General features: G+C 41.3%; 2 long non-coding RNA genes across 2 annotated transcripts; both read left to right on the forward strand.

Moving 5' to 3' along the window:
* The first annotated feature begins 4,211 nt into the window (after positions 1 to 4,211).
* LOC121821388 (uncharacterized) lies at positions 4,212 to 59,792 on the forward strand. The gene is made up of 3 exons (XR_013043489.1): positions 4,212 to 4,351; positions 18,813 to 18,852; positions 59,664 to 59,792. It is a non-coding gene; the product is annotated as an uncharacterized LOC121821388 (long non-coding RNA).
* Positions 42,859 to 45,621, forward strand: LOC143267860 (uncharacterized). The gene is made up of 3 exons (XR_013043490.1): positions 42,859 to 42,969; positions 44,201 to 44,314; positions 45,532 to 45,621. It is a non-coding gene; the product is annotated as an uncharacterized LOC143267860 (long non-coding RNA).
* Positions 59,793 to 72,089: the final 12,297 nt, after the last annotated feature.

Consider the following 72,089-nt stretch of genomic DNA (forward strand, 5'->3'; position numbering starts at 1 on the left):
GCATGACTACATTTCATCTCATGCTCAAAGCAACGCAAAACTAACCAATGTGGCAGAAGTCAATGAAGTGGTGACTCTAACTGGTCATTGAGAGTGGGGCCAGATGCGTTCTGAGTGAGTTCATGGTTTGAGGGCTCATCAATATGTGTATTTCTAGAACATTATCTATGCAAATTCTAGTTGGAATATTTTGTTTTGTGAGTTCCTTTACTAGGGAAGAGGCTCACTCCCAGAGTTATTTTAAGTGGCAGAAGGACAGCTGATGAAAACACATTTTACCGATTAGATCCACTGACTTTTGAGTCCTTCTCATGCTTACATTTCCCCTGTCTTTCTTCTTATTGCATGCACATGTGTGTGGTACAGTGTATGTGTATCCATGTTCCTATGCATGTATCCATGTACATATGTGGGAAGGGGTGCAAGCATATTTCTAGTTCTCATGTTTTCTGATGCTAGGCTAAGGTATGCAGTTATCCTTGGTCCTTCCTCATGTCTAACCATCGTTTTGACTCATGTCTTCTGGATACAGACATTGCCCTGTCAGTGACCTTCATGCATTTGTGTTCTAATTGCTACAGGCTGTCCTAACATTTGATGGGATTTTAAGTGTTCCTGGTACATCTGCTCCCATTCTTTTGTCAGACAGTTCTCTGTGGCAAAGAGACGGCCCTGTTCACACTTTGTGTTGCATCCTTCTCCCCTTGCTTTTCCAGTTGTACCAACTGTTCAGTGTGTGGGGCTGCTGACATGCTTGCTATTTCAGTCCTCCTGGGCTTCTGTGAGAGAATTACTAACTGCAATGAGGAACAAATGGGAAACAAGAAGGAAAGAGGATGGAGCACAAATGTGGGTGGAAAAAAAAAGTTCCCTTTCTTTGGAAGTTTTGAAGTTAGAAGTCAGTTAATGAGAGAAGCCACAGCAGAAAGTTAAACAGGGTATGGCACAGAGGGAGATGATGGGGAGGCCACATCAGCAGAGCACAGCCAGTCTCTTCCTAAACTCCGGATTGAAGCAACACTAAATTTTAATGTCATGCTTGGAAGACGCAGAGAAAAACTGAACTATAAACAGGCCACGTGACAAAGGAAATAAGTGAGAATCCAGGAATCTCGCTGAAGATTTAACTAGAGACAAAAAGAAAAGCTACATGTTTGTATGTGAATTCAGAAGATGCCATGTCTCTTGCCTCCTCACGCTGACCAGTGAGAATGCCGCTCTGGGCTTCAACGCTGTTGATATCAGTGTTCATTCACAGTCCGCCTGTCCACCCATCCACCACCTGGGTCATCCAAATGATTTTCTTTTCTTTTTTCTTTCTCTCGTTTCTTTTTTTCTTTTTTCTTTTGTTTATTTGTTTGTTTTGAGACAAGGTTTCTTTGTGTAGTTTTGGTGCCTGTCCTGGATCTCGCTCTGTAGACCAGGCTGGCCTCGAACTCACAGAGATCTGCCTGCCTCTGCCTCCCGAGTGCTGGAATTAAAGGCATGTACCACTAGCACCCCGCTCAAATAATTTCCTTAAATGAGTTTCTTACTATGATTGTCACAACCAGAAGGAGGCAAGCACTCATACTGACAAAGGCTGGGAAAACAAAAAACAAAAGCAAACACTTTGGAAAAAAAAATTTGTTCACCATGGCTGGAAGCAGAGCTCATTTTCCAACTTTGGGATAATAGAAACTTGTAATTTATTCCTTGATTCCTCTCTAATAACCAGATATTGTGCTCTTCAGGGGCAGAAGATTGAGAATTTGATATCAAACTGTGAGTGTCAACAATTGCTGAATATTTCTTGTGGCCACCTTAGCCTACTTTAAAGAGCAGTAAGTTCCTATTCAAGGTGACTTCACCTAAAAATGGACTCAGAAGCAGCTAAGACATTTGTGGAAGGAAAACCTGAAGCCACAGCTACCAGAACATCATCACTTCATTCTGAGCTCCAAAATTCATCCAATTTTTGCCAACAGCCCGAAATTCTGATGGTGAAGATAACAAGCTACAGTTTGAAATTGGAATGGAGACACACACACCTAGAGGTCAACCGGAGATCTCTGGTTTCAGGTCCTCTTGTCTTGCACTTCCTGCTAAGTGCTACCCTGGACAGCCATGATTAGAAGTTAGCCTTGGCTTAGACTCGCTAGATCTGTGCTGTCCAATATGGTAGTCATTAGCCACATGTGGCTTCATAAATTTAAATTAAATTAAACTAAAATCCAGTTCCTCACTGGCACTAGCCATGTTTTGTGCTCAGTAGCCAGGTGTGCCCAGTGCCAACCATATTGAATAGTACAAAATAAAGAATATATTTTTACCATTGCAGGAAGTTTTATTGAACAGTTCTCTTCCAGAACAAATTAATGCATGAAGAAAAAAAAACTTCTAGCTGCTTCAGTCCAGCCTATTGTGTTTCATTTTTGCTCCAGGACTGAATACTTAAACATAAACTAGGACATTGTGGAACTGTTTAAGTTTGTAGTTTGTAGTTCAGTCCTGACTAGACTATAAAATGGCTGATGTTGCTAATGAGCACAGTGTGTCTTCAACAGTGGCATTGGGAGGCAGCGTCATAAGCACAATTTGGGGTAGTCGTGTGAAAAACATTTTCAGAACTGAAAAATAGAAGTTGACTGTGTTTCTCAGCCTCTCGTGTTACTCAGCCACCAACAGAGACACTAAAAGAATCAAAGAAATACATTAGTGTGCCCTAAGAAAGGTCCACAGTGCCTCATTCCTATTTGGTCCTGAGAGACCCAGAGACTCGGAGGAGTGCTTCCTGGGAGTTGCCATGGGAGCTGATACCAACCTACCAAGGCACTGATTGATGAATTGTGGAAAGGCTAGTCACCCACTGGACAAGCATCTTCCTCTCTCCATGTAGAAATGCCCCTGGCCTGGTATATCCACTTTTTAATGCTTTAATAGATGTTTTCACTGTTGCTCTAATTCCTCCTCTTCACTGTTGTCCACTGGACTGCATTAAAAATGGAAGTGGTAGGAAGTCCAACTAGCATGACATCCAAGAAGTATGAGGTCCGTGCTTCTCAAGTTTATGCCAGATGGAGGTATAAGTGAACCATCTGGAGAAGGGATCTTGAGTTGTTGAATGTAGAACAGTCATCCCACTTCTGGAATATTGACAAGACGCTACCTTGGCTTGCTTATTTTTTTAATTGGAGTAAGTAGACTTCAGTGTTGTCTGGGATAGATGGATTGAGTTGAACTAGGTTCCTTAGGAGTTGTGTAAGAAAAAGAGGAAGCATGTGCATTAGGAATCAGCCATGAAACATGTATGGAAGATAACTTTCTGGCTGGGCTATCTCCAGATTTGTGGAAACATCTTTTCTCCATCTGGTACATTTTTGGTTTTATACAACCTAACCTCAAACTTCTGGCCCATGTACTTATAGCAGAGGGAAACACTTATTCCAAGGCATCTGCCAGCTTTTTTCCTGTGGCCAGAGCTGATCAATCTAGGGATGAACAACCTGACCTTGGGATGATAAAGTGATATGTAAAAGGCAAGCATATAGTCCTGACAATCCTTCAAATAAAACAAGAAAACGTCAGCTGAGAAGCCGAGAAACACAAGCTCCACCCCTAATTATCCAGCATGTTGAGCCTGGGACAAAGTTTATCTCTCTGGACCTAAATTTCTTCCCATATGAAAGTGAGGGGTTGCTACTAAAATAGCATTCTTTTCCAGTGTGTGTTTTGTGCATGTTAATTAGCTCCCTGTGAGGGGAAGGGAATTTTACAGCTCCAAGCTGAGTTACCAAAGTTTCTATGCCATAAAACTTGTGAGAAAGCTAACACAATCATGTGCTTTGTGAACCTTCTAGAAAGGCATAAGTATGCAGTATTTCTTTAATTTCTTTGATCTCAGACCATTGCTCTCATTATGACTTCCACAGTGTTTCCATAGAACACGTTCTGAGAAACTGTGTGGAGGAACTCCGCAAACCTCACTTAGAGAGAACATGGAAACATGGACTCCGTGAACACAGCAACTACATGATGATTGCACAGCGCAGAGAAGTGGGGGTCACTTCTATGTGGTGCCCACACAGTTTGAAAACAGCCCCTTGTCTCCCTTGGAAATCTCATGAGCCACCACCCCACCCCCGCCGCCGCCGCCGCCGCCGCCGGGCCAGTGCTAGCAAGGGTCCAAGCGGGCAGCTTGACTGGATTTTTGTTCAGATCAGGCAAGCGTGCTGGCAGTGAGCAGAGCCAGCGAGAACGTGCATTCCAGGCTCCTCTGCCATTAGCCACGCAGCAGCTGCGGCCCATGGCTGAATTGTTCTTCAGTTTCCCCAGGAAGAAGGCCAGCAACACTATAGAATGAAATCCAAGGGTAAGAGACTCCCTTTAATGATCTGTAGATCAGTAATCTATGGCCTCTTCTTTATCCAGAGGAGTCTTACGTTGTGACCCTAAACTTCCAGAATTTTGGATAATTCAGTGGTCATCTCATCTTGTAGACAAATTTCTGAACAGTCTTATTAAATAAGAAACACAGAGCCAAATACAGGGGTGAAAGCCATAGAGATCAGAGAACTAGTGATAGCCACCAACTAACCTTAGCTCACCACGCTGCTGTAGCTTCCCAAGAGAACCAGCTTCTTCCTACCTAACCTGCGCCTTTATTGCCTTGCTGTTCTGCCTTCTCATTGGCTTTTAGCCCAGTACCTTGCTTCCTCATCACTGGTCGTCTGTACAGCAGGTCTCTATGTTTGGTACTGGGATTAAAGGTGTGTGTCACCAGGCTCGGCTGTGTCCTTGAACACACAGAGTCTCTGCCTGCCATGTGATTGAATTAAGGGTGTGTGCTATCACCGCCTGACTTTTGTTTATGGAAGGCTATCTATGTCCTCTGATCTCCAGGCAAACTATTTATTAACATACAAATAAAATATCACTACATCATCTAGATATACATTGGCTATTAAACATGTCTTCACAGTTGTGTTACAAGTTTTCCTCTGTACAAAACACATTATCAGTGCTCACTAAGATCTCATAGGTAGGAGAGTCTCCTTCATTTTTTGGTTTAAATGCAACGGTCAGGCCAAGCAAGAGGGCTCCTTGGGTAAAGGTGCTTACTGCCAAGCCTGGTGACTTGAGTTTGAGTCCTGAGACCCAACATGGTATAAGAGAACGAAGTTCTACCTCATTGTCCTCTTACCTTCAAATGCACACAGTGGCATGCCCCATCCCCTAAATAAACAAACGTAATACAAAGAATTTTTTAAAAAGTGACTGCCTAAGAATTTCATCAGCTGGTTAAGTTCTGCCTTCTGGGGTCATTCAGAAGGAGCCTAACCTCTATTACATGACAGCCCTAAAAACCAGAGGCATCTCCCTGCAAGGCTGAAGTTCTAATAAAACTAATGCCTGTCAGCCTGCTTTGAATACGCTCATGGGATAACAGACAATTAAAAAAACTTGATATTCGGCATGTGGTGACCCTTGTGTGCCACCCCCTCTATCAAAGTCAGCATCCACAGTTCTCCTCTAGGCTACTGGATAACCATGTTAAAAAAAAATCTATAGAACTGAAGCATGCCATTTGTGTAACATAATGTTTCTGTTAGTACCGGAGTAAATATTCAAGCTGACATTGAGCCGTCAGGCTCAAATCCCCAAATACATAAGCAGCAGCTGCAGTCAGAACATCTACTGGTAGTGTGAGATTATGTGACAGAGGACATATAATGAGCTCTGCAGTGGCTGTGGGCAAGGGACCAAAAGGATTGATGTCAGGGCACTGTTTGATCTGGGGCCGATGTGGACACAGATATTGGTTACAGTGAATTCTTAGATATGCATGTCATTAGCTTAGGAACATGATATTTAGGTCTTGGTGGTATTTCTCTTAAGTGTATAATGTGGCTGACATGAGTTTCTGCCAGTGAGAGAGATTTTCTTAGGTGAATCACCACAAAGCTGGGAGTGGGGGTGAGTAAATCATTTTTAAATGTCGTAACTACAGAAACTAGATCTGCATCCATCAACGCTTTGGGAATTTTCCCATGATCACTTCATGCCCCAACTGACTAAACCATTTCTCAGTTTAAATGCCCATAGTTATTTTGAAAAGTTGATTATTTGATTAACATAATTTTGAAGGACCCAAATACTATTGAAGTGGCAAATCTGATACAACTAGAATCCTGGGATTAATTCTTGGTGATTTCTGCCATTGAAATGAAAATTGGGTATAATTTGAACTGGTCCTGAGGAAATCTTAGGCCAAATGATTCTTTTCCTGTGTCAAGCAGTTTAAAAGATTTTCATCATGGAATAATTTATTTTATCTCAGAAAGGAAACCTTTTTTTATTTGTGCTAAATAATGTACCTCAAATTACTTGCCTCGTTTGGAATGATTTTTCTCACTTTTATTAGAGGTAAGTGATATATCTTTATGATAAATAAGTCAATACGTTCTAAAAGACGCTTTAAAAGTCTTCTACCCTTAGATTTTGAACTTTTCCTCTCATAGTTGGAGTTTTGTTTGGCTTATCTATTGACTTTGGACTGGAAACATCACCTAAAATTACCAAGATTGCTCTGGAAATACATTAGTATATGTACACATGGAGAGTAATGTATATCTAAAGTAAAGGTGCTTTTGTCATTAACTGATGAAATGTTCCATTCAACAGAGGAATAAAATGAATTCCTAGTACACACATTTCCAATCTTTCTTCCTCCCTCCCCCACCCCCAACTCCCTTCCTCCCTTGTAGGAATTCTGATAGATACCAAGTGTCTGCATCAGAGAAAACTATATGTTCATGGATTATCTTAGTGTTGACTTCCTGCCTCCACAAGAAACAGTTCCTAACTAGGAGAGAGGGTCTGGACTAATAAGACTCCATGTTTGTGTAGGTATCCTCAGGAAGTGGGGCCATTGTTTCCCTTTATTCCAGAAATAGAAAGTCCTTCATTCTGGAATGTAAGCAGATCTTCAGGCTCTTCAGAGGGTGATGGGGGACGGGGTGGGGGGGGACGGGGGTAAGGGGGGGATAAGAAAAGAAGGTATTTCTACCTTGGTAAATAAGCAAATGACTCCAAGGCAGATAGTCTTCAAAACTCTTTTCCTGGGCCAGGCAGAGACATTGACGGATTTCTGCACTTCCAAGCAGGGTCTTTGGAGCGGTTTGTTGGTGTGTGTCTTCCACAGGCAAATGCATTCACATGTTAGCAGCACAGGGTGGGAAAGAACTGGGTAGAACCGGCTCGTTGTCTGTTAGACAGTTAGAGTTGGAAGCTTCTAGTCAACCCCTGATGGGAGGTTTGCTCTATGGCAGAGCAGTTCCGCCTAGTTTTGAAATGCTCACATTGTTAACAAATTCTTCCTCAGAAGATACATAGGCCAAATTCTGTTCAATTTCAATCGACTTATTGGTCTTTGAGCTCTCTAGAGTAACCCAAAATAATTAAATTCTATGTCTAGGGATTTTTTAAAATTAGTAAACACCATCAAACTGTTTTAGCAGTAAAATTAGGCTGGAAATTGAACCCTCTCCCAGGATCTATTTAGCAGCCGACTGGTGAGGAAGTGGAAGGCACCCTTATCAACAAAGCACTTGAAATGTTTCTTAAGAAAAAAATTTCAGACTTACTTTTTTAATCTATGACACATCTGATTTGACAGTTTATCACACTTAAATTGGCTTTTCAAAACTATCATTTATCCATGTATAGATATATAATAAGTTGTTTATAATGAATACTGCTATTGCAAATGAGAAAAAATATTATTCAGGTTTGTATTCTGTAAAGCTCCCTTTGAAGTTAACCATATAACTGACAGAATGCCTTCCACTTCCTCACCAGTCTGCTGCTAAATAGATCATGGGAGAGGGTTCAATTTCCAGCCCAATTTTATTGCTAAAAGAACTGAACAAACCCAGTACTTCAGGGAAGAAAGTTGGGTTAAATTTACTCATGGCTGACATATGCATACACTTTTAAGCACTTGAATTTAATCTTCCCTACATTTAATCTTATTTTACTGATAGAAACTATTGTCATTTAAATATGAATCTAATTTTCCACTCAAAGTAGAAATATAAGATATATGTAGATTAAATTGAATAGTAAAAATTACTGGTGCTATAGTACTATAGAAATACTTTATATGTAAATACTTTCTTATTAGCATAGAGGTGGTTTTTTTGTTTGTTTGTTTTTCTTTTTCAAGGCTGGAGGTAGAGCCTGGCCTCACGCGTGGTAGGCAAGTGCTTTACCACTGAGCTACACCCCCAACCCTTAACATATATATATATATATATGTATATATGTGTGTGTATATATATATATATATATATATATATATATATATATATATATATATATATATATATATAGGTTTAGAATCCATTCAATAACAAATATTGCTGAAGTACTTCTATACTTCACACTTTGTAAAAATATTTTTGAGATTATAATTATAGTATTTCCCTCTCTCTTTCCTCTAGCCAAACCCTCCCATATATACCTCTCCAACTTTTTTTTAATTCACTGTCTTTTTCATTTAATTATTGTGTGTATATATGTGTGTGTTCCTAAAACATAAAACAACCTGCTTAGTCTGTACATTGTTACTTGTATGTATGCGACCATTTGGTGTTGGATAACCAACAGTGTGATCTTCCCAGGGCATGACTATTTCTTTGACTTTCAGCATCCTTAGTTGCCTTTAGTCCTTTGTCTAAGGTTGAGACCTGGGCTGTCCTCCTTCACCCCCCACCCACATCAGCCTCTTTATTGTCCACCTCCTTCAGCCCTGTTGTGGAGACTTCATGGGTGTAACTTCGGACATTCATCGGAGACACAGCCTCCCAGCAAACTCCCTGATTCTCTGACCATTCCAGTCTTTGCTGGTCCTCTTCCATAGTGATCCCTGAGTCTTAGATGCCAGAGTTGGAACACACTTGTTTGAACAGTATTATAAACAACAATTTTGAATTTGCAAACAAAATTTTATGGAGCTCGCCACTGATTACAGGTGAAGAATAAACAGGATAAAATAAACCAGGTATATGGTAGGTCAAAAAATGGCAAGGGCTCAGAAGACAAAAGAGAGAAATGAGGTGTAGAGTGAGCAGAATTTTTCGATCCATTTAAAGGTATCCATTAAATGGTCATCTGAATGTCGGTCATCAGCTCCAATGGTGTGTCTGCTTCTAATTACACAGAGCTTCTAGAGAGCCTTTGTGCAGCTCGGTTTGATGTCGACATCACTTTTGTAGTCAAAAGTTTTTTTCTTTTATTTTTTTTGACCTTCACTTTTTTCTCCATTCTTGGCAGAATTCCCCTTCAGAGAGGCAGACTACCTGGGAAAATCTAAGGTTGCCACTTGATGGGAATTCTTAACAAGTTTTAAGTGGCCACAGATCATTTTAGAAAAAGAAAATCTCTGCTCAACCACCCAGCCCCAAGAATGTGTGAAAAGATGACAGATTGGAATGAAAGTGGGAAAGGCCCAGATGGTAGGCTGTTTGTGTTTAGCCACGACAACATGAAATTAATTCAGAAACCCTTCTCCCTTTTCATCCTCCCCCTCCTCCCCCACAGCAGTACAAAACCCATGTGCTGTCTTATGTGCTCAGGGAATGCAAGCTTCTTTGAACATTCTCCTGAAGAAACCAATGAAGACAAACAGACCTTGAAGGAACATCACACATTGCATTCTGATTTCAGAGAAAAGTATTTGTAGTTATCTCTTTCTTTGGCATAAACATTATAAGTGAATTAACTTTTGTTTTCAAGTGGCAAACTTTGCATGTGAAGCTCTTTGGGACATAGGCCATCATAGGAAAATGACTCCAGATATGGTACATATTTGCCTCTGGTAGTTCTCTCTGACGGTTCATCTCTTAGCTTCATCACTGCTCTCTCAGCCTTTATTGACTGTGTCTGTCTACCTTAAAAGGCCTTGCTGTGACATTTCATCCATGCCTGGATTTGTTCAATATTCATATATTTCTTTGTGATTACAGTGCATAAGTTCCTGTGAAGGTCTGAATGAAAATGGCCCCCAAAGGTCCATAAGGAGTGGCACTCTTTGGAGGTGTGGCCTTGTTGGAGTATGTGTGGCCTTGGAGGAATTTTGTCACTGGGGGATAGGCTTTGAGGTTTCAGAAGCTCAAGCCAGGCCTAGTGGGTCACTATATCTTCCTGCTGCCTGTGTGCCACCATGCTGCCTGCCATGACAATAATGGACTAAACCTCTAAACTGTAAGACAACCCCAATTAAATTGTTTTTCTCTATAAGAGTCACCATGGTGTCTTTTGACAGCAATAGAAACTCTAAGACAGTTCCTTAAACAAGAACCTTTTCTAACCAAATTCTATTGAACTTTTATCTGGAGACTTTTCATCCTGACTCAATGTGCTCACCCTCTGCTTCTTTCCCTGTGCCTAAGCTTCTAAAGAAAACTGCTTAACTGGGAAGAAGAGCCTTGACATGTTCAAATTCTCAAGGGATTCTGTCCAGACCACTTAGCCATTCTCCTAGCCCAATTCCTTCTTTGTTATATGTGTAAGTTATGCATCTCTTTAAGTCCTCATGACTTTTCTTCAATTAAGTGATATTTTCCTATTGGAAAATCATGGGGTAACTCTTAAAATCTGCTGTTTCTAAGCCTCTCAAGTAATTTTCCTACCGAAGTCCTCCTCTCTGATTTCTCCTCTCAGGTGTCAGCCTTCTCCTTCCTTACTCTGTTCTGGTTTCTTTTGAAGCTAAGTTCTGCCATTGATTATTCTCTATTGTCTTCCCTCTGCCAACTCTTTTCCCACCATTACAAATGCTCAGATCTCACCCATAAAATAGAAACTCCTAAACTTTATGTCACCTGCTAGCCACTGCCTGAAGCCTGGCTTCCTTCTGCTTAAACACTTGTTGGAACAGTCTACACTGTTCTGCCTCAGCTTCCCTTTTTTCTTCTTAGTATATTTTTAAGATTTATTTATATTTATATTTATATGTATGTGTCTTTGTGAGTGTGCGGTATGTGTGTGCAGATGCCAGGGGAAACTAAAAGTGGTCAGCAGATCCCTTAGCAGTGGAGTTACAGGTATCTTTGAGCTACCCCCGTCTTGGTCCTCTGGAAGATAAGCAAGCACTCTTAACCATTCAGCCATCTCTCCAGCCCATTCGCATAATTTTTAAGCAGTTTATTTAAGTATGCATGTTCAGAGCACACAAATTCTAAATATATAGATGGATGAACATTCATGAACAATCTCTACCAGTAACTGAGAAGTCCCCTTTGGTAATCACCAACAATCAGTACTCACACCCTCCTTGCAAATCTTTCATTTTGAAACATGTAACCTGAATTCCTAAAAGGTCTTTTAATAATAATAATAATAATAATAATAATAATAAACTCTGAAGATTCTGGGGTAAATGCTGAAAGATCAGAGAAGCAGAGTAAGCCACAGCCACCACCTCTTACCTCACCAACTCCTCAGCCTGAAAGAGCACAGCTGATAGATCTCTAACCGAATGAGCTTCCTCAGTCGAAAAGGCTTCTAGTTCCTGTCTCCTCACCCCTTATATACCTTTCTCTGCCCAGCCATCAGTTCCTGTCTCAACCTCTCTAGTGCTGGAATTAAAGGTGTGTGTGCTTTCCAAGCAAAGGCATGAGATCTCAAGTGCAGGGATTAAAGGCATGTGATTCCCAAGTACTGGGATTAAATGTGTATGCCACCACTGCCTGGCTCTGTTTCTCTCCTAGACAAAGTCAATCTCATGTAGTCCAGGGTAGCTTTGAACTTACAAAGTTCCAGACAGATCTCTGCCTCCCAAGGGCTAGGATTAAAGGTGTGTGCCACCACTGTCTGGCATCTATGTTTAATCTAGTGGCTTGTTCTGTTCTCTGATCTTCAGATAAATTTTATTAGAGTACACAATATATCACCACAGAAATATTTTTGTTCTGAAATATTAATAGATATTAACAAAATTTAGAACTGTACAATTTAATGAACTATTATGACATAAAGTGCTAAGAGACCAACGTCCAGGTAAATAGACGAAATATTGTTAGCTCCCGGAAACAGTTTAACCCTACCTCATACCACCTCTGCTTCTCAGTCATAAACCATCTACAGAGAATTGTTATCTTGGCTGTTACACAATCACTTCTTATGTCTTAGTAGTATAGGTATGACACATTTATCCCTAAATAGTATTAAAAGGATTGTGTGCTACATATATGGGAGTATCTTCTTTTGTTCAATAAAATTGTGTAAATGAGGTATTAATGCATGCTTTTTTCTCCTACATGGTATCCTGAACATATAAGCATGCATTTCCATAGGGCCAAAATCCAGGAGTAAACATGCTAAGGCATGTGGCATAAGAGTCTGGCTTTACTAGAAAATGAGGACTTGTTCCTGATGATTTGATGACTCTGTGTCCCTTGCAGCAGGAGAGAAGCTGGCCAGCTGCTGTCCGTCTCTACTGTGCTCCCCTCTTTCCTCTTATTGTTTTAGCTGATCTGACTCGAACATGTTTCCCTGGGAAACCTCATTCATCTCCTTCACTGTGTCTCCTAGGTGTGCTTGTCCTCTTTCATCTTCCATGTATCTCTTTATTCTGCTGCTTCATGTGTTCCAGCTATGACCCTCCTGCCGGTTACATTTTAAGTATTTTTCCATAGCTTAGCATTACACTCTCTTATGATATCATTTGATAAATCATTTTTTTTCATGCTTCAGTGTCCTAAGTGTAAGATAATCCTTTATTTATGGTGGAGTTGCATCCCCATAAATCCACTGAAAGTTTAAAACACTTTAAGTTAAAAATGCATTAAATGTACTTACTACACATCATAGCTTAGCCCAGCCTAGTCAGAAAACACGCTCAGAAAACTTAAATCAGTTTATAGTTGGGCAAAAGCATAGAACACAAAGCCTATTTATAATCAAGCGTGGAAAGTCTCCTGCAATTTTTGGATACTATACTAAAGTGAAAACCAGAAGGATGGAATTGATACTCGTCATGAATGCCCACAGCTGAGAACATTCAGAGCACTGAACTAAATTTAATTTCAGGTTGATAAATATGCTGCGAGGAGAAAGCCCTCAGTTTCTTCCTAGTGAGACCCAAAAATAGCTGGGAGAGGGCACCAGGGCTCTGGCATTTTATGATGTAGCAGGCCTGGTGCTTTCAGGCATAAATCAATCTGTCACTGTACAGTGTATTTCTTGTTTTCTTTTCCTATGTGTTACCAGCGAGAGCACCCCGTATTTGCTGTCAGCTTCCATGCAGTTCCCATAATCGACATCTATTTTTCCCAATGCCCAGACACTGCTTCTGAAAGCAAGGAACGACGGGTTCTTTGGTGTTGGCCTCCTTGGACCCAAGGTACAGCTCCCTCCATCTCAAAACCAACCCACCATTCTTTGGAATTCTGGTGTGATCAGCTCCTCATCCTCACCAAGCCCCATGCTAGCTGTTTCCCAAGCGCTGAGATCTTGTGATTTACTGTTTTATCTGCATAAAGGTCTAGTGAGAACCATTTATTCATTGTTGTGTGACCCCCTTCCCATGGTGGAGAGAATGTTAAAATCATCCCAGAAACTTCTAAGCACTGGGCTAGGGTTGGCAGCATCATTGACTTATATAAACACTTGGTATAAAAAGGCATGGTTTGAAGAGTTTGGGTTTGTTTATTTCTTTTGTTTTTGAGACAAGGTCTTGCCATACAACCAAGACTAGCCCCAAGCTCCTAAATCTCCCCCTTGAGGTTCTCAGTCTCCCAAACACTGGGGTCAGGGGCAGGTGCCATGGTACATGGCTGAATAATCCTATTTGAACACGACCATTGTGCTGTGGTCCTTTGGTTGGCCACCTGCAATTTTGTTCAGGGCAAACACACATCTTTTTATCAGGATGCATGGTGTCATTTGCTAGGCATACCTTGGAGCATTATTTAAATTGAAAGATTACTAAATGGGTCATTGTTTTGTCTACAGCATTGTCTTTCCTTCAGAATGAAACAATTCAAAAGCCAGCCTGCAAACATTCTGATGCTATCCAGGCATCCTTCCCTTGGTGACAGTAAACAGGAAAATGTTTGCCTGCTCACATTCCTGAATGCTCAGGGTCCTCAGAGTGGTGGATTAGGAAAGGTTTTCATCTAGGTTTGGTAACATTTCCATCCCAAAGTAGCACTGCATGCTGTGTAGTGCCTTCAATCCTGCTCTGTTTAGACTCCTGATGACTGGCTATCAGCTCCAGCAAACCCCTTCTGAACAAGCTTGCCTCTTCAATACTAAATGCTCATTCTGATGTACATTATTCATCTGCAATTATCTAAGGCCACTCTTTCCAAACTTCATCATCTGCTGCCTTGCTGCTGATACTGCATTCTCAAAGTGGTATCTTTTGAAATACAAAAACTGACTGTGACTTATTATAGACCTCTGAGTGTGTGGTGGTGGTGGTGGTGGTAGTGGTGGTGGTGGTGGTGGTGGTGGTGGTGTGTGTGTGTGTGTGTGTGTGTGTGTGTGTGTGTGTGTGTGTGACTTACTCCTTTGTTGATCATTAGTTAGCTCAGTAGTATATGCTTATATATAACCACACAACATTTTTTTTTCATATCATGACATGGCCTGCTCTTTTCTTTCTGATAAGATTGGATCTAACCCATGCTTACATTGTCACTGCATCCCTGATCCATTTTTTATCCTTCAAGATAGTTGGGATCATTGATTGTAGTGTTTCTAACTGGAGGCTACTACTGACTTGCATTCTTCAAACTGAACAATAATCTTATTTCATCACAGGAACTGTTGCATTTTGTACATGGAATAGGGTGTGATAATTCAAAATATTACCCTTAAGCTCCAGGTGCCTCATCTTACTGTACTGATCGTTTACTTTTGTGACGGAGTGACTGTTGCCACCTAGCATCATGGGTCAGTGCCTGTGTTCAGTGTTCACATCACTAACCCAGGCAAAAATCGAAATTTAGAATGCTAGAGTTTATGTTGAATTATTTCCTTTCAGGACATCACGAAGTTGAAATACCTTAGGTCTGTGTCATGATCAACCTGACCTAGACACACAGAGAATCACCTGGGAAGAGAGTGTCAATGAGGGATTGTCTGCACTGAGTTGGCCTGTGCCTCTCTCTGTGGGGAGGGGGTCTTAACAAGATACTGGAAGACCCAGCTCAGTGTTGGCAGGGCTGTTTCCTAGGTAGGAGGTCCTGAACTGTATAAGCCCGAAGTAGAGCTGAGCACACACAAACATTCACTTCCCTTTGCTCGTAACTGTGCCTGTGCTATGATTATTTGAAATTCCTATAAAGAAAGTAGCTAGAGTCCCAATACCTCTTTCAAGGATAGCTACAGTGACTTAACTTTCTCGGAATAGGAACTATCTCAGAGATTCCAGAGCTTTCCAATAGCACTGTGGACTAGTGAGCATGTCTTTAACATATTAAATCGTGTAGGGACATTTTTCCAAACCTCAGCAATGTATATTAACTTATCATGTTGATGGTGAGGTTGGCGGGATTAATGGATGACTGAATAACTTGTAAAGTGCATTTGCTGGGTATGTTTGTGTTTTCCAGAAGATATGGGACCTTAGTGGGAGAGACCCACCCTCAAGGTGGGCAGTCACCATCTAATCAGTTTGGGATCTTGGTAGACCAAAGGCAAAGAAAAGATTTCATTTTTGTATCTTGAAACTTGAACACACTCTTCTCTTGCTCTTAGACACTGAAAACCAAAGCTTTCAGCCTTTGGACTCCAGGAATTACCCAGCAGCACCTGTAGCTCTCAGGCCTTGGCCTCAGACTAAGAGTTGTGTCCTTGGCTCCCATAGTTCTGAGGCTTTGAATTAGAACTGTTATGTTATTGGTGTTCCATTGTTTCTGATTTATAAGCAGCCTGTTACTTCACAGTCTCCAAAAGAGAGTAAGCTAATTCTTCTGGTAGAAGTCCTTTCATATGTATGTGTTTGTATGTGTATTTCACCATCTGACATTACCTATCCACCAGCTAGCATCACATGTGCATTTGTAAACTTCATGTTAATTATTGTCTATCTGTCTTGTCTGTCATCTATCAGTGCCTATATACCTATCTCTCTCTCTCTCTCTCTCTCTCTCTCTCTCTCTCTCTCTCTCTCTCTCTCTCTCTCTCTCTCTCTCTCTCTCTCCAAAATGATATTTTGTTAGCATAATGGCTGAAAATGCTACAGGTCAGTTATTGTCTATGTATTATCTAGTTGCCATCTTGTCTTGTCCTCTATCTATTGATTCTGTCTCTTTGAAAAGCCCTAATACTATTATCTGTAGTTCTTACATCTTAGATTTATTTTTGTTTGTATTTGTGTGTGTGTGTGTGTGTGTGTGTGTGTGTGTGTGTGTGTGTGTGTGTGTGTGAATGTTGAGGCCAGAAGAGGCTTTGGATGCCCCCGAGGTAGAGTTCAGGTGATTGTGAGCTGTTCAGGGAGTGGATTCTGAGAACTGAACTCCAGTCCTCTGCAAGGGAAGCAAGTACTCTGAACCAGTGGCCTACCTCTCCAGCCCTGTAGTTTTCCTGCTGTGGTTGGGATATTTTCTGCCTCTTCGTCATGAAGAGTCTCCCCTGCAGCATCTTCTTAAACAATTCTTCATTGAGGTAGGGGTAATAGTTCAGTTGGTAAAGTGCCTGTACACATGTATGAGAATTTGAATTCCATCCTCAGGATCCATGTAAAAACCTGGGTGAGGCAGTGTGAAATTATAATCCCAGGGATGGAGGTTGGAGACAAAGGGTCTCAAGGGCTCACTGACCAGCCAGTCTAGCCTACTTTTGTCGATGAGAGAAGAGACCCTGACTTAATAAATTAATTAACTAATTAACTAATTAATTAATTAATGGGGGCACCTGAGGGACAACTCCCAAGGTTGAGTTCTGGCCTCCATATATACATAAACATGTTGAACACATGCAACTCTGTTCCTCATACACATACATGCACTCACATGCATGTGCATGCAAAGACACATAAAAGCATTTTTATTTGTTTCTCAATGTTCATATCTACACTTTCCCTATAGCTCTTGACTGAGTATCTGTGACACAAACGGCAACTCTGGGCATCCATAAGAATACCTGGTTCCATCAAAGTCTGTCTTTGCTATCTGTTTGTTTTGAGGTGGACTTTCACTACGCTGTGAGCTGCCCAGCATGGCTTCTGGGAACTGAACTCTGGCCTTGGGCAAGGGTAGCAAGTGTTCTCAACTGTTGAGCCTTCTGTCCAGCACCTAGACTTGATGTTTTCACTGTCTCTCATTTCCCAGAATTTCACAAAGTCAGGCTTAAATGTGCAATTGTTATTTTTAATTCTTAGAATTTGTTTATCTATATATCATTATTCTCCCTTTGTTCTGAAGCATTGTTGGAATTGTTATGGAATTTACACTAGCACTTTTCAGTCTGTTTACTAGGGTTTTCTCCTTTCTTCTTTCGCCTTTAAATTTTTCTGTGTTTAGCATACTAATACATTTTGGTCTTTCCATACATACACACATTGTGCACTGAATATGTCCACCCAGCCTTCTGTCACCCAGGTCTAGCTACCCTTTCTCATGGCCCTTCTCAGTCCCTAGACAACCCTCTTCACTTATCTCCACCTTGTCCTGTTTATGCTTCTTAATCTCTAGTGCCCACTACTCATGGTTACAAGTCTACTAAGTTGACTTGTTCTCCATGAATGTCCTGGAGGGATCCTCCTGTGTCTTTCCACAGCTCTTTACATGGGTACCAGGAATCTGACTCAGGAATTCACATACTTACACGAAAGAGCGTCTATTGACTGAGCCATCTCTCCAGGCCAACTTCTGGCTTTTTTATTCTGCTCTGGAGGCCTAAATGTCTGTTCTTATGATAGTGCCATGCTGTCTTAGTAGCTGTAGCTTTGTAGCATGTTTTAAAACCAGGAACTGTGATGAATGCCTTCAAGCTTTTCCCACTTCTAGAAGATTTTATCTGCCCCAGTTCTTTTGGAGTTTCGTATTAGTTTTAGTATTTCTTTTCTGAAAGTGTTCATCATTCCTCATTTCCAGTTTCCTAATTCTCTCTTTTGCTGTTTACTCTTCTGTTAACACTACCTATTTGATTTTAAGTTTGAGCTGCATAATAGTTTAATTTCTGGAAATTCTATTGTTTCTTCAGGTCTGTTTTCTCATTTTTATAGTCCCAGTTCACTACAGATATATTCGATTCTTTAAAAACATTCATGTACATCTGGGAATTTTAATAGTTGAATCTTTAGAGTCTGTTTTCATAAGTATTTAGAGAATAGTTCCCACTTGGTAAGTATAATTCCTGTCCATGTCTGGTTATCTTCAATGTGTGCTTAATGTTTTATATGTGATAATAATTTACCAAAATGATTATTTAGATCTATGGAAAGCAAAGATTATTGCAGTGGTACACACCAGCATCCTGTTTCTCTTACAGTTTGCAATCATCTAAAACCAAGGCTAAAAGTATTCAAAATGCCCAAATGATCCCCTGTGGGAGTGTTTAATTAGCCATCTATTTAAAGTTATAGACTCTGAGTCTTTTGTGTATTATGGGGGGCTATCTTTTGATTTTATTTCTGTCTTCAAATGAGAAGACTGTCAAAATTAAAATTAATTGACCTGGTTCCTTAAAAGTTCTCTGAAAGAGGCAGCTTAATATTCATTTGGTTTTCTTATCTTCAGGTTAATGTTTCTTTATTTGGCCTTTTGAACTATTTTATGATGATTTCAACTCATATTTTGAATATTTCTTTTTCTTGGCAGAAAGAATGAATCAATGGCCTCTATTCCTTTTTCAAGACAGGTAAGTTAATAATTTTTAGAGTCCAAATTGGCGTGTACTCAGCAATGTATGAGGGTTCTCTCTTACCTCTTCCTTGTCCTAGCTCCTTTGGTGACTGAGAACTTGGTGTGGTTTAATCTCCACTTCTTGTATTATGGTTGAAAGGGAGAGCTGTCATGTCATCTATTTTAAATGATCTATGTTTCTTGTTCTGTATTCTCTCAGTTTGTGTCATTTATGTATTCTATTTTTTTCTTTTTTAATTTTAAGTTTTTTAAAAATAAAGTAGCATATTTATATGTATTTTTATTTTTCATTTTTTTGTTTATCTTCTGATTAGTTTCCCAGGAATAATACATCTTAATTATTTTGAAGTTGGATTTATTGATACAATTTCCATGGCTGTTATATTTATGTCATACAGATAAAGGGCTTTCATATGTTGAGATTACACGATTATTTTTCCTTTCTCCTTAATATTATTTTCCTGCAGTGAACTCACCAACTTTCTCATATTATGCCTGAATGACGTGGCATGAATCTATTTATCCAGATGGTTTCCCCTCTCTATATCACATGTTGAATCATCTATTTCTCCACAGATACATGATATATGATATAACGCCACACATATTACATGGTAATCCCCAAGAACTTCAATCTCTGTCTAGACTTTGCATTCTGTTCCATTTATTTGTCCATCTGCTCTTGCCCTGACTCTATTTCATTTTGCTTGTTGAGCATTTTAAATATTTGAACAGCTAGCCCTCCAGACTCTTCTCTGTGTTCCTCTTTAAATTTTCCATATGAAGTTGGAAACCAGTTTTCGTGGAAACACCCATTTCTTGTTTTTATTGGAATCAAGTTTTACATATAGATGAATTTGGAGGGAATTTATCTTTTATGATGTTAACTTTTCCTGCCTAAGAACATGATCTGCTTTTCTATTTTTATAAAGCTCCCTCCCCCACTGCCAGCACTCTCACACATCTTTCTTAATAGATTTTGAATGTTTTCTTTTTTTATTAAGTATATTCCTGTGTCATTCCTCACAACCTTTGTGTCTTAAAGAAACTACATCTCATGGGAACAAAGGCCACAGCCCATGAATGAGGTTTGCCTAGGTATGAATTGCAGCCTGTACCTTACTACCTGGGAAAACATAAATGAATTTAAACTCATTGCCTCCATGTGTTCAGGTGGATGTCTATGGGCTTGCTGTGGGAATATGATGGATCAGCCCTGGAAGGCTCTTAAAGGAGGGGCCAGCATGTGAGCACTCATTTTTAACTCACTTTTGCTATTATGGATTTGTTGTTGTTTGCTTTTTTACTCTTTTTTTCTTTTTTGGGGGGGCTCATCACCCAGCTCCCAATAAATCACACATGGAGGCTTACTCTTAATTATGAATGCTCGGCATTAGCTTGGCTCGTTTCTTGCCTACTCCTTAACTTTAAATTAACCCATCTGTCTTTTGCCTCTGGGCTTTTAGCTTTCTCTACTTTTGTATACATTTTTTTCTTACTCCATTGCTGGTTGTGTAGCTGAGTGGCTAGACCCTGATGTCCTTTTCTTTCTCTCACTCCTAGATCTCTCCTCTCCTAGATTTCTCCTTCCATTAATTCTTTCTGCCTGCCAGCCCCACCTATCCTTTCTCCTGCCTTGCTATTGGCTGTTCAGTTCTTCACTAGACCATCAGGTGTTTTAGACAGATACAGTAACACAACTTCACAGAGTTAAATGAATACAACATAAACAAAAGTAACACACCTTAAAATAATATCCCCCAACAGTGAATTATTTTCCACATAAACATTCCCAGACCTTGTTGTTTATATAACTTTATCTTATTGACTTCTCAATAAATTCTGCATTCAGTCAGTTTATTAACTTCTCAGTGCTTAATAAGAACACATTTTTCCAAATGACCTTCTCAGTACATGATCACTGCCTTGGAATAATGCTATTTCATCCTTTCCTTTCCCATTCTACCTATGTATCCATTTATTTATGCATTTTGCCTGTTTGTGTGTGTGTGTGTGTGTGTGTGTGTGTGTTCACATGTGAGTACAGATGGGCACATGAACATGGCATGCTCTGGGGGTCCAGAAAAGAATCTTAAGTGTTGGTCCTTGCCTTTCACCTTGTTTAAAACAGACTCTCTTTTTGTACTCTTGTATCTACAAGACCCACTGGCAGTTGAGCTTTAAGGGGTCCGGGACTCTGCCTCCTGTCTCATCATGGTTACACTTGGGAGCTTTACTATACTCTGCTTCACTGCTGTCCCACAGCATTGTATCCCCAGCTCTTTGGTTTCTTTATTTGCAACAGAGTCTCATATAGCCCAGTGTGGATTGAATGTGCTTTTATAAACTTTGCAACTTTCTGGTCCTCCTGCCTCCACCTTCTGGGGCTGGGATTATAGGTATCTACCACTGTGTTTGGTGAATGTGTTCTGGGTTGAAGCTCAGGGCTTCATGAATGCTTGCCAAGCACTCTACCAACCAAGTTACATTTCTGGCCCCCTCTTCCCTACTTTCTGTTTTTGTCTTTTTTGTTTTGCATTATTCAGTATTAGAAAGCAACTAAAACTTTAAAAGACAGAGATAATAATCATAGAGGATTTCAAATCTACAATTTCTCTTTGTAATCTCCTTGGCATTTTGAGCAGAATTTTTTCATATCCTTGGTAAGATCTTTTATTTATGGATGTCCTTAAACCTAGCAACTTCCTACAATATTATATAACATGAATCTTAAAAGGTCTTTTTAAAAGCAAACCCAGAGCCAGGTATTGGGGTGAACACTGAAAGATCAGAGAAACAGAACCAGCCACAGCTAACCTCACCTCGATAACTTCTCAGCTGATCCTGTTTCCTCAAATTGGAAGCCTCTGTGTCCTCATCTGAATGGATCTCAGCTGAATTGCTGCTGAAAGCCTAAAAGCTTAAAAGTCTAGGTCCTAGTTTTCACACCTTATATACCTTTCTGCTTCCTGCCATCACTTCCTGGGATTAAAGGTGTATATCACCATGCCTGGTAGTTTCCAGTGTGGCCTTGAAATCAGAGATCTGGATGGATCTCTGCCTCCAGAATGCTAGGATTAAAGGCATATAGTACCACTGCCTAACCTCTATGTTTAATATTATGGCTGTTCTGTTCTCAGACCCCCAGATAAGTTTATTGCGGTGCCCAGTATATCAACCACATTTCCCCTTTTTTGTTTAAAATAAAAAAGTTATAATTAATATAAGAAAAAAATATATACAATATATACAGTCAAGAATTACATTAACAATGTCTAATCCATTAACATTTGACAGATTCAGACAAAAACTCCATTATATATATATTAACAATGTCCAGTCTATTAACATTTGACAAATTCAGACAAAAATTTCATTATTTATTATATTTTGGTGAGTTCAGTACAAAATTTGTATATAATATACAAAAATCCAATCCAATGTAAAATATTTAAAACAAATAGTTCCTTTTACAAAGTAGATTCAATAATCTACATATTTTATCTTAATACTTTTCTGAGTAGATTAAAAAAATCTACCTTCTATGTTATCATTCCCATATCTTCTCTTTTTTCTTTTTAGAGTAGATTCAATAATCTGCCCTTTTATGCTATTATTTCTATATCTTTTTTTTCCAGAATAGATTCAATAATCTACCTCATACCTATTCCTCTTTTTTCTTTTTCTTTTTTTAAAACAAAAACCCTGAATCTAGTTTCCTTGTTTAGCTTTTTTCCTGACCACCATCAATTAACAACTTGTAACCAACCATCTTAAACAATGACAATATCCATAACTCATTAAATGACCAAAACCACCCACTTTACCTTTTGGGAATTTGGGTGTCGTTATCTTAAAATAATTTCCTGCTTTCTGTGGGGGGGGGGGAGAGACATTTTTAGGGAATCCTGAAAAGAAAATTTTTGTGTTAATTGTCAAGTCCTGTGAGAGGTAGCAATATCATGTGTTGTCCAATCTCAGCATAATGGGAAAATGCAGGGCATCTTTCTCAAGTCCTTGCTCTAGTAGTCTGTAAATTTGGATCATCTTATCTAGCCAGCTAGCCAGTCCTGAGTAGTTTATAGTTCAAAGCTGAGGTTTGGGTGGTGTTAATCAGCTTAATAGTTCTATCATAGTCCCTGTGGAATCATTGTTGTGGGATCCTGTCATTTGTTTGGAGACTTCAAAGTTGCTGTTAGGTGTGGTCATGGTTCCCTGCCATTTTTTTTTTTTTTTTTTTTTTGCCTCCTTTGTGGTTTGGAGCAATCATAGTCTGATAAATGTCTGACTCTCGGAAACACAAACATTCCTCCCTAGAAGAGAAAATCTTTACAGCAACTTTTTCTCCCCACCATTTGCTTCCCCAAACTTCTCCAAACTGACCTTTGCTGATGCTTTCTTGTAACATGATGGTCCTGGCAATTCTTCTCTGGACAAGCAGCAGTAAACCCTCCGTCCCAGGTAGCAGCATCACCACAGTCACCAACACCATGAGAAGCAGTCAGCAACTCGGAGCAGCAGTCACTGCCTTGGTCTCCCTGCCACTGTTTATGGCCAGGTCTGGCCCTGGCCGCATCTTCTCCTCAGCAAGCCTCCTAGGCTGGCCTCAAACTTGGGATCCTCCTGCCTCTGCCTTCTTCAGTAAATCTTACTAGTGTGCACCACCACAACTGGCAACATATAGCTTGGATCTGAGCTGGGGCCCCAAGACCACAGGCAGGTAGCTTTTTTGAGAATTCATACCCAACAAGTTGTGCACCAGATGTAACACAAATCTTAAAAGGTCTTATTAATAAAAGCAAACCTGGAGGCAGGTGTTGGGATGAACGCTGAAAGATCAGAGAAACAGAACAAGCCACAGCCAACCTCGCCTTGGTAACTTCTCAGCTATATTCTATTCATTCACTACTCACTGTACATTTTATTTCAGAATAATCTCATGCAAATTATTCAATGAATACCCACAATTCAATGACTCATAAATTTACAGGTCTATCCTAGATGTATTCTTATAACTCCAAACTATATTTTCACTTCCCATGGGGTATTTCCATCATGTCTCAGAAATACTTATTAGCATGTGGAAAAAACAGAGTTTCTTATTATCACCACTGCCTCCACCATACATACCAACTCTGCTTTACGGCAACTGAAAAGATACATCAACAAGAGCTGCTATTGAGTTGGTGTCTGGAGTCATGCTTGCTGCCATGCTGTAAACTCATCGGCTGCCCAGTCCTGTGGGCTCTAGTTCTCAAGGCCACCCCTATTCACTAGCTGGCTGCTTATTCCTTCCACAATGACTATCTCCACTGTTTTCTGACCCTACTAGGAAGAACAACACCACTGTCCAGACTACAACTGGGGATTTTTCCAGAAGGTATGGCTTTGGGTCCTAAAACCAGAAAGAAGGCAGGCAAACTAAGTGCTGAATTGGTCACCCTGCTTCTGACTTCCTAGGTTTTACTGTTCCCTTCTAATGATTGAAGCTCAGGTTATGTTATTTGTTCCCTCTGAAAAATAAATAAGCACACAAGTGTTAAGTATAAAAGAATTTAGTGGATGCTATGAATCTATAGATCAATTGAATACAGTTCTGGGAGCTCAAGATTGGAATTTTCAAGCAACTCTGTGTATGGATTCTATCTGGCAAGATCCAGCTAGAAGCCACAACTATGGTAATGTGATTCTCCTTCTAAACATTTCCAGTGGCTCCTCTCTTCCTGGAGCAAACTTGGACTAGTATAACATACTTTGAAGATATGCACCCTTCTTATGACATTCTTTATCTCCTAATAAAGGTATTTTTCACAAGTTGTTCTATGCAAATATATCAAGGTCACAAGTGAGAGACAATATTACATCTTATCCTACTTAGTATCCTCAACACCTAGCATAATTATTCTAGAGAAGCAACCTGTGATTGTTGAGTGAATGAATGTGACATGAATACAGGGACCACATTGTATGCAGCACTGTAATTTATATCTCATAACTTATTGCTGAAAAATATGTTTGCTTTTAGCAAAGATTGTATGAATGAACTCAATATCACCATTGCCAATTTTGTCTTCAACATAGTGTCACATGGTGTCCAATATCTTTATATCAACACCCTAGATATTAGAAAGAAAAACACAGTATTTCACTAAAGTGCTCACTTTATAAGCTGGAGCCAAGACTTCTCTGAAAATCTAGTAGATTGGGTTAGGAATAGTTTGTAACTCAAATAGTTTACTAGAAAAGCTAAGATCAGTCACAGTGGGTAGAAAGAGAGTAATTTCTACACTGAAGAGTTACTTAGACATTTCAGATTTGTCCTTGTAATAATTTAATATTTATTTTTGTCAAAATTTAAGTTTTAACAAAAAAAATCAGTGAGTATATGTAATATTTAAGTCTATTCTATACACTTCAAAAGCTAAACCTGTATAAGTAAGTGTTTGATTTTGAATGTGTTTTTTGATGACAGTTATACCACCAAGATTTCTGACACACACACACACAACACCTATCCATCAATTGCAAATGAAGCTAAGTCTGCCTTGGTATTAATCTGATGAGCTCACCATCAATGCTGCTTTCATTCTGGTGGGAACTGTTAATATTTACTAGCAAGTTGTACATACCTGGTTGCTATTGATTTTTTAAAGATGTATTTGTGTTTACTTTATGCATATGAGTGTTTGCCTGAATGTATATCTATGTGTGCTTAGTACCATAAGAGGCCAGAAAAGGATGTCAGATCCCGGGAACTGGAGTTGAAGATGGCTCTGGTCCACCATGTAGGTGCTGGGAACTGAACCCAGAAAGTGTGCTAAGCCACTGAGCCATCCCCCCAGGCCCTGGTTTCTTGTTTTACTAACCTCCCACCCTTTGCTTACTGCAGACAACATGCTGCAAAGTAATTGATTTTGTTTATTATTCTAGCTTGTTTTCCTTAATGGTTCAGTTTTGGTCCATGACCATCACACCTTTCTCCAAGTGAGGACTGGCAGTATGGATACACAAATCTGTTGTTCACCGTGTGTGCCCTTTCCCATAATGCAACTGATTTTAATCATACACATGTCCAATTATGCACAAGATAAGATGGTAAGTTCACTTTGAACAGTTTGCTTGACCGCACATGCACCTAAACCACTCTTGATCAGGTCTGGCTGTTGTTCCTGGTTGCTGGGTTATGTGTGTTTGAATAGAACCAGGGCATTATCAAGAAGTAGTAAGTGGGGTGACTTATTCTTTGTAGTGGTATTTGCTCCACCCATGACCTTGGGCTATATGACCCAAAGGAAGCTGTAGATGTAGCCGTCTTATTCAATAAGAAACACAGAGCCAATACAGAGATGAAAGCCAAGAGGTCAGAGCAATAGCTAAGAGCTAAAAACCTTACCCTTCACTGTCACTGTTGCCCTACCTCCCCAAAAGAGACCTACTTCCTGTGTGTCTGTCTTTTTATAGTGTTTCTGTTCTGCCTTCTCATTGGTTGTAAACCCAACCACATGACCTCCTAGTCACTGCCTGTCTGTACAGACCTCCAGGTCTTCTATGGTTAGTATTGAGATTAAAGGCATGTGTCTCCATGCTGGCTATATCCTTGAACACACAGAGATCCGCTTAGCTCTGCCTCCCAAGAGCTGGGATGAAAGGCGTGCACCACCACTGCCCAGCTTCTGCTAAGGCTTGCTATTAGCTCTGACCCCCAGGCAACTTTATTTATTAACATACAAATCACATTTTAGTACAAATAAAATATCACCATAGGAAGCGGTGCTTTCTGCTGTTGTGCATGAACTGTTATAAGGAGTTGGGGAAGGGTCGCAGACCCCTTCTACCTGTTCCTGCCTGTGAGGTGGATTTGCTCCCAGTCAGATCAGAGAATGACTTCTGCTCTCTACTCTGTTCTGTGTTCATGAGTGTATTTCCTCAATTTATATCTTAATAAATTCTGGTACTCATTTAATAGACTCATGTGGATTGATCATAACAGTTCTCATTGCTTAAAGGAGGTGTTTCTGCAGCTTGATGCAGATGGGGTGCCAGGCTGCTAACAGAGTGCCAGGCTGCCAACAGAGTGCTAGGTGCGTTGTTCCAAGAGAGTATGTAGCCCCAGCCCAGTGGAGTCCCAACTTCCTGAGCTGCTTCCCATGCTTGCCTGCCTCACTTCTACTAGCTTGCCCCCAACCCCTGAAGGCTCATAGCCTCCCCCAACATCACCAGCAATTGTAGGGTGAGCATGCAAAACATGAACCAACGCAGGCTCAAGCCATAAAGTACCATTGTCTGGACTGTTTTTCAAGGTAGTTTTGTAAGACAGTCCCTACCTCTGGAGCTCAGAGCTCTGAGGCGCTGCCTTACATAGATTTACTTACCTGACAAGTTTATTCATCCCATTTTTTGGGGGGAGTTTATAAAAGATTTTCATTAATAATTCATTTAGTAAAAAAAAGCTGTGAATGGGCATAGAATATGTCGTTCTTCTCATTTTAAAATAATAAGGTTTTATTTTGAGAGAAACCAGGTAGGATAGTGAAATCTGCAATTGTTGCAATAAGAGAATATAAGGCATGGGTACTGCCATGACTTCAGGGCCAACCTGGACTTCAGAGTAAGACTTTATATCAATATGCATGAGTATACATGCATATATGTTTGCATGTATATGTACATATACGTATATGCATATATGCATGCATGTGTAGTGTGTGTGTGTGTGTGTGTGTGTGTGTGTGTGTGTGTGTGTGTGCATGAAAGGTCCTTCCTAAGTGCTGGACTACATGTGTGAACCATTTACAGCTTTTATTTATTTATTTTTTAAATATTTTTATTTTATAATTAACTTAATTTCACATATCAGCCATGGATTCCCCCATCCTCCCTCCTCCCAACCCCCAGTCCTCCCCCCTCCAATCCATCCCCCATTCCCACCTCCTCCAAGATAAGGTCTCCCCTGGGAAGTCAGCCCAGCCTGGTAGACTCAGCTGAGGCAGGTCCAGTCACCTCCTCCCTACAGCAAGGATGAGCAAAATGTCCCAGCATGGGCCCCAGGCTCCAAAAAGCCAGCCCATGCACCAAGGACAGGTTCCGGCTCCACTGCCTGGGGGCCTCCCAAACAGTTCAAGCTAATCAACTGTCTCACTTATCCAGAGGGCCCGGTCCAGTTCCATGGGGGCTCCTCAGCCATTGGTTCACAGTTCATGCATTTCTACTAGTTTGGCTATTTGTCCCTGTGCTTTTTCCAATCATGGTCTCAATATCTCTCACTCATACAATCCCTCCTCTCTCATGCCGATTGGACTCCTGGAGCTCCACCTGGGGCTCAGCCATGGATCTCTGCATCTGCTTCCATCAGACACTGGATGAGAGTTCTACCATGACAGGCAGGGTGTTCAGCCATCCGATCAGGTCAGCTCAGGCACTCTCTCAACCATTGCCAGTATTCTACAGTGGAGGTATCTTTGTGGATTTCTGGGGACCTCTCTAGCACTCTGCTTCTTCCTATTCCCCTGGGGTCTTCATTCATCATGGTATTTCCCTCCCCATTCTCCCACTCTGCTCCTGATCCATCTGGGACCTTCCGCTCCCCTAAGCTCTTTTTCCCCCAACCCTTGCCCTCCATTAATCCCCCTTACCCCCAGTTTACTCATGTAGATCTCATCCATTTCTCTGTCATTGAGCAATCCCTGTGTCTTTCTTAGGGTCCTCTTTACTATGTAGCCTCCCTGGAGTTGTTAGTTGCAGTCTGGTTATCATTTGCTTTACATCTAGTATCCACTTATGAGTGAATACATACCATGTTTGTCTTTCTGAGTCTGGGTTACCTCACTCAGGATGATATTTTCTAGTTCCATCCATTTGCCTACAAACCTCATGATGTCATTGTTTTTCTGTGCTGAGTAGTATTCCATTGTGTATATGTACCACATTTTATTTATCCATTCTTCAGTTGAAGGTCATCTAGGTTGTTTCCAGGTTCTGGCTATTCCAAATAATGCTGCTATGAACATAGCTGAGCCCTGGTGGTATGATTGAGCATTCCTTGGGTATATGCCCAAGAGTGGTATAGCTGGGTCTTGAGGAAGGTTGATTTCCAATTTTCTAAGAAAGCACTATATTGATTTCCAAAGTGGCTATACAAGTTTACATTCCCACCAACAGTGGAGGAGTATTCTCCTTGCTCCACATCCTCTCCAACATAGGCTGTCTCCAGTGTTTTTGATCTTAGCCACTCTGACGGGTGTAAGATGGTATCTCAGAGTCATTTTGATTTGCATTTCTCTGATGACCTAGGATGTTGAGCAATTCCTTAAATGTCTTTCAGTCATTTGAGCTTCTTCTGTTGAGCTCTATAGCCCATTTTTTAATTGGACTGTTGGGTATTTTGATGTCTAATTTCTTGAGTTCTTTATATGTTCTGGATATCAGCCCTCTGTCAGAAATATAGCAGGATACAAGAATAACTCAAAAAATCAATAGCCTTCCTATATACAAATGAAAAATGGGCTGAGAAAAAAATCAGAGATACAGCACCCTTTACAATAGCCACAAATGATATAAAATACCTTGGGGTAACTCTAACTAAACACACGAAGGACCTATATGACAAGAACTTTAAGTCCCTGAAGAAAGAAACTGAAGAAGATGTCAGAAAATGGAAAGATCTCCCATGCTCATGGATAGGTAGGATTAACATAGTAAAAATGGCAATCTTACCAAAAGCAATCTACAGATTCAAAGCAATCCCCATCAAAATCCCAACGAAATTCTTCACAGACCTGGAAAGAACAATACTCAACTTCATATGGGAAAAAAAAAACAAAACAGGATAGCTAAAAGAATCCTGTACAATAAAGCAACCTCTGGAGGCATCACTATACCTGACTTCAAGCTCTACTATAGAGCTACAGTAATAAAAACAGCTTGGTACTGGCATAAAAACTGACATACAGACCAATGGAACCGAATTGAAGATCTTGACATTAATCTGCACACCTATGAACATATAATTTTTGACAAAGAAGCCAAAACTATACAATGGAAAAAGGAAAGCATCTTCAACAAATGATGCCGTCATAACTGGATGTCAACATGTAGAAGGCTGAAAATAGTTCCCTATCTGTCACCGTGCACAAAACTTAAATCCAAGTGGAACAAAGACCTCAATATAAATCCAGTTACTCTGAACCTGATAGAAGAGAAAGTAGGAAGTAGTCTTGAATGCATTGACACTGGAGACTACTTCCTAAATATAACACCAGTAGTACAGACACTGAGAGAAATAATTAATAAATGGGACCTCTTGAAACTGAGAAGCTTTTGTAGGGCAAAGGACAAGGTCAACAAGACAAAATGACATCCTACAGGATGGGAAAAGATCTTCACCAATTCCACATCTGACAGAAGGTTGATATACAGAACATTCACAGCTTTTAAATTTAACTTGCCTTCTTTGCTCTGTGTACACTGTACTAAACACAGGAGTGTGAAGACAAAAATACTTTATTAATTGGGAAAGATTTTGAGATAGATTCTTACCATATGGATCACTGAGAAAAGTTTGTTTTGATATCCATTAAAACATTTTAACAGACTATTCCTTTTGTTCAGTGACACACTCAGATCAAGAGGGCTATCTCTCTGTGTGACCAGAGGCTTGGCACCAGCTGCTGGAGTCTAGTTGGCTCAGCAGCAGCTACACAACTAAAGAGAGTTTCCTGTCTTCCAGAGTCTATCAATAGCCAATAGTTCAGAGGTAAGGGGTAGGGGGCTGTGTGCCTCTCCTCCTTTCTTGACTTAGCATTAATAGGGTGTGAAGAATCTTAGCCAAGTGCAGCAGAATACAATGTTTGTTTGACTTTTTATTACATTTATTTTATTTTTAAAAAAATCTTAATTGTGAACTTGATTCATTTTATGACTGAATACAATAACCTGGTGCTAAATGTTTTTAAAAATGTTCTTGAAATATCCCATTTTTCACACACACACACACACACACACACACACACACACACACACATACACACACACACAAAGCCTCCTCATCTCTGCACCTCCTTGTTTGTTAAATTATTTGTTAATCAGGTCACCTGATCCCACGGAAACTATGGCCTGTCTTATCATCATGATGTGCATGTCCCTTAGTTCCGGGTATTGGGGGGGGGCGTGGTTTTTATGGGTTGTTTGTTTGTTTATTTGTTGTATTTTTCCAGTCAGTCCTTCTCTGTACTAAATCCAGCTTTGGTTTGGTTTTCATTTTTTCCATTTTCACATCCAAGAGCATTGTGACGGTAATTTTTGTGTGGAACAATTTTAGACGAATTCACTTGAGTTAAAAACTTTGCAAATTCTCTGAGGAACACAAACTCAAAGCCGTGCTTTGAGAACACTGAAGCAAGAGGGTTCTCTGCTTTGACGGCAAATGAGATCTAAGTGAAAAGTCCAAATAGAGTGAGAAGAAGATTCAACGTTACAGTTCCCCTGAGTGACAAGCCCACCTTGTGAAATGGCTTAGCTGGTCCCTCCCCATATTTCCCACTGCTCAGTTTTCCTTTTCCATTCCTCCTCATGTTACTCCTCTGCTTCCTCCTCCCCTTCCCTTCCCTTCCCGTTCTCCCCACCCATTTAACTTACTTCTCTTTTATCTCCCCCTCCACAGCCATTTTCTCGATGTTTCTGGCAGAGGTCTGTCTGGAGCGGTGGCCGGTCTCCCACAGGAGAGGGGATTCCTGGTGCACAAGTTCTGTCAGATGAGGCCAGAACGGAGAGAAAAACAGGAAGGGAAGGTGAAGACCTGCAAGCTTGAGTTTAGAATGTTCTCAGACAAAAGATCAGAAACAGCACCAAATCAGCATATATTTGTTATGGATGGAGTTGATGCGGCTGGCCCGTATCCTTCTGGTGACAAGATGTTATTCATTAGCATGAATTAATTAGTTTTACAGACACTTGCTTCTACGGGAACCAACTGGGTCCTACAAGAAATTCACTAATACTTTTCAAAGGTACTCGAAGGGTCCAACTATATTCCACTGGGCGGTATCTCTCAAAGATTCCATCAGCTCTACAAGCTTGACCTGGTGTCCAGCCTTTGAAAGCATACTCAAACTATGAATAAGCCACATAGGTCTGAAAAATGCCTCACTCTTAGAATAGGTTAAAATCTGAACATTCCGTGCCTCAAAATACAACTGTGTTTAAGCCCTGGGTCTAAAAAGAAGGAATTAAGTTACAGTGAGGTCATAAGAACATATCCCAGTGTAGCAGTGCACTGCTGATAAACTCTTCTTATCTGAAGAGCTAATCCGGACACAGTTTGTTAAAGGTCTTCATAAGCCAAGGACAGAGACCTTTAGTAAAAGCCAATCCTACTAGTTCCTCTATCTGACACCTTTATTTTCCAAGCACATGAGAAAATGGATTCCTGTTGCTTAGGTCACTTAACACGTAGTCTGTTATCTTGCTACCCCTAGCCAATTATATGGCACATAAGCATCTGTGGGAGTCAACAACCCCAGGGTTCTTGCTTGCTGCCTCCAAAGGCTATCTTGCTCTTCCCCCAGTCTTCAAGGAATATCACCCTAGCCATTGCCACCCATCCTTCCTTCTCTGAGAAGAGAGTGATTATGGGCTGAATCATCATGTCTCACAGGAACCAGGTTGTGGCTAATGCCAAGAAATTCCCTCCAGTAGATGCTTGGCTATTCTGATCTGATTACAATCTTTTATTTATGACCATGAGAAGGGTGGAGAGAAAGGATTTTAAATGTTATACTATATTAGGGGAAGAAAACTGGAATTTCATGACAATGTGCCAAAGCTTTTGAACTGCGGCTTCCATGGATGCCTGCTGGCTTGCTCAAAGGCTGACAGTGGTGTTCTTCGATCACTCAACTGATAAAGACAGAGAGAAAGACAATGAATGCTATTTGATCTAGACAAAGCTTCACAATGAGCTAAAAGAAGAAAGGGATGAAGTTAGATATTAACTCAAGCCACATCAGTCCCATTAAGCTTGGGGTTCTGATGACAGGATGAATGTCCTATTTCCTATGTAGACAGCATGGTTTTTGCAATCTCAGAATGACATGATAGCTTAGCTACTATGCAAGTAACTAAGCCAACATGAAGACAATAGCATTGCAAATCAACTTGGTGTACCTACCCAGAGCTCTTGACACTTTTCTTTTTAAGCTATGTCAGCTACCCACTACAACTCTGAACTTTCCATCACCTAGCATTTGTGAAATGGAACCATATGCAACTTCTATTCCCTATTTCCCAAAGCCCTATTCTATGAAAATAATTATTATAAAACTTCTAGTTACAAATTATCAGGTAAGTCACATTTTATAGATATTGTAAAACCGTACTCAGTCTGGTGAACATCTATTTTCTTATTAAAGAATGCACTAGAAGGAAAACTATCACTTCATCATCATGCATTGATTCCTCAGTGTATTTAATCTCTGGAAGTGTTCTCATGCTATGAAAAATCCATTGACTTTGTCTTAATTTTAGAAAAATGGATTTAAAATTTATATATGTAGACATAGCAAATGAGCAATAGTTTGTCAGCCTTGCTAGAGCTAAAGAAACCAGGAATATGTACCCATCAGAATTCTCAGTGAGGGAGAGAGGCATTTTCTAATGGTTTCTTTTTTCTGAGAATCTAATTGATGTGGGGGGGGGGAGGCAGGCTTCATCCCAGGTGACAGTTGATGTTTCATGTTGGTCCCAGAATCCATAGAGGATGCCAGCAGCTAGATGTTCAGGCAGCATTTGCTGCTGTAGCCTTAGGGCAGAATTCCTGCTTCTTTGGGACTCTTGTTTGTTCCTTGGGTCCTCAAAAGGTAAGAGGCCCATCCACATAGGGAATACCATCTGCTTCACCAAAAACTAACCAATTGTGGATACTCTGCATCTCTAAAAGAACTCATTGTAAATAAACACCTACTGTTTAGGTGGACAACTGAGTACCATAGCCTAGCCAAGAAGGCACATAGAACTGAACCTCAAAGGATATACAATAAAAATAAGTACAGATACATAATTCACACATACATATCACAGAATGCATGTAAGCAAGTGATAAATGCTATATTATGGGGTGTGACTGAGTGTGGTAATTAAATACTGTTCCAATTCTTAATGATACTATAATTTAATGATAAAATGAAAATGATGCCACTTTGGTCATATCTAACATGGGCCAAACTGTAGCATGAATTCTAGTTGGTCTTAATAATAGAAACCCAAAGTCAGATATCAGGGTGAAAGCTGAAAGATCAGAGAAGCAGCCAGCCAGCCACTAGAAAGACTTCTTACCTATAGGAATCCTCAGACTGAAAAGGCCCAAGCTCCCATCTCCTCCCTGCCTTTTATTCTTCTCTCCGCTCAGCCTTATCACTTCCTGTCTCCACTTCCCTAGTGCTGGAATTAAAGGTGTGAGATCCCAAGGGCTGGGATCAAAGGTGTGTGCCACCACTGCAAGGCTTTCTTTTTCTTTTAGACTGCATCAGTCTTGTATAGTGCAGGGTGGCCTTGAACTCACAGAGATCCATCTGCCTCTGCCTCCTGAGTGCTGGGATTAAAGGTGTGTGCTACCACTGCCTGGCCTCTATGGCTAACTAGTGGCTTAGCTCTGCACTGTGATCTTCAGGCAAGCTTTATTTGTTAGATCACAAACAAAATATCACTACACCAAACAGTGATCTAAGCCTCTGTACCTTGTAGACTCTAAATAGTTCCCACAAAACCCTTACAGTGTATCTCTTGTTGGTACCTTCCCCCTTGACTATCATATTGCCTTGGTGCTTACCACTCCCATCACTAACCATGTAGCTACATTCAAGGCCATTTTCTGCCATTTGATACTGTGGTCCATTAAAAAGAACTCATTTTTAAAATTGCATAGACTGGGCATGATGGCATACCCATATAATCCCAGCACTTGGAAGGCCAAGAGAGGAGAGCTACATGTTCAAGAATATTACAGGCTATATAATGAGAACTTGCAGTCCAAAATTTTCTCTGGTCCTGCCTAGCCCTGAGGTCCTGCTGTTGCTTATAAAATAATCACTCAGAGGCTTAATATTACTAACAAAGTATATGGCTTATGGCAGGCCTCTTGCTAGATAGTTCTTATATCTTAAATTAACCCATTTTCATTAACCTATGTTTTATCACATGTTCTGTGGCTTTACCAGTCTGCTGGCATGTTGCTCCTTGAACAGCAGGCTGGCATCTCCCCAGACTCTGCCTTTCTCTTTCCTGTCTCTCTTCTTGGATTTCCCACCTGCCTCTAAGCTGCCTTGCCATAGGCCAAAGAAGCTTATTTGCTAACCAATGGGAACAACATATATTCACAGCATACAGAAAGACATCTCCCAGCAAGAACCTCTCTCAAAAAGTTGAAAGATGACATGAAACAAATATATAAAATGACCTTATCAGTTTTCCATGAGTCCATCTGTGAACAAAGCAGCCATATGACTTGATGGAGCTGGAACTGCTGGATAAGTCCAAACATGAAGAAATGTTACTGAATCCATTTATGTGAAACTCATGTTCAGCATGCTATATCCTGCTTCCTTGAACAAAGGTGCAAAAATATCTATCAGCATTTCAGCTTTATCAGGCCAAAAGATACCAATGTAACTTCAGCTCCACTGTCCAATCACAGTTTCTACCTGCTGGACTTTGTGACTGTCTTGTGTGACGTTTTACACACTCAACCTCTCCAGCTCTTCCAACAAGCACATGAAAGTGAAATGACATTATGTCTATTTTTTAATGTGAGGGAACTATGACTGACAGAAGTTTAGGCATTTTCTTAAGAAGAGTTGTGAGTAAGGGTTACATTTAATTTTGATACTAAACATTTCTGCTATGTTAAAAAAAGTTTCTTGATCATTCCAAGAGTGTATTTCAATTCCAACCATTCTGCCATATCATGAGGACCACACTTTTGACCCCTTAGAGAAAAGGGGTCCCTACTGCATTAAAGATTGGACCTTGATGGCATCTCCAGTTTGGCTCTACTTCGATTTGTGTTTTTATGTTTTGTTTGAAAGTTGATACTTTGGTTTCAGTGTTAGCAAGCTTAGGCAAGTGGCAAGTAGATAGTAAAAATAACTACAGAGAAGTGTGTTAAGTAACAAAAATAGCGATTCCCCTGCCCATAAGAAGAATTAAGGGAGGAAAACTTAAAGAAGAGAGGGTACTAAAGATGCATCGTTTTTTATGAGGCCACAGCATTATCTTTGCCTCCTCTTGGAGAGGCTGACCACTGAGCGGCCTTCCATTGCAGTTCCCTCATGGACTTGGGATCTAGTGGGAAAGCAAACCACCAGATTATTGCTTCCACACACAGCTATTTATGCTTGTTTGCATATTTGTGCCACAGATGTTAGTGTTCCCATGGGCAAAATTCCCAATGAGCAAAAAAATATCCTGGGAGTCAGGAACAAATTGGAAGTGACACTGATCTCAATTGCAGGCACTAGGCAGGGGTGAAATTATTTTTCAAACACTTTCTGTTCCCTGGTAAAGTAGTTAGGGTTGTGTTTTCATTCTAGAAGGAAAAAGTGATGAAAAGTTTTTAAACCCAGAGAAACAAACCCTTGATATGTGCCCAAATTTCTAGTAGAACAGAGCATATGTGGTCACTGCTGGTCTTGGTAAGTTTGATGCAAATTGGACGATGTGCTTTTTAGATGCTGTTATTTGTTTTCCTGAATTTTGTAGGATTTTGATGTCCAGTCTCCCTCCTGATATTGGGTCAGGGGTGGAAATGGATGTCCATTTTAATATTTTTGCAACTATAGTTCTGAACTCATAGATGTGTAGACATCCCATCTAGTTGTGTGTGTGTGTGTGTGTGTGTGTGAGAGAGAGAGAGAGAGAGAGTGTGTGTGTGTGTGTGTGTGTGAGAGAGAGAGAGAGAGAGAGAGAGTGTGTGTGTGAGTGTGTGTGTGTGAGTGTGTGTGTGAGTGTGTGTGTGTGAGAGTGTGTGTGTGTGTGTGTGTGTGTGTGTGTGTATGCGCACATGAGCTCAAGCACACACATAGATGTAAGAGTGAAAGGATATTTATGTGACAGTGAGGGCTGAGTAGAAGAGGGTGCTGTAGTTGCGGTGTGAAATGCCCCCTCCCCCCATAGGTTCATCTATTTGAACACTTGGTCCTCAGCTTATGGTGCATTCTGGAAGGCTCTACAACATTTGGAAGGTGGAGGCTGGTAGGAAGGGGTGAATCTGGGGTGGGCACTTGAGGTTTACAGCCTGACCAGCCTGTGAAGGGATTAACAGCGCCAGTCTCACACTACCTGCCTCTGCGTCCGCCCCCGCCTCCCACCCAGTGATGGACTGTATCCCCCCCGAACCCTCCACCAAAATAAATTCTTCCGCTCTTAAGGCTCTTCTTGTCAGGCTTTTGTGACAGTGATTGATGTAGCTAATACAGAAGAGCAAGGGCAAGAAAACACGTCCAAGTCACACCCCCATGCTAGGATGCTCCTTGGGGCTCACACTGTACCTCATTGACTCTAGCCCGCACTTTGAGCAGCTTTCCTGGTGCTGCGGTACCATGGAGAATTGTGGCCAGCTTTTTGCCTGCTTGTGCTATGCCTTAGACGCCAGCAAGTTCAGCCTCAGGCTTAGTGACATTCTGTCTTGAAGAAGAAAATTCTAGAAAAGGACAAAGAAGCAATTTTCTCAGCAAGCTTATTGCTCGTACCCTCCCAAGTTCAAAGAGAAACTTCTGTCTCATTAAAATGACGTCTGGCTTTGCCTAGGGTCTTTTCAGCTTTCCACAGTTAACTTTTCTAGAGTTATAACTCTTCATGCATTTCTCCTTTTATTGGGTAGACGCTATGATTGGTTTTACAAGCAAAATAAACAGCTTAGGAACAAATGAAAGACTTTTTTATTTCTCTTTTAACTGTAAATTTAAGGGCTTGAAATGAATTTGGCAAATAACTCATAAAGCCAAGGAGCATTGTGGCCGAAAGGCAAGACTTCGAAAAATTCTTGGAAATCCAAGTAATACCGGGAATAAATCCCAATCTCAATTTGTTGAGTCTTGTGTTTCTTTTAGAACACTTATTTGCTCCACCCCCTTAGAAAAAATAAAGGTGAAATTAATCATGGAATTCTTGATCAATCAGGCTCCAACCTGGGGTCTGTAGGTCTACACAACACAGCCCCAGCAGGCAATATTTCCCAAGGAGCTGAAGAAGTGACTCCTTCATGGGAGAGCCAGCGTGTCCTAACACATCTTAATTTGTTGTTTACACATCTCAAATTATTATTTTTTATTTTTCTTTAAGCTAACATTGAATGCTTAATTTAACTGATGAACTTGGTTTGAAATTTAATAATATTTAATTATCTCAACTTAGTCACTGTAAAAAAAAATGTAATAGGTACCAGGTAAATGATGCCAGACCATTCTTTCATTAAAGGTATAGTTATAATACCTGTGGTCTGTGTCTTGGGTGTGAGTGAGTAGTTAGAGTGAGAACTTGGCATGTGCAAAGCCCTGAGTTCAAGCCTCAGCCCAAAAGAAAGGAAGAGGGAGAAGAAAAGAAGGAAGGAATGAGGGAGACAGGAAGGCAGGAAGGCTAGCTGAGTGGTTTTAGAGAAATCTTATTCCCCACGTGATAGGTAAGGAAAGTAAGAATAAGTAGGCAGTAAGTGCAGAATAATTTGCTTAAAATGATACAGTCCAAATTTTTTCTTTTTTAAATTTCTGCACTTTGGCATGTGAGTGGTGTGTGTGTGTGTATGTGTGTGTGTGTGTGTGTGTGTGTGTGTGTACATGCCTGTACACACTTACAGAGGCCAGGAAATGATCTAGGGTGTTCTGCTCTATCACTTTCCAGTTTATTTCCTTGAGAAAGGATCTCACACTTAACCTGGAGCTATGCTAGCAGCCAGCAAGCCCAGGGTAGCTCCTGTACTCACCACACTACAACATTTGCATAACAGGTGCTTGCAACCCCGCCAGGCTTTCTGTGTGGCTTCTGGGGATCTGAAGTTGGGTGCTCATGCTTTTTAAAATTATTATTATTATTATTATTATTATTATTATTATTATTATTTGTGTGTGTGTGTGTGTGTGTGTGTTTCCTTCATATATGTCTCTGTACCACATGTGTGCCTGGTACCTGCAAAGGCCAAAAGGTGTTGGATCCCTGGAACTGGAGCCACAGAAGGATGTGAGCCATCACGTGGGTATAGTGACTTGAACTCAGAACCTGCTGTAGGATATTCTCTATGCTGTGAATGTGTTGCTCTGATTGGTTAATAAATAAAGTGCTGATTGGCCAGTAGACAGGCAGGAAGTATAGGCGGGAGAAAGAGAGAGGAGAATTCTGGGAACAGGAGGGCTGAGGCAGGAAATGCTGAGAAACAAGATGTAAGGGTACCGGTAAGCCACGAGCCATGTGGCAAGTTATAGATTTATAGAAATGGGTTAATTTAAGATAGAAGAATTAGATAGCAATAAGCCTATCACGGCCATACAGTTTATAAGTAATATAAGTCTCTGTGTTTGCTTGGGTCTGTGCGGCTGTGGGACTGGTGGGTGAGAGAGATTTGTCCTGACCGTGGGCCAGGGAGGACCAGGAAAACTTCAGCCACAAGAACCTCTGCAAGAGCAACCAGTGCTTTTAACCCCTGCACCACACCTCTCCACACAGGTGCTTGGGACTTTGCTGTGTCCTTTTTGCCCTCTAAGCCATCTCTTCAGCCTCCTTATACTTATTCTAACCATGGTCTTACTAGGCACATTGTCTTTGGCATTTTTTCCCAGTAACAAAAATCTAATTAATATTGTTCCAACATACCACACTGTGTGTATGTGCATATACAGTGGTTATAAGGTGTACTGCTAGTTTTTTGTTAAAAAAAAAAAAAAATACTACCTTATTCATTTATGATAGTGCTATAGTGTAATTTAACAAAGGCTTCTGGTAAATTAGTGATGCATTATGGGAAACTAAGGGAATGATATCAAGACACTGTGGAAATCTGGCTATTCTCATTTGTCCCCAGTGTGTTAACATCTTGTGCCAAATGATGACAGAAACAGAGTGACTGTATACCAGAGGAGCTAGCTGCAGCAAAGCATGAAGGGATAGCATGTGATCCTCCAGGCCCACTTCCCCTGCATGCTTCCTCCTCAGGTTGACCATATGCCCTGTGCTTCCTGGGAAACTCTGCTTGTAACTCATGTCTTAAACAGCCTGGTCTCCTTCTCTCTAGCTTCTTCCTGCACATTCCTTCCACCAACCTCCTTTTTAACTTATTCTTGAAGTTCAGTATTTCTTATGGTGTCTATTTTATATACAGTTCAAGACACCCTTAAACTTCAGTTCTCATCACAACAGTTTTGTTGGTAATCTATTCTCAAAAGGACCCTAAGTTTTGAATGTCCACCTGTCTTTTGCCAAGGGGAACTATTTGATAAAGCAGAGGTGGTAGTTTGCATGCATATATCACAATGGAGAGGAAGTGACTGTGCAGGTATCTGCACGGGCAAGCCAGACCGTAGCAGAAGGGTGAAGGATGTGAAACTAGTGTCTCAGGCTGAATACTGGCTGCACTCGGCCATTGACATACAAGGGAACCTCATGCATTGGCTGGCCATCATCCTAGCAGCTCACAGATGAGAACATGTATGCCATTGGTCATCTAAGCCTGTATTTGCTCTACTGAGCACCAGAGCTAATAGCCTCCATTTGACAAATGGACCGAAAATGTGCTGCGTCCAGCATGGCATGTAGCATGCCTGTTCCTTCTTTCTGATTTTAGTGCATGAACAGAAAAAATGGGGTAAGCATAGTTTTAGGAGGTGGGAATGTAGCTGGTCATCTGTCAGTCACAACAAGTCAAAATGTCTGCCACTCACCAGTGGAGCCTCACAATGGAAGAGTGATCTTCAGTTTGAAAAGAACAGAATTCTAGGTCTGTCAAAATGAGAAAAGCCCTTTCCTAACTATCTCATGCTATGGTAACAATGCTGCAATGTCCCTGAGTCAAGGAAATACTCGGTTATGCTCAAACACAATCATTCTGGAAGGGGACATCTAATCTACTTTAAATGCATTTTGAACAAGATGGTTATGATTTTAAAGTTCTGAAGAATGGATTAGAAAATCTAGCATCCACGAGTTCTTTTGAAGAGCCTCTCTGACTCTTTAGCCTCTGTAATCTTGATCTCAACACTGACAATATCAACCCAAAATTTTTGAGCAAATATTTAAAAATGACCCCAGGGTTACAATGAAGTCACGCAGACTTGTTAGTAGGCTGCAGCTATTACTGACTTCCTTAGAGAAAAATGATACAGAGAAAAGGAAGTTGTGCTCAAATGAAAGCCAGAGTGGCTTTGATGAGGTAGATTTGAAAAATGCAGCTTTACCTTTCCATAGAAATAATCATGAGTAGGAAATTACTCTATTTAGAGAACATTGGGTTGAGAATTTCTTTGTTTCTCACTACACCACTTTCTACTTTTGATAGCTCATTTAATAACTAACCATTCTATTTTTAAATGAAAAATAATAAATCAGGACCATGTTGTGTGTCAACCAAGGATTAAAATGCTGACCCTGTGTACCAGCTGGGTAGTTCCAGGAAAAGCCTGGAGCAAGTCAACCTTAGCAGACATGTCAGATCTGGGCTTTACTGTCCACTGGCACCTTGAACTCTGGCTCATTGTCCTCCTCTTATGCAAAATGGAATTAAGGTGGACTATCTCCTAGAGCTGTTAGAAGATTTACATTGGATTTGTACAACTGAATAAACACTGGACACAGGACTTCCCCATAAATTGTAATCTGTAATAAAAATACATAGTCTAAACCTCATAATACTTGTGAGGGGCTGATAAGGAAATCAGTATATGAACATTATTCTTTGCTTCTTCATTCTTAATACTATTTTTCTTCCTCTGAAAATGTCACACATTTATATAATGCATTTTGTTCATACCCACCCAATATTATCTTCTCATTCTAGCTTCTAGTATCTCCCAGTATCCTTCCCAATTTCATGTCCTCATTTTTATTTTATTCATAGCACCCAGAGAATAAAAAGTGATGACTACATGCCAAAGGATGTGGTACCATTCACTGGAGCCTACCAGTGGTCACATCCTCAAAGGAAACTAACCATCCTCTGTCCACAGGTTTAAATTGCCAATATGGGGATGGGGCCTTGGGACCTCCTCCCCTATCTGTGGAGGAATGTTGGCTTAATCTTGTATACATAGATCTTGTACAGGCAACTGCTGCCTCTGGGTTGCAATGTTGCATTAAATCTCTAAAGGAAAAATATATGCAGGGATGCCTAAAACAAGGCAGAATGGAGTGCAATTCACATCTACTAATAATGTTGAATTATACTGGATATGTCACAATATTTTAAATATAGGCAGCAACATAGTATGAAACAAAAGGTGAATTTAATGCAAGAATTTATAAGATTTTAGATATCAACATTTTAAAACTATAAATTATTTATACTTCTTCAGGCAGTTTAATGTTTAGTAATTGTAATTGACACAAAATTATTATGCATATTTGTGGGGCACAGTGTGACATTTTAATACATATGTACAATGTGTGATGAATGACCAACTCAGGACACAGTCACACCCATCATTTTAAATAATGATTCACTTCTCTCTGTTGGAAACATTCAAAGTCCTCTCTGCTAGCTATTTATTAAAGTATTTATCAATTAAAGATTTAAGCAATTAACTAAGGTTAAATAAGGATATTTTCAATTAAAACTTGTATTCTGCTTTGTATTTATAAATTCTATGAGATTTTATTTATAATTGTATTTGGCCGGCATCAATGCTTCAGAAGAGGACTTTTGCTTTACATCATGTGTGCAGGACTTCATTTAGTCTTCTTGCTAGTTCAACCAGCCTTCTCTTTTCAAGGTAAAAATACCCCATTTTGTTTTGTTTCCTTTGTCTCCTTACAGATTGCTAGATGCCAGATAACTGTTTGTCGTATCTTTCGATTCTGGTCTGGTATTCTAACTTGATCCTCAAGGGCAAATTGTCCTTCTCTGTTTGATTTCTCAGAAACCACAGTAAGTGCATGTTTAATGGTTAACATAATAGCTACACATGGAGAAATACGATGCTGTGGGTCTTTGGGTTTTCTGGTACTCTTGGTAGAACAGTCTTGTGAGCTAAAATGTTGTCTCGTGAAGCACAGCTTTAGTGTTTCCTAAATATGAAGGCTACTGCATATCACATGGAGTTGCCATCATGTAACTTTACTTCCAACACTGCTGAGAAATAGCTTTGTGATTAAAAACCATGCCAGTGATAAACACAAGGGGGAATGAAACAGTCCTCTCCCACAAGGAGATACATTACAGTTTTGTTTGGAAGCTCTGAGGAGGTAAAAGCGTTTTAATGGGGGGAGGGGGTGAAAGACTCAATAAATAATTTACTTTGTCACTCATCTCAAGGCCAGACCTGAATCTCAAACCACAGCCAGTTGTGATTGCATGAAGGTACATCAGATGATAGTTTATCCTTTATTGGATCTAAGGAACTGGATTTAAGGATGAAGAATGTCTTAAACACTGATCTGAGTAAACCCATTAAAAATAGAACATTACCTAAATGTTGAGTAACTCAGACTTAGAAAGACAGAGACAATCACATGTAAAACTAAAGCATTTTGGCCATTGAGAAGAAAGGTTGTGACCTGGCTTCTTGCCTGTCTCCATTCCTGACCTTCTTCCTTTGAGTTCAAAGAGATTAAATCAACTTTCCCGAGCCAGCCATGGATGAGAACATCGAGGACACATTGGCTGTGAGATAGAGAAGGAAGAGAAGGAGAAAGGGACTATGAGATAATGGGTCTTTTCCATCTCTGCATCCTGGGTTTCTGCCATTCCTTCCCACACAACCCAAACTCCAGCCACACCGGCTTGTTTGCCATTCCCCAAACACACCCCACACTTAACTCAGAACACCCTTGCACATACTGTTCTGCTGCCCTCACAGTGCCACCTCATCTCCATCTTGCAAACGCCCACTCATGTGCAGGAGGCCTCTCCCACCCTTTGAAATCCAACTCAATTCACAAAAGAGGTGATCAGCCTCTCCTGCTGGCGTCCTGTTTATTCCCACTCTCACTCCACGGAACTGAAATGTATCTCTTTAGGCTTTTATTCCTCTTCTGAAATGTATCTCTTTAGGCTTTTATTCCTCTTCTGAAATGTATCTCTTTAGGCTTTTATTCCTCTTCTGCTCGGCTACAGAAAGAGCTGAGCACCTAACTAACTTTTATTCAATCTCTCATAGAGAGCTCAACCATGAAGAATGGGGGCCATACCATGTGGATCATTTTAGATAAACAGTGACCGAGACACTGACCCTAACGAGAACGAGGAGAGACAGGTAGAGGTGTAGATCTAGGTAAGAGAGAGGGTTGAGGTAAAGGTAGAGGTGGGGAGAGGGTTGGGAATGGGGCTAAGGATAGAGATGGGGTGTGTAGGGCTGTGGATAGGGTTGGGGAAAGGGACAGAGACAAAGACAGAGATAGGAGACACAGAGATGGCAGTACAGACTGGTATGGAGAGGCGAGGCAGAGGCAGGAATTGTGCTTTGTTTGTTTCTCTGAGGGAAACCTCAGGGACAGAGTGCACAGAACCTTTGTGCATGTGTTTACTCTGAGGGCTGTAATTTGGAGGAGTGCGGGACAAAGTAGAGTTAATTAGATTTGCGATGAAACTGCCTGGTACATGAGGACTGGGAGCAGAGGACAGTAAAGCTCCACTGTACTCAGGGTTATTTTATTTAAATTGAGTTTGGGTGTCTTTAATATTGAGTTCTGTGTCCTGGGAAGTATAAACTATATATTTATTATTTATTTATCTATTTATTTATTTTTATATTTTATTTATTTTTATTTTTTCATTTTTCTTTATTAAAAAATTTTCTACTCACTCCACATACCATCCACAGATTCCCCTTCCTCCCTTCTCCTAACCCCCCCAGCCCTCTCTCCCAAGCAGTCCTGCATCCTCACATCCCCCAAATCAAGGTCTCCCATGGGTAGTCAGCATGAGCCTGACACATTGAGCCTAGGCAGGTCCAAGCCCCTTCCCACTGTACCAAGGCTGCGCAAGGTGTCACACCACAGGCACTGGATTCCCAGAAGCCTGCCCATACACCTGATGCCCCTGCCTAGGTGCCCCCCAAACAGTTCGAGCCAAACAACCGTCTTCTATATCCAGAAGGCCTAGTCCAGTCCCCTGGGGGCTCCACAACCACCAGTCCACAGTTCATGGGCTTCCACTAGAGTGGACGGTCATCTCTGCACATCCTCCCATCATGATCTCAACATCCCCCACCTGTAGAATCCCTCCTCTCTCTCATCCGGATTCTCGGAGCTCAGCCTGGTGCCTGGCCTTGGATCTGTATATTTTTTTTTAAAGCATACACACAAAAGAATTATTCAGCCAATGAAAAGCTGGTTTTTAATCAAGTGGCTGAGAGTCTTATCACACTAAAGTATATGAAGGTGGAATCTCCATCCCAGCCATGCTAAACAAATAACCCTATAAGAGGTTAAGTGTCACAAACAATTGAGAAAGAAAGAAACCTGAAACACCTTTTTTTTTACATGCCAGGCAGCCTGCTATCAATACCAATCAATGAAGAAAAAAAAAAAAAAGAGCCCCTCGTCATGCACAGGTGATCATGTGGTGTCAAAGAAGGCCACATTCATGAAGCACCTGCTATGTTTAGAGATACCTTTAAAATGAAAAATCAAGACACAGTCAACATAACACCAATGCACCAAAGAGCATAGCCCAGATGAGATAATCTGCAAGAGAGGAGTAAAAAAAAAAAAAAAATGAGGTAATGCTGTTGAGAGGATTATACTCAAAATATGGCAAGACATCAATAGCAAATGAGAGGAGGAGTGAAAGCTTCTCAGCTGTTAGCAATAAGGCCGCCACAAATTTGCAAGATGTATTAACTGCTTCAGTAACCAGTAGTTGAAGAAGCTTAATCCCCAAGACTTCATGCAGCCATCTACGATAGGGCTGCCCAGGCTATACATCTTATTCTTGGCTGTGTTTGCTGGAATTCTTCCTCTCTTCTTCCCTTCAAGCATCAGGGCAGGAAAGAAGAGGAGTCATGGATGGAGAACTGACCTGTCTTTCCCCATGCTGCAAAGACTGCCTCCATCATGATCGAGAGGCACGCGTCATGTTCCTCTGACCGGCAGAGGAACCAACACCACATTTTCTATATCGCTCAATATGCTGAAGAAAACAGATCACTTGCAAAAAGCATTAGATTGGTTTCACTGGCCAAGCAATTGAAATTGTGAGCTGTTAAATGTCAAGAGCTGACCCCATGGGGTGGGAAGGTTGAGGTGGGATGGTGTGGTGGAGGGCAGGCTTCAGGTCATGTTTTATACTGGAAGTTTAATTGTCCTGGCAAGGATGTCAAAGTGACTCATTGAGCTGAAGTGCTTTCTATCTTCCAACACAGATTTGAAATGGGGGAGGAAAGTGCAGCAATCGTATCTTTAAAAGAATTGGCCTAGCTCACTTCAGCCCTTAACTCCTTCCAACCAGATTCATTTGTTTTGGACACCAATGTTGAAAGCAAGCCAATGATAGCAAAAAAATAGTGTCTATGTCGCCCCTTTTGAACCCACACAAACCTTTTACTGTGTGTAAGCCAGGATCTTTTTTTTTCCGAAGAAAATTGCATGTTCCTTGGTTCTTTCCGATTTTTTATTGAAGAATGTTAAATAGTTTATAGCTAGAAAGACTTATAAAATCATCACGACACAGTGTTTGTGGGGTGGTGTTATAATATATTATATAATAATCAAATGTGTTTTGATTATTCTCACAAAAACTCTCATCCCTCTCAGAGGTGAGTATTTCTAGTTTGGTATCAGGTTAATCCTGGCAGTCACCTACCCTAGGACACAGGTGCTGGATTTACCTTGCTGTAAAGGAACACCATCTGCATAGGTTGTATAATCCTTTGCTGGACAGTGGCCAATTCCCTGTGATGCTCCTTGTGTTACTGAAAATACTAAACTTTGAGCTCGAGTCCAAATCAAGTGTTGGTTGTCCAATCAATGGGGAAATTTTCGGCTAGAAGATGTTGCACATGTTTAAGGAAAGGCTGATTTTTCAATCCCCGCCTCTAAGAGTGTAAGCAGAGTTATGCAAAAGACAAATGGGATCTAGTAGTCTCCACCAAGAGGGCGTCACAGAAAGCTGATGGAGGCTGCTGACGGGCTGAGAAGGGAAAACAGTAAAGGATGAAGAGAACAAGGAAGTTTTGACTCCCAGAAAGTCTATGCTAAGGGACTCTAATGATGAAATAATTACTGCCTAAGAGATGATTCTGAAGAGCATAGAGACTTAGGGGAGGATTTTGATTGCCCAGATTCAACATAGACTAACAGGAGTGGAAAGGGGTCAATTTCCTAGAAACCCTAGAAGCAAAATTTACAGAATTCAGTAATGGAATAAAATGAGGAATAACAAAGCAGCTGAGAAGGAGAATTTCTTTCAGTCTACAAAGAGGGAAGTGTAGTGATGAGTTCTGTATTGGTCAAGGTGAACTTGGGTTACTCCTGTGAAGCTGGAGGCAGAGGGAACTTAAATTTGTAGATCCTGGGAAGGTCAATGCTAGAAGATGAGAATCAGAAATCATCACTGAGGCTGTGAACATTGAAGGCTGGGGGAAGTATGATCACAAAACCAAGAGCAGGCAGGGAAGACAAAGCTAGAACCAGTGTTCCTAGGCAGGCAGGACCAAGTGAATAGGCAGAGCCCGTCTGTCTCCTGGAAACAGCACTGAAACAGCAGCAAGATGACATAGAAGAAAGCCCCAGGAAAAAATTAGAATAGCTAAGAAGAGAGAAGCAAATGAGATACAGCAAGAACATTTTACAAGCTAGAAAACGGGGGAACGAGTGGTACATAACCAAACACCACAACCAAAAGCAAGAGTGTACTTGACAAAATCCAAGGTACAGCCAAGTGGATGGGTAATGCTATTCAGGCAGGAACAGGAACAGGAAAATAGATAGGAAATATTCAATGTTGGAGGTAACATTCCTTTGGAGATTTACATTGGTTTGGATTCAGAAAAACAAAGAAAAGACATCACATTTCCTCATCCCTTCCTCAGTTCCACACAGCCAAGAGGCATGTGTCCTGTACAGTGAGTGGGAGATTATGTAGCTGACTCTCCAGGGTGAGGAAGCTAAGACATTTTGGGCTTCGGGTCTCCAGAAAGGGCAGTGAGCATGGAGCCACACCCCAAATAAGAGGTTATGTGGAAGTCTACTAAAGAATAGTCAGCGCTTGATTCCTCTCCTTTTTGGCTTCCTGGACATGGTTGGTAATGCTCCTCATGCAGAGGTTGGATGGTGTGAGAGGGGAATGTATAGCCCAGATGAATAGACTCACAGTAATGTTAGAATCCTCTCAATTGATGACGCTATCCCCAACAATAGCGCTCAATTGTCCCATCATAGTGAAGCACACCCTTAGCAAAACACCTTGGTAATTTGAGATGTGATTTATAAACATACATATCATCAGTATTGACTTAAGACAAAGGAGCACATACTGCAACCATCATGCTCATTAAAAAGTGTAAGGTATTAAAATCACCCAGAAGGTTTGTCTGTATTCTTTCAATTATTTCAGATGGGTTCACCGTCTTTACTTCACAAAATGAATTAATTACCAGAGGTGCCAAGGGCCGTGTGAGTGATCAATCTTCAGAACCTATGAGATAAAAGAAGAAAATCAACTTTTCAGGTTCTTTTCTGACCTTCATTTGTCCACCAATGTTCATGTGCATAAATAAATAAATAAATAAATAAATAAATGTAAAAATGAAACCTAAAAACAAAAAACCTATGAGTATATATGTTTCTATATATTACTTTGTACACACATATGCACTGGTCATTCATTCATGACCAAAGAAACTATAGAAGTTACAATAAAGGGGAGCATCCAGAGAACTACAAAGGTAGAACTTAGAAACTGACAATATAATTGAAGAAAAAAAGGTAAATAAGGCAGCTGCAAGTCTTGTCTTGAGCCCCTGAGCCCCTGAACTGTCTGTCCATCAGTGATGCTAAGTCTACATTAGAGAAAATCATGCTGTGGGTGGCACAAACTATAGTTTGAAATTTTTCAGGAGTCTCCAGAAGAGCCTCTACCAACACTGTTCTTGTGCTTAGTTTTTCCTGACTTTCAGGTCAAGTGTAAAGAAAGTCCTAGACTTGGACTATATAGAATCTGAAGGCAGAGCCTACTGGGTCAAGTTCTAGAAGGTGGGTGTGCTGTTCTATGGTATAAAGCATCTCCCTTTCAGAAAATTGATTCACCAAGGAGAGAGCAGAACAGAAGTATCATGAGCTTCAGAACCTAGACAGACATGGACTATTGAACTTGTGAAATTATAAATAACTATAACTTCAAGGGAAATGAGCAATTCAAGGAATTGGCCCAGTGACAAGGGCCAAAAAGGATAAACAAGACTTTGAAAGATCTGCTTTAGTCTAGAAAAGTTGTAGAGGTGAGGTGATAGATGTCACCAATCTCAGGAATGCTATCACACAGAGGCTACTACTTTGTACCTCTACCAAATAAAGATAAAATTCTGTGGACAGTGAGATGAAACAAGAGTAAGACCAATTTGGATGCTGGAATGATGAATGACTGATGTGGTCCAAGGGAAGCTCTGGATCCCCAAGGACCTGGCTTCCCAAAGAAAAGGCAATAAAACACACTCACCCAGGAAACAGTAAAACAATCTCAGGATCCAAAATATCAATAATAACCAGTGGAAAGTTCAGTGAAGATCTCTGAAATCGAAGAGCCCAGAGTTCTACATTTCCAAAGCTGACCAGATTTTCAAACAAGGAAGAGCACAAGATTTATAGCAAGACACATAGAGACTTTTCAAAGCTTTCAGAAAATAAATGCAATCTTCCTACAAAGTACTCAAATACTGCAGTGAGACTGAGCTCCTCAAAGGCAACAACAGAGACTGCTTATGAAGGTGAAGCATGTGAGAAAAGAGGGGGGAAATGCTTCCAGCCTGTAACTATCCAGACTGCAAACTCTCAACCTGTGGACTCCATTCCATCAGCTGAGGGATGCTGGCTGCAAAGGTTTCAAGGAGCCCCTCCAGGCTCCCGGGTTTGAACACTTGCCCCCCCCCATTTGATGGCACTGTTTGGGGGAGGCTATGGATGTAATACCTTTGAGATGCAGTGCCTGGTTGGCAAATTAGGTGGAGGAGCAGATTGGCAGGCAGGTTGTCCCCTGTCCCTGCTTCTGATCCTGTGCTTTCCATTTCCTGACCAACCAGGATGTGAACAAGCCATGACACACGTTCCCACTGCCACAGATGGAGTCTCTTCACTGCCATGCTTTCGCCACTAGATGCACTGTGCCTTCTAAACTGTGAGCTAAAGTCACCCCTTCCTTCCTGAGGTTACTTCTATCAGGTATTTCGTCATACCTACTCAGTATGATAACTACCTAGGTGTGATGGCTAACTATGATAACTAGTTCTTTGTCATCCCTACTAGGAAAATAACTAATGTGACAGCTTAAAATGCCTCTCTCTCACACATGTCCCAGTTTCAGGCAACTTTGGGAGGACAATTCCGTAGTATAGACAGCAACTCCTGCTTTTCCGTATGCTTTTCCAAATGCTCCACATATTCAATGTGTTCGCATCAGCCTTTTGTGATAGAAATATCATCTCCATTTTATGGTTACAGAAATTCAGTAATAGAACCATAGTCAAGCTATGGTTAGTCAAGTAATCAGACCTCAGAACTCCACCTCTAGACTTTGTGATCTTAAACAAATGAGGGGGTAACCAGAGAGAGAGAGGGGAGGGGAGAGAGAGAGAGAGGAGGATCCAACAACTGCAATACAGGAGAGCAGAGCTGACTAGCATTCCTTCTGCTGACATGAGAGGCAATGGCTGTGTGTAGCAGTGTGCTACCAGAAACCCAGATGGCCAACCAGACTCTGGGGAGACAGAAGCATTAGTGAAGACTGCTAAAGAATATGGGAAAGGAGCCAAAGCTTTTATCTTGTTACTATCAGAGGACCCAGGAGAGACAGCTGCTTAATTGTATGTACATCTTGCCAAGACTAAATCTCTGTGATAGAAGCTAATATTGGAAGTTGCTAACAGTTTTGAGTTGTCTCAGTTTATAAATCTTATTTTTCTGTCGTTATCAGATAATCATATCTTGACTATATGTCTATTTTTCCTTTGTCAATGCAACTGTAGCCCATAAGTATCTAAATTACAGACTCACTTGCCATGAAATCTTTAGGTACCTCTTTTGGAAGTAGCTGTAGATTGATAATATCTGTTAGGTTTCCTGAACAGTGAACAACAGAGGTATGAGAAGAAAGACTAGCATGGCAACTCGTCAGGTAGGGAATAGCATTAAGGCATCAAAAAAAGAATGAATGGAAGAACAAGGTCAAAATGAAAGAAACCAAAAATCGAATACAGTAGTCATGGGCATGGAAACAAGTAGGGGCTTTGTGTGACACACAGTGCACTACTGTGGAGGAATAGGGAACATGGCTGGAAAGGCAGGCTAGCATGTGGTTACAACGTTAGCACTGTGTTAGAACCTGGCTCAGTAGATACTGATGCAAACATAGCTACAACAAAGGTACTGCATGCTCTCTTGCTTCCTGGCCAGCTCTAGAAACACTGGTGTGCAAGAAAGAGGTGCAGGAAACAATAGTAAAGAGACAGGAATTGTTAAGGCGGAGAAATGGGGAGAGGAGGTGGGTGATGGACCACACAAATAACTGCATGTATGATAGTTATTATTATATAGGGTCACTGCCATGGTTTAAATGTGAAATGCTCCCTAGAGTGTCACTTGTCTGAACACCTGGTCGCAGAGAGTGAGGTGTTTGGAGTGTTTATAGAACATTATGGAATTGGGGTCTTGATGGAGGAAATGGGTCAGTGGGAGCAGGGAATGGGGACTTGAGCGTTATAGTGTGGCCCTGCTTGTGGCCTGAGCTCTCTGCTCCCCGCTATGTAAGGATCTGAGGAGTCCCAGACACACTTGCACGGCTCTGCCATGTGTAACATGCCTCTCAAACCATAAGCCGACACAAACCTTCCCTCCCATAAGGTGATCTTGTTGGGTATTTTGTCACAGTGAAGGGAAAGTCACTGACACAGCCATTTAGGATAAGAGAGAGAAAAACAACTGGAAAGCTGTGTCTGCCAGTATAGTAAATGGTGATTAGAATACATGCACTCATTATGAAATATCTACCCAAAGATTTGATTTAAAATTTGGATTCTCTAACAACTAGAACTATAGGATGAGTGTGCCCTCATCTCTCTATAGGATGTGTGTGCCCTCATCTCTATGCTCCTTGTCCCTTTCTGTAAACCTTCCCTAGAGTGTCACAAACTACATATGCTTACTCCTGTGAGCTCCCATATGAATGAGCTACAGTGCAGTGGCCCTGCTCATCCTCTGTATATATCTTGTGTGTACGTTATTGTTTTTTTTTTTTTTTTTTTTTTTTTTTTTTTTTTGCGGTGCTCTTACCCTGCGTGGAAACGTCACAAAATACGACAGAATCCACTAACAAGAGTTTTATTAAGATAAGGGAGAGGGACAGATGTGCACAGGCCTGCGGAAAGACACATGGGTGAAGTGGGACAGGAAATCACGGCGCCAGCTTATAAAGGCTGGGCCGCGCCTGCGCACACAGGCCCATGTGGCTATTCCATGCATGTGCATAGATCACATGGTTGCACTGCTGCGCACTTTACGCCACCATGCAAAGCCAAGGGGTCCTGGTCATGTGAGACGTTTTGACCTGGAAATGACTAGGCAGAAGTGACTAGGTCCCACCAGATATGCACAACCATGCACAACCGTGGGGGCATGTTGTGAATCCATATCATACGTGTGTGCATGTGTCCATAGATATGTGTGCATGTGCATGTGTGTGAGTAGGTCATAGGATGTTTTCCTCAATCACTCTCTACCTCATTCTTTAATAGCAAATTTTATGACTTCACAATTCCCTATGTACCTAAGTTAATATTCTAGTCACACCCTCCCCACCATTTCCCTCCAACACCCCATTACCAATCTTTTCTGCCTATTTACTAGTTCAATGTCTCACAGAGCTTCACTAGGGCCATCTTTGTGCCTGGAGCTTAGAACTAACCATCATAGCCTGGTGGGCTCAACAGTGGGTACATGACTAGATACCATTTTCCCCACCCCCATCTGTTGGTTGCCAGTGGATTAGCAGAACATGGTAGGGATCCATGGATCCCTTTCCCCTTCAGTAGCTGTTTGCTAGAAGGGCCTGACTTCTGTGGACCCAGGGCAAGCATACACAACTGCTGTGGTTGTAATGGCTAGGTCATGCTGCAGGGAAAAATATTCATTTGTATAAAATAATGTCAGGTACACAAACTCTTGTCATAATTTACCTCTACTAGTACCCTTTGGTCACATGGCTGAGGTGGTGTCTCTTGGTTTTCCCCAAATGAACGTAGTGTTTTCCCCTTTCCATACTGTGCTCAGTGGGAGACAGTTACCTGTGCATCCATGCCTAAGGAGTCTGGAGTACACTCTACATTGTAGGGGTCAGGATTCTGCATGCATACTTTGGAATCCAGTCTTAGAGACTAGAGCTATCTAGGCTCACCTCCTGTCTTAGTTAGGGTTTCTATTGCTGTGAAGAGACACCATGACCATGGTGACTCTCATAAAGGAAAATATTTAATTGGGGCTGGCTTACAGTTTTAGAGGTTTAGTCCATTATTATTAGTCCATATTGTCATGCCAAGAAAATGTGTCCTCATGCAGGCAGAGAAGGAGCTGTGAATTCTACATCTTGATCCACAGGCAGCAGAATGAGACTGAGCTACACTAGGCCTAGCTTGAGCATCTGAGACCTCAAAGCCCGCTTCCACAATGGCATACTTCCTCCACCAAGGCCACACCTACTCCTACACGAGGCCACAGCTCCTAGTAGTGACACTCACTATGGGCCAAACATTCAAACACTTGAGTCTATGAGGGCCATTCCTATTTAAATCACCATACCTACTTTTAAGTTAATCCATTTATTTACAGCAGCATGAACTCATGGACATTTTTACTTTAGTTAATTTCTGCGCATTTTAATCAAGCTGCCTGTTTCAACTTAGAGACCACTCTGTTCAGGTTGGAGAAATACTTTCCTTCATGGACAACCATAGTTCATGTGTGACTCTGGGGGAAAAAAACTAGAAACCTGCACATTGTCTTAAAGGAAAGGTCTATGGAAATGAGCTGAATAAGTCAGGGACTTGCTCTTCACCTATAGGTCTTTTGTCAAATCATTGCTGGCTCCGTTGGACCTGGGAGCTTCAAATACAAAAAATCAAGCCATTATTTTTGTTTTAAAGCTTTGGTATTTCTTTTGTCTAAGTGATTCAATATTTTCAAAGTATGCTGCACTCTTTAATGACTCCTGGGCCTGTTTCCCTAAAACTGTATGCTTCCCCATTCTGTTAAAACATTACTAGTAAAGTGAGATATAATTTCATGGATAAGCACATCCTTAGACACATTAGCAGTAACATCCACATGCATGAACTCCATAATATTCCAGCTTTTATGCCTGATAAGAAAGACACCGTGCATGGGATCTTTGGCTTTCTGGTGGCTTGAGTTTATAGTCCTTTACTCTTAAAGTAGGATTCTTTTTATAAGTACACCCTATAATCAAAGATTCTTTAGTGATATCACACTGTCTGCCTTGCTGTGGAAGGAAGTGGTAGCAGCTAAATTAGTCCTCAAAGTTGTTCAGACAACTGAACTTGTCTGCCATGTTCTTGCAGACACCTGGCCTAGCTGAGTCCTGTTGGCCTTGGTTGTTGTGGGAGAAGAATCCAGGGCTACACCAGCAAGTAACTGTGTGTGGTGGTTTGAAAGAAAATGGTCCCAAAGGTAGTGGCAACTGTTAGGAGGTGTGGCTTTGTCGATGTGCACTTGTTGGAGGAAGTGTGTCTTTGTGGAGGCAGGCTTTGAGGTCTCATGTGCTCAAGCCACACTCAGGGAGACAGTTCACTTCCTGTTGCCTGCACAAGATGTAGAACTCTCAGCTCCTTCTCCAGCACCATGTCTGCCAGCACACCATCAGGTCCCACCTGAATGATAACGGACTGAAACTCTGAACTGTAACCCACCCCATTAAATGTTTTCTTTTATAAGAGTTGCTGTGGCCATGGTGTCTCTTCACAGCAATAGAAACCCTAAAAAAGACACTGTTAAAATCAGGGGAGTACCAACATGCATCTTTGCCACTTTCTCTTGACCTTCCTTAAAGTCTGTGTCTCCCGCCTGATTTTCTTCCCCATTCAAAGCATATCCTCATCTCTAAAATTAGCCCCATGGCTACTGTCCTGGCTGTGGTTGTCCTTTTGCACTATGAGGACTGTATCAAAGAACACCACATCCCAGTTTGGCCTGGCCCTCAGATCTGCCAGGAAGAACTTCACTTTGAGATGCTAACTCCTCATCCTAGCCTATCCAAGCCCAGAGCATCTAATAAACTCCGAAGTTTCTCCTTAATTCTTTCTCCGTGTGTGTGTGTGTGTGTGTGTGTGTGTGTGTGTGTGTGTGTGTGTGTGTGTACAGGTGTGCATAAACCACAGCACATTTCTGGAGGTCAGATGACAACCTCGGGTATTGGGTGTCATTGTTCTGTCTTCTTGCTTGAACCAAGACCTTTTCTTGTTTCCCTGCAGTGTGCACACCAGGCTGGCAGGGCCAGGAGCATCCTGGGTTGGTTCTCCTGTCTCTACAGGAACAATGGAATGGTGGTTACTGTGTCCAGCTTTACGTAGGTCCTGAAGATTCAAATTTGCACATCAAACACTTTACCCACCAAGCCATTTCCCCAGCCCATGTCCATTATTCCTGCTCTTTGACCTACCATGTCTCTGACTCATCCTCATGGCGCCTGGTTCACATGGATTTCTGGGAAACTCTCCAATGAAGTGCCGTTGTACTAACTGAATCTTCTTTGCTGACAGAACCACAGGTTTTCTTCTTTTTCCTTTATTCTCCTTCTGTGGACATGGCCTAAGCTAACACACACACACACACACACACACACACACACACACACACATCACTTCCATCCTTGACTCCTGGTAAGTGTAAACAGAAGAACTATCTGCCCCATCTCCAGCCTCCACCCTCCAATCCACTTTTACTTCCTCCCATAGTCCAGGGGTCCAGGACTGCCATCTTTTTCCCTGGACCCATTTCTCCAACTTCACGATTTCTGAAGTGAAAAGCTTGCCTTTATTTCCTGTGCACTATGATACTGAACATAAAACCACTGTAGTTTTTTTTTCCTTCCACATGCTAGCACCCGAAGGCAGAGGGTGGGAGAACAGAAGTAGGAGTCTCTGAAGAAACGCCTCCAGAATCTCTTGTTTCCTTTTACACACACACACACACACACACACACACACACACACACACACACACACACCAGTGACAGCTAAGAGTTAAGTGCAACCCAACCTTTATGACGGTCCTCCATGTGACTGGCAGTATGTGCCAGAGACATTACAAAGATGAATAAGGCATGAAACCCACTTTCAAGAGCTCCCAGGCCTCCTGGGAAAATGGGACCATAAAAGGAAAACACAATGAATCATGATAAGTGCTGTGGTTTGAAGAGTGTATGTGGTTCTATAGAAACTCAAGGCCTGGAGCAGAAAGAGTTCTTTGTCTAGCTGCCAGGTGTGTTCTTATATGTGTGGGTGCACATATGTGTGTTCTTAAGAGACCACAAAGTAAGATGGGAAAAGTTGGGGTTTGGGTTTGAATGAGCTCTGCCATAGTCTGAGTAACCATGGGAAAGTTATTTAAATGCCCCAAGCTTCCATTTTCTTTTGTGTGAGACAGGGATGGTAACCATCCCTATATAGCTTATGGTTATGAAGATTAAAGGAGGACAAAGCATTTAAAGTAGTTTCTCAGAGTTAGAGGCTCATAAATATTTGGTAAATTCACAGGAATGGTGAAAATGCCTGCTTAAAATAAATCTGCTGATAGAAATACTAGTGATATCTGTGCTTAGCTAGAAAGAAGAACTTGTCTATTATTTGTGTCTTGAAGTAGAGCTACCGAATGAAGCACCCGTGAGACTTACAGCTACCTTCGGACTTCGTGTGTTTACACTCTGACTGTTTCTCAGTTAACTATTTCAAAACAGTTTTTTTATAAAACAAGATTTCTCAGACTGGCAAACACTTAAAGAGATGGCTTAAAATGAGCAAGTGTTGTTGATAGCTCAGTGGTAGAGTACTCGCCGGCCATGAACCCTCAGTTCAATGCCCAGTACCTGAAAGTCTGGTAGATTGTTCCCAACTGTGGTACTGCATTCTGAAAGTATCGATGAAAAAACCAGAGAATCCATATGCCTTGCCTCTGAACACAAGTAACTCAATTACAAATGGCATTCATTATGTTGTCCTTTCTCAGAAATTGAAGAGATCCCAGGTAGATTGATGTCGTCTGTTGATTTTAGGATATTTATCTCTAACCTGCATGATTGTGAGAAATACAATTTCCGTTCATGTGCCACTGTTGTAAACATTGGCAATGAAGAGAGGGGAGAGCTATGTGGTAGGAAGTCAGGGGTCTGAAATCATGGACCTCCCTTGCTTCCTTTCACAAAACACTGAGAAACACTACCAAGCCTAAAACATGGCGTTATATACGAACACAGTCAGTTAAAAGTTTTCAGCTTACTTAAAATACTAGAGTTAGTCTTTCAGAAGTTAGTAAATAGCTGGTTTGGGATACCGAGTTTTGATATGTACCCCATGCTGTTCTGGAACTTGCAATCCTCCTGCCTCAGTCACCTGGGATTACTTGGGTATACCACCACACCAGGCTTCTTTTGGAACCTTGTAACACATGCTGTGCAGAGGCCATTTAGTAACTCTTTAAATCTTCAGAATTTCTTTGTTTTTACATTTCTTCTTTCATTAAGTTTAGGAAATAGTAAATTTATTCTTTTAATAAAAATAGCATATATGTACATTTTGTGGAATTAGCTATCATTTTTATAATGTATTCATCACCTACCTGTCATCTATCATTTGTCCATCTATTTGCATCTGTCTGTCTACCTATCTGTCTATCTCCATGTATCATCTATCATCCATCTATCTGTCCTCCAATCATTTTATCTTCTACCTGTCATGTATGTATCTACTTATAATCTATTTATTATCGATCATGTATCTATATATCATCTATCATCTATCTACCTATCATGTCCCATCTGTCTATCTGCCACTAACCTATCTTCTTGTCATCAATTCATCATCTATCTGCAATCCAGCTATCTGTCTTCTGTCTACTATTTACCTATCATCTACATATCTGTCTGTCATTCAATGTTGATTTCATACATCTGTCTATGCTGCCATCTGCTAGATGTGGATAATGATTACTTTGGAAAGAAAGCATTTAGACAAATGTATTTCCCCCTCAATACATTCATTACATTTCTTTATCTGTTATATATTTACATGCTGCACATGAACCAATTTTACAGAATTGACATTATTTTGAGATAATGTTTTGATAATGTTAAGTTGACCAAAAAGAAAACTAGATAGTCTAAACACTATAGCAAGTGTGTATTCTCACAACTGTAGGCTAAGTCTATACCTATAATTTGAAGTCTAACTTATAATATGAAGGTATTAGGAGGCCGGACCTTTAAAGAGGTAATGAAAGGTAAGAGCAGAGCCCTATTCCTGCAGACCTGATATATACACAAGGAGATGAAACACCAGGCTGTATACATCAACAGAGGCCAGTGAAGACACTGCAGAGACACTATCCACAGTCCGTACCCAGGCTGGTCTTCAATTCACTTCATAACACAGTAGCTTACCTTGCCATCCTCCTGCCTCAGCTTCTTGAGTAGCAAGGATGACAGGTCTCTACTATTTAGTCCATCTATTGTCACGTCTCTAACATAATCTACTACCACTTTGTTTGACTCTGAAAATGTTCCTATGGGTCCCTTGAGATGAATCAATGGTTAAAGGTACTTGCTACCAAACCTGATAACCTGAATTCAATCTCCAGGATACACATGGTGAGGGGACAGAACCGACTTCTGAAGGCTGTCCTATGACTTCCATATGCAAGCCATTGCATGCACGTGTGTGTGCACACATACACACACAAATGCAGTAAAACAAAAAGTATTTCTACAGAGCTGTTTCTTTACTCATGGATGCAAATAGCATGAGGTTATCCCTGTATGCTTTGCAATAATTCTCAGCTCACCTAACCATTTCTGCGTTCTCAGTGAGTTTTCTATATTAGCTATCATAAGCTGTGGGCATTATGTATACACCCATATGCACTTAGCTTGCTGCATAGATTAAATAGGCGGTCATAAGACTTATTTTCTCACTGTTATATGTTAACTCAGAGTTTGGAATGGAACAACCACAAGAAAATAAAACATCCTAGAGTTCCCCCAGTTTGGGAATTGTCAGAGGGTCTGTTTTATGTTATATTCACTCCATTGCCTAATTGTGAGTAGCAATTGCATTAAACTCCCATAAAATCATTTAAAATGAGAAAGGGAAGTGGTAAAATATTACTGACATGTACTTTTCTTCTTTGCAGTTCAAAATTCCCAGTCTTGGGAACTGGAGACTTACCTAAAACCAGGTTGATGAAATATGTCAGGAAGCGTTCAGGCTTGAATCCTGGGCTGTGGAAGGCGAGATGGAATTTATCAAGTCAAACAGGAGCAGAGGGTCACAAGGCCAAGAATTAAAAACAAATGCAGATCTACAAACTGTTATTTTAAAGCCAAAGAGAAGCAGGTCACACAAGCCACTTCCATTTTTAAATGCCACCCCTCAGTGGTGTGGGGGGACAAGGGGGACCTTTGCCTCCTTGTCCTTTTAGCCAAAGATGCCGTTTTTCCACAGAGGCAAAGAGCAATATTTGAGAAAGAGATTTTACAGATGCAATTACAGCAGGACACTGGGGTTCGGGTCTGCACGTGGGTAAACACGTGCTCTCAAACCCAGGGAAAAGTTTGGTTTGGCAACCTTCGCTACGGAGCATGGCTCTGATCCTAGAGAAAGCCAAAGCTGCAGAAACTGAAGTCATCTCCAAAAACAACACCACAATTAAGGCCTCAGAACTCTTCACACTTGTCATGCTGGGATGATGACACACAGGACCGCAGAGCTACTGAGTCCTCAGTGTCCTCTCTGGATGTTGTCTTTGGGACCTTGGCCTCTAGAAAACACAACAGGCAGGACTTGAATTTCCTGTGTCAAATGTTCAATTGCAGATACTAATATACTTGTAGACGCTTCTAGAGAAAAAAAAATAGAACAGAGTATTTTTTAGACTTTATTTCAAAAATTTCTACAGAGTAAATTATTGATAAATTTTGTCAAAACATGAGCAATTTTGTGCTTCTAAACAATACCTTGAAGGAGCAGGGGAGATGGCTCAGTCAGGAAAATGCTTGCCCTGCACTCAGTCATGAAGACCTGAGTTCAGACCCTGGCACTCTCACAAAAGAAAAACTAACCATAGCAGTGAGAGTCTTCATTCCCAGCACCAGGGAGGCAGAGATAGGTGTGTCCCGGGAGCTCATTGACCAAACCGCTTAGGCAAATTAATGAGTGATTTAACTCATTCTGTGAGAGATCTGAACTCCAAACAAAAGGTGGGGATCTAGAAGAAAACATTTGATGATTGCCTGACCTAAACATACACATGCACACACTTCCATTTATAAACAAGTGCTTATACCACATACATGTGCACATAGGCATACACATGCACACATGCACAGACAAAGAAACACACATACATATACACATTATGTTTAATAAGCTAGAAATGCTGGCCACAGGCTGAAAGAAGATATTTGTGTTGCAAATATCTGAATTATGGCTTATAGGTATACAACATAAACTATTACAAGTTCGATGGCTAAGAGGAAACCAATTTTTAAGACAGTAGGTAAATTACACGATGAATTAGGCTCAGGGTAATAAGGGGATGTGACGTGAAACAACAGCAGGTTATCAGTAAGCTCGGGCTGGAGCTCAGTGGTGAAGCCCTTGCCTAGCACATGGAAAGCCAAGGGTTTGACCCTCAGCTCTGTTTAGAAAAACAAAACAGAAACAAACAACAACAAAAAAAAATCAAAAAACCTCTGATCTGGAGTGATGCTCAGTGGTTCAGAGTAAATGAGAACCTGAGTTCAGCTCCTGGCACCTAGAGACTCATGACTTCCTGTTACTCCTGCTACTGGGGATCTGACGCCCTCTACTGGAGTCCACCAGCACCTGCTCTCACATTGGCACATAAACCCCAATACACATCTATCTACACATAATTGCAAATATAAAGAATCTTTAAAGCACCACATCACTTCACACCTATGAAGACTGTAAATAGAAAGACCAATATTAGAAAGTGTGTGAAGCAGTGAGAACTCTAGTCATTGCTGGCAGTTTATACTAAGATGAACAACACAAGTACTCTTAGCCAGTCATTTCACCTACAGATGCTCAAATGAAGGTTTGCATGTTAATAGTATATTTATAAAAAGCTTTCGTTATAATAACAAAAAAAACTGAGGGGAAAAAAAATAACAGACCAAGACAGTCATCAATAGGAAAATAGGTAACAAATCACAGAATGAAACACTATGGAGCAGTAAAAATAAATATGAGAAGGCGTATCTCTGTGAGTTCGAGGTCAGCCTGGTCTACAGAGCAAGTTTCAGGACAGGCTCCAAAACTACACAGAGAAATCCTGTCTCAAAAAACCAAATGAATGAATGAATGAATGAATGAATGAATGAATGAATAAAAATACAGGAATAAAACTCAAAAACATTATGCATAAAAGTAGACAGATATAAAAGAACTTCATGTTTCCATGAAGTTTAAGAATAGGCAGATTAATGATGCTTGGATGTCAAGCAGTGATTATCTACAGAGGAGTTGGAATCAGCTAGAATGAGGTGCAGGGAACTTGAAATGTTCTACCCCTTGATTTGGATATAGTTTGTACAGATATACACAATTTGTCATGACCATATAGCCATCTGACTTTTTATATTACAATTTTGCTTCAATTTAAAGCATTGGCTGCCTTGCTCTACTGTCCAATTTAACTCCTTTAGAAAATTCTCAATTTGCAATTAAGAGTATAGGGGTAGTAAAAATTAAAGGAAACATGAGCACTAATGCAGAACATTATTCTATTTTCCATGAAAATTAAGAGTTTTCCAATAGTTTTAAAGAAAAGTAAATAAAAATACCCTGAAATAAAATGAGTTTTCTGTTCCCTAAATTGACATAAAACAGAAACACAGGGATTTACAAAGCTGCCTGGTAATTATTATTTAACATTAACTGTTGTTCCAGAGACCACAGGAGCTGCATAATATACAGGCAACCACTCCATCTGAGTCTTTAGGCTATAAGGCAATTATGTGACAGATGGAGAGAAAGGTGTTGCTCTGGCAAGTCCCCAAAGTGCAGCTACTTCTCTGGAGTCCCTCCTGGATACACCTAGAAGATTCCACCTTCATACCAACTTTTATAAATATCCTGACACTGGCATTACCACATCACCCTCAGAGTCAAATTTTCCTTCCCAGTGGCCCAGTTCATTAAGCTAATTGATCTATTTTTAACAATATATTTATTTCTTTTGATTAATTTTGGTTTGAAGTCTATTTTGTTAGATATTAGAATAGCTACACCAGCTTCCTTCTTGGAGCCATTTGCTTGGAAAACCTTTTTCCAACCCTTTACTCTGAGTTAATGTCTATCTCTGGTTTTGAGGTGTGTTTCTTGTAGGCAACAGAAGAATGGATCTTGTATTTGCATCCATTCTGTTAGTCTGTGTCTTTTTATTGGGGAAGTGAGTCCCTTGCTATTGAGAGATATTGATGAACAATGATTGTTAATTCCTGTTATTTCGTTGTAGCTGTTGATGGTGGTAGTGGTTGTGTGTGGTGTTCCCTCTTTAGGTTATGGCTTTTTGGTCCCTATTTCTCATATTGGGTTCCCTTTCCCAGCCTTAGTACATGGGGGAGTGATTAGTCTTATTGCAACTTGATATGTCATGCTTTGTTGGTATCCATGGGAGGCCTGTCCTTTTCTGAATAGAAATGAAGAAGAGGATGGGGGGGGAGAGGGGAGGGGAAAGGGTAGGAAAGGGGGAGGGACTGGGACAAGAGGAGGTTAGGGGAAACTGTGGTCAGGATGTAAAATAAAAAACAAATTTAAAAAATAAAAAAAAATTTAAAAAGAATGTAGAACTGACCAGCAAGTAAAAGAAATATCCCCAAACTAATTCTCATAAAATATAAATCATCCCCCCAAAATAATATATTTTTCCTTCAAAACTTTTATACATGTAAACATAATCTTGATTATATATTCACCCCCTCTACCTCCCTCTGCACCTCCAATGCATCTCCCTCCCAATTTCATCTTTGATAGTAAGAGTTTCTATTTCCATAATAAAACACCATGACCAGAAGTAATTTGAAGAAGAAAGGGTTTATTTCAGCCTACAATTCTCAGGTCCCAGCCTATCACTGAGGAAGTCAATGACGAGCTCAAGGCAGGAACTTGGAGTCAAGAATTGAAGCAGAGACCATGAAGGAGTCTGTTTACTGGCTTGGTCCTCATGGCTTGGTTGGTTTGTTTCCTTATACACCCCAGGACCACTCATGCAAGGGTATCCAATAGGCAGGGCCCTCCCAATGGGCAGGACCGATCCATATCAATCTTTACTGAATTAAATGCTCCATGGGCTTGCCTCTAAGCCAATATTAGTCAGGCATTTTTCTCAATTGAAGTTCCTTCCTCTCTGATGACTCTAGCTTGTGTCGGGTTGACAGAAACCTAGCCAGTGCTTCCTGTCTTCTTTTTAAATTGTCCAGTTCATTATACCCACATGCATGTGGATGTGGGACCATCCACAGGAGCATGGAAAGCCTAACAGTTACCACACCCCACGGAAAAGTCATCTCCCTTAGCAGCTATCAACTGCTAATAACTCCTCAGCTAGGGGTGGGGCCTTGGAAGCCCCTCTCCTACCATTCTAGAATTTTGACTGGTCTGGTCTTGTACAAGTCTTGTGCAAGCAACCATAGCTGCTGCAAATTCCTAAGTACAAGAGCTTGTCATGTCCAGAAGATGACATTTCATAGCCCTCCTCCCATTCTCAGCTCTCACATCCTTTCTGTCCCTTCTTCCACAGCTGAGAAAGGGAGATAGAATGCAAACTATTAATTAAAATTTGACAATCATTCAGTGGTGGTAGAAATCATTTTATTACTCCAACAACTATGGCATCTGACCTCCTAAGGCCAGCTCCTTCCCTTCCTAACTAACTGCCAGCTTTCTGCTCTTGGGGAGAAGGCCCAGAGCTGTGGCTTTGACAAGCATTTCTGTGGGTGGAGTTTGCTCAGGTGTGCAGTGGAGCTGGGACCTGGGATTTGTGAGACTAATCAGTAGACCACACTACCTGCCAGGCCCCTTTGCACACAACTGCTCAGTCATTTCTGCCAGAGTCACACTGCTCACTTAAGGAAAAAATCACAGAATAGAAGGTTGTGCATTTCTCAAGACATTTTTTTAGCTAACCCTTGGATTACAGAAGCCTTTCTGTTTCCACAAATAGAAATCCCTGGCAGGCCCTGGGGAGCCAAAATTCAAATCCACAAGCACATTCATCATGGAATTAAAAACAAAATTGGGAATGATGGGGCATGCATATGATGGGCTCATGACAGAGCAGCAATTTTGAGCAATATTGGAAAGTGCTGCCTTGGGAACCCTTAGGATTTTGGACTGAATGGACTGAAGAGAGCAGCATCTAAATAGAGACTATCAAGGGCTTTGGAAAGAGGCTCCAATTCATGCCCTGTGATGAGTGATGTGCCCTTCATCCTGATCCACAAGTCCAACACTCCAGGAAATTCTGTCACCCATGTGAATTAGCCAGTGTGAATTTCCCCAATTTCAACATTCCATCTCCAAGATACAGGGCAGATTTCTGCAATGTTGACAATGACTTGAAGATTGTGTTTCTACCTTGGAAACATCTTTGAGATGTTTCAAACATTCCTTGAGATCATGAGACAAAAGTCTAAGAAAGTCTGTTCTGTCACAAAAGTGACTAGCCCTGAGAGAAGGGAGAAAGTAGCTCCTGGAATCCATGGGGACATGAACTATCTTTCAGCTCAGGGGAATCAGGGTGTGTGTGTGTGTTAGGGTTCTCTGTAGGAACAGAACCTGTAGAATGGAGGTTTATTAGATTGACTCACATAGCACAGCTTTGACCAACAATGGAGAGGCTGAGACTCAGCATTTGCTCAGCCCATGAGGATGGATGTGGCAGCAGTCCCACACTGGTGCTGGATTCCTGGAGAACCACTGGTCTTCAGTCTACACCAGAGCCCCAAAGAAGCTGGGTCCTGCTATCAGTGAGGGGATGTCTTCATTCATTAGCAACAGCATCACTGGCTTCAGCAACAAGGAAAATGAATGGCCCATGGAGGTGTGAAAAAGCAAGGCCGGAAACAAAGTGTAGTTTGAATGAGAGTGGCCCCATAGGCTCACATGTTGGAAGACTTGGTTCCCAGTGGATGGAAGTGTTTGGGAAGGATTAGGAGCATCCTTGTTCCTTGGTGTGTCACTAGGGGGCGAGTTTGAGGTTTCAAAAGACCATGACTGTTCCAGTCTCCTTCTCTGTCTCCCTCTTCCCCACCCCCACCTGTCTGTGGATCAGAATGTAAAACTCTCAGCTACTCTTCAGCACCGAGCCTGTCTATCTCCTACCATGATGATCATGGAACAACCCTCTAAAAGTGTAAGCAAGCCTCCAAATAAATGCTTTCTCCTAGAAGTTTGCCTTGGCCATGGTGTCTCTTCACAGCGATAGAGCAGTGACCAGGATAAAATGCTTTCTTCTTGTACTTCCTTTTATCTTGTGGGATGGGGCATTTCCCATATGTACAGTGGGCCTTCCCACTTCAACCAACCTGAAAAAGACAATCTCACAGATGTGTCCTACAGCTTCTTTCCTGGTTAATTCCAGATCCAGTCAAGCTGACAAGATCAATCATCACAGGGGCCATACCCAGCTTCTGCAACAAAGTGGTGAGAGATCCTGAATTCTCGGGTGTTGAACTGTGTTTAGCCAGCACTTCAAGTGGGGCCTGTTAACTAGAAAGTATTCCTTCTTTGCCTTCAACCAGTGATAATAATAGTTGCTGTATTTATATACATCTCTGTCATGAGACTTTCACAGACAAGCTAGTGTGCAGGTCTCAAGAATAATTATGGCCAAGATGCTGCCACAAAGACATGGCAGTAAAGATGACAGGGTTTTCATAACATAACCTTGAGGTATAGCTGTGCTCACCCCTTCCCTCCTCCATATACATAAGGGGAACGTGTCAGTCGGGGTGGCACTGAGGGGTGAAAGTGGAGTCAATGGAAGAAGAAAACATCTGTGAACACCAGCAATGAAGTGGCCCAAGTACCTGTTGAGCAAGAATCTGAGTTCCCCAGCATCCATGTAAACCAACGGGCGTGGCCATGCATACCTGTAATCCCAGAGCTCTGAGGGATGGAGAAAAGAGGATCACTGGGGCTGACAGGCTGTCAGACATCCTAGCTCCAGGTTTTAGAGAGACCATGTCTCAAAGAGAAAAGGCAAAAATTAATAGAGCAGGGAAACCAGCATCCTCCTCCGGATTCTGCATATGCACATATATGTGTATGTATATATCCACCTGCATGTACAGATACCCCCTACACACACACACACACACACACACACACACACACACACACACACACACACACCGAAGGTGATTAGAAATGAGATGAAATGCCGAGACACTCCAGCCTGGGGAAGACAAATGCAGAAAGAATTTCTGCCTTTAGTACAAAATGAAAAACTGAATTTCCAGGGTTGTTAATCAGTAACGTTCTGGTGCTGTCTCAGTGTGATTTCCCTTGTGGTTTGAAACTTTCCAGATGTAGATGCAGTGTTTGAAGGCAGTCGTCCCCCCCCCCCCCCCCGGTTCGAGTGTATGCCACAGCTGCATCGGCTGCTTAAATCCACTTGTGCCAGTGGCAACCGTGAAGTGACAGTTGTTTCCACAGCACAGACCTGGTGTGGACAGAGTTTCAGGCTGGAATCTGCCGGCAGCCACAGAAGACCAAGAACTTTTACTTTTATGCAAATGTCTTTACTTCCCAACTCATGAGAATTATATAAGGAGTATAAGACATCCACCCCCTTAAACACCTGTGTAAAAAGTAAAAAACAAAAACAACTTTCCAATATGCTATCATTTGGATCTAGAATGCTCTTCAAAAGTTGAAGACTTAGTCCCAGCTTGGGACTACTGGGGAAGTGGTGTCATGCTTGGAGCTGTGACCTCCTGGGAGGTGCTAGGGTATTTGTGGGTTGTAGCCTGGATGGAGACTGAGACACCAGTCTCTGCCTCTCCTTTGACTCCCAGCTGCCAGTCTGTGAGCATCTTCTTGAGCAGCACTTGTTCTAGGGTGCAGTGCCATGCCACAGACCCCAAGGCACAAAAACCACAGGTTGAAATCTCCAAACTGTGAGCCAAAATAAACCTTTCTTCTCTCTGAGTTGATTACCTTAGGTGTCCTGCTGCAGCCACAGAGAACTAGCTAGATGCCATAAAATATAATATTTTACATTAACTTGACATGTTTCCTAATGGCCTCACAGTGACTCTTAAATAGATAAAACAAATGTATTATCCTCATTTTTCAAGCAAAGCACTGAGGTCCTAGTACCCAAGGAGTGAGTGGTTTAATCTAAATAGCACTACAAGGAAAAGCCAAAACGAGAGGTGGTATCTTCTGACTAAAGCTACCCAGCACCTTTCCTCTGAATCCCTAGGCTTTTTGCAAAACTTTCATCAGAATTAAATTCATCTTTCAAAATTCTTATTAATAGGCATTATGAGAAAGTGTGTGTGTGTGTGTGTGTGTGTGTGTGTGTGTGTGTGTGTGTGTGTATACATACAAGGACAACCTCGTGGAGCTAGATCTCACTTTCTAACTTTGGCTTCTGAGGATTGAACTAAGGCTGACAGACCTGTGTCGTTGTGTGGCAAGCACCTATATCCACTGAGCTATCTCACTGGGCCCATTCATCTTATTGTTAGAGACAGGGTCTCTCATTGAACATGAAGCTTGTTGATTCAGCTAAACTAGCTAGCTGTCAAACTCCAGAGATCCTCCTCTTAGCGACAACTCCAGAATCTACCACATCTGGCTTTTTACATGCATTCTGGGCATCTGACCTCGCGTCCTCTGCTTGCCTGACAGCCACTTTACCAGCTGAGCTCTCTCTCCAGCCCCGGCGTTATTAGGTTCTGTGTTAAGGAGGTGAAGCTTGTTACAACGAATGTAAACTAATGGACTAAAGCGTCTAGGCACTTGCCTAGGTTTGCTGTATGTTCAGTATCAGGGTTATTGCTTTACACCGAAGCGTGCTTATGAACTTTCTGGTACTGTAACAAAATTCATAAGAGAACCATCTTACAAAGAAGAAAGGTTCATTTGAGTTGACAGTGTTGGAGGTCCCAGTCCAACCCTAGTAGAGCTAAGGAGTGGAACTGTGGAAATGTTGACTTCATGCCAGGGATACGAAGAGAGAAGAGACTAGCATCAGCCCATCCATGTCAAGAACATGACTCTATTGACCTAATACTCCCCCACTAAGCCCTCAGAGATTTTTATTTTATCACTTTTCCATGGCGTGAAGCTGGAGAACCAGCCTGCAGCACATGAGCCTTTGGAAGACATTTAGGATCAAAGGTAGTGTTGTCAGGGTCCCCAGAACCAATTGTGGGCAGGTCAGTGTGAGTGGAGGAAGCACCCTCAAGCTCCCAGGCTCCAGGGTCACACAGCTCCAGCGTCATTCCAGCCCCTGCCCCCACTAATGCAACCTCAGTCAAGATATGGATGCTGACAGTGCTCATGTCTCAGGAATACTGAGACCAGATGGGTGAATGGCAGCTGTTGGCAGAGGATAGCAGGCCAGAAGCACCACTGGCAAATGCCTATTACCGCTGTTAAAGGGGACATGGACATTTGTCTAGAAGGCCCCATCTCACAGTTTGTTGTGTCAATTTGTGCAAACCAGCTAAATTTTCAAAGTTTTGTTTTGTCTTGTTTTCCCATTGAAAGGCTTGGGTGAGCAGTTCAGTGCCGTTAAGGACTTTTCTCGCTGCAGAGGTTGTATGAATAAAATGAAACACTCCTAAATGACAAGCCCACGTTCAACACAAGTTCTTACATAATAGATTTCTAAAGCTGGCTTAAGGGCTCACACGATGGCTTCTAGAGCATGGTTATTATGGCTGCTCTACCCTTTATCCTGCAAGCTGCAGAAACCAGCACAAAGGCGTATCTGCAGCTGCTGCATGGCAATAATTGATAGGGAGCTTAAAGCCTTTAGGACCCCACCCAGCATCTATTTGTGGGTCCATGGTAAGCTATTAGTGATGCTTAGCCATAGGCTCGCTTGACATAGTCTTTAAAGCTTCATGAGATTTCCTAGCAAGCCAGAATAGTCTACCTAGCAAGTACCAGGCCAATGAGAGACGCCACTTCGAAAACAAAGCCAAACCAAACGAAGTGGTCAGTGATTAAGGAACGACAGCCCAGGCTGTCCCCTGCCCTTCTCACATACATGTACATGCGCTGGCGCACATACAAACACATACATAGAACGTCTATCTCATTCTCAAAGTCTCACAAGATTTTTATGGCCTGATGCCTCAGGGAGATGTTGTATGTGCTCCTGAGTATTCTGTTCTGATTGCCATCGGCTGTAAGCCAGTGTGGCTATCCCAACACCAGTTCCACTGACAGCAAAGGTATCTATCATTCCTCAACATTTGTAAAAAGGGAACACAGAGAAATGACACTGGACAGAAATACCTATGGTTATCGGCCCACACGTTATACGCCACACACTCATACATACAGTCTCTATCCCATGTGCTCACATGTTAGTGGAAGGGGAGGACTTCATTTTGTAAAAAATAAAGTTTCATGTCAGGCTGAATTATTATTGTTCATAGAAGCATCTGTAGTAGATATAGAATTTCACTGCTCCTCTGCAGTCAGACATTCGTCTAGTTATTCCCCCCAAGCCTTGATGTTCAGATTTCAGTTTCAAATCATCATCCGTACTGCTCCTTCTCAGGGAAAACCCCAACACACAGAGCCAGAGACTCTTGGCAAGTGTGTGGCGTGAATCGTGCGAGCCACCGTCTTTTACGCAGCTAGCTTTAATTGACTTTGCGTGCACCCACTCTGCCCTCCAGGAAACAGACATGGTTCCAGGGATTGTCAAAAGACGCCTGTCTCCAGAGCTGATCTAATCCACTTGGTGCCACTGAAAAACCCTTAAATGGCAGTTTTCATCTCATTTGTAAGAACTCTGAGTTCAAATTTCGTTTTAATCCCAGTTGCTGTATCAGCTTGGGGGCTGGGGGGGGGGCAGGGAGGGGCTTGGCTCTAGTTTTCCCTTATACATATTATTACTTGAAGCAGAGTCCTCTTATAGAAAGCGGTACCCAGGTCTAGAGGGCAGACTCTCTGTGGATCCAAACTCCTCCATGGTTGTTTCTAAAGAGTGACTGCCGCAGACATGCATTCTTTCCTTACTGAACAGCCTGTGTTAGCAAAATGTATTGGTGGGTCCTTTTTCAATATTATTAAGAAAAATTTGATCCTGAGGACACATCCCTGGTTTCCCCATGAACCAAAACAACACTGCATGATAGTGGTGACGTGATGGTTTAAGTGGCCCTCCAAAGGAAACACCAGAACATCATCACTTTTCTTTTATTTGCCTTCAAACCCACACATTACATTGGGACTTTTAGCCTTTGGACTTTAGACTTCCCCTTTCTATTATCTGTTCTGTATGTCTGTCTGTTTGGATAAGACACTGAGATGAATTGCTTTGCGTTAGCTTCCCAATCATTTCTCACGTAGACTGTGGCCAGTCCACTTATCCGTTAAATGTTAATGAAGAGCAAGAGGATATTGACTGACACGGTTAGAACTTGTACAAGCCTCCCCACAGCTGGCCTTAAACCAGTGGAGGTTTTCGTTACCTCCAAGATGAGCAAACCTGAGACCCAGGGGCTTCAACAGTTCAGTAAGGAGAACACTGTCAACGATGGCCTCCCTAGGATTCAGTCATGGGTTTTCTCCTCCCTTGGAACCACATTGCTTTGGAGTCAGACACCTAAAGAAGAGAAAAGCATGGTTTTTGCTCTGTTGCCTCCGTACTTCTCTATGCTCTCTCTGTATATGTCTGTGTATCTGGCACACACAGGACGGGCCTTGGGGTGTTTAAAAATCTATTCTCATGTCTAAACTAGATTGTGCCTCCACCTAAAGCCATCATTTGTTGACATGTAGTGTCATCTAAGAAAGCCCAGAGCACATTATCCCTCTGTCTCCATCAGACAGACTGCAGAGCATGGGACATATTACCCTCCACAAGGACTCTTGCTGTACATGGGCTAGTAAGATGGTCAGGCCCATGACCTACCTTCATTTGATTGATGTGCCCTCTCAGAGGTCAGTTTTCTCCACTGAGAAGTGCCAGTACCTCCCTGTGCTGGTCTTCATGTAAAATTAAATGACCTGGCAAGGCCCTGACTTGTGGAGGTATTGCATAAAAGTCACCTCCAGCCAATATCTCTCTTCCACCTAGTGATCTCTGAGGAGAAGTTGCTAACTGCACCTAGACTAGACAAACTGAGTGACTCGCTGTGTGAGTTACCAATGGTGACCAAGAACAATTGGAGTCCTCTGGGAATCTCCTGACCCTAGCTCTATAGAGTTCAAACACAACAGAGAGCGATGGACAAACACAGGTGAAATTAGGGACCATTAAGAAGGTACACAGCAATTCTGAGCAGTGGGTTAGAGCTTTGTGGATCTGAGCACTTTTGTGCCAAGAGGAAGC

This window comes from Peromyscus maniculatus, chromosome 11 (assembly GCF_049852395.1).
Source record: "Peromyscus maniculatus bairdii isolate BWxNUB_F1_BW_parent chromosome 11, HU_Pman_BW_mat_3.1, whole genome shotgun sequence".
In the NCBI taxonomy this organism is placed as follows: Eukaryota; Metazoa; Chordata; class Mammalia; order Rodentia; family Cricetidae; genus Peromyscus; species Peromyscus maniculatus.